This window comes from Triticum aestivum, chromosome 2D (assembly GCF_018294505.1).
Source record: "Triticum aestivum cultivar Chinese Spring chromosome 2D, IWGSC CS RefSeq v2.1, whole genome shotgun sequence".
NCBI lineage: Eukaryota > Viridiplantae > Streptophyta > Magnoliopsida > Poales > Poaceae > Triticum > Triticum aestivum.
The window spans coordinates 41,769,398-41,841,486 of NC_057799.1; the positions used below are offsets into that span (position 1 = coordinate 41,769,398).

A 72,089-nucleotide genomic window follows, 5' to 3' on the forward strand; every position below is an offset into this window, starting at 1 on the left:
TCGCCGAAGCACTTTTTGGTACATTGTTCGGCATAGATGGGAAGTCAAAGGATAATACTAAGGCTAGAGTCAATCTGGAGGCGCTATGTGATAGGCCGTTACAAAACATGAAAGAACCGAAAGGAAAGCAGAACTGGACGAAGCCAAAGGCATGGTTCAATCTTGGAAGGCCAGCTATGAGGGAAATTATCTTGTGGGTGAAAATGCAGTTGATGTTCCCCGATGGGTATGCAGCGAATCTACAGAGGGGAGCCAGTCTTGATAAATTGAAGATATTTGGTCTCAAGAGTCATGATTGGCACATATGGATTGAGCGGGTAATGCCGGTGATGTTGCGTGGCTTCATCCCTGAGGATGAATGGCTAGTACTGGCAGAACTCAGCTATTTCTTCCGTGTTCTTTGTGCGAAAGAACTATCGCCTGGCGTGCTAGAAGAAATGGAAGAGTTGGCGCCGGAGTTGATCTGCAAGTTAGAGAAGATCTTTCCACCGGGCTTCTTTAATCCAATGCAACATTTGATTTTGCATCTCCCGACCGAGGCAAGATTGGGGGGGGGGGGCGTGCAAAATCGTTGGTGCTATCCAACTGAGAGGATGCAGAAGACGCTTCGACAAAAATGTAAAAATAAACATAGAATTGAAGCATCGATGGCTGAGGCATTCATCACTGAGGAGGCGGCAAACTTCGTGACAACACACTACGAAGCCAAAAATCGTCATTTGCATAATCCGAAGCCTCGGTACAATGCTGACGACCCTAAAAAGGGTGGATCCAACCTCAGCCTATTCAAAGGGAATCTCGCACCAGCCAGTGTTTCAAATCCAGTATCTTTGGATAACGAACAATGGCGGTCCATTTCGTTGTATATCTTCAACAACCTGATAGAAGTGCGGCCGTACATCGAGTAAGTTCTCGGTACATAGTTTCACAACTTCTATTTCCTTTGAACTGCTCTTATTCCTGGATATTTCATACAGTCGATACGTCGCCTTATTCTCGTATGGAGCGGTGATCCAAAAGGATTCTGTCGAAGAGTATGAGCTTCTCGCAAAGCAAGGAGGCGGCTATCCCGGTTTCATTCGCTAATTTGTGCGTAATGCAACAATCCTTTCATATTAAACTTGTAGGCTAATTCAGAGTCTATGGACGCCGAATTGAGACAAGTCGCTAATGGTTTTGACTATAAGGTCCGTTCATTTGACAAATACGACATCAACAGGTATCGCTTTCGTACCTATGGCAAAGAGCTATCTATGGCCGACCGAAAGTCTACAAATTGTTGTGTATCTGCTATCGGCGAAGGAGGTACCGAGTATTATGGGAGAGTTGAAACAATTTATGAACTTCTATTCTATGGTGAAAACCCACCGAATGTCGTAGTCTTCAAATGTTATTGGTTTCAGCCGAAGGAGACTAGAAGGACTCATGAACATATAGGGCTAGTTGAAATCAACCAAAGCACCCATTTAGATGTTCCTGATGTCTATATTACGGCTCAACAGGCGACCCAAGTATTCTATCTATCGTGGGCCTGCCAAACTAATCCAAATCTGAAAGGTTGGGATGTCGTTTATGAAGTGCCGCCATGTGCTAGACTATCTCCCCCAAAGGAAGAGGATTATGAACCTCACATTAACCCAGACACGACAAAGAAGCCACGTGGCAGCCAACTGTGCTTCCTGGGAGCTGACCCATTTGGTCAGTTTGCCTACAGTGGCAGACGGCAAGGAACCTGCACTTTGCCATCAGTGGCAGACGGCAAGGAACCTGCCATCTAGTGACGTGTAGATGACATCATAAGGCGGACGGCAAAGACCAGAGAAATTTTGCCGTCTGCGGCGGACGGCAAAGGTCTGCCGTTAGCCACTTAACGGACTGACAGCGCAATTATTGCCGTCCGCCCTCTTTGCCGTCCGCCGCAGACGGCAAAGAGCCTTTGTCGTCCACCGCCAGGAAGCAGACGGCAAAGCAGCTGTTTACCGTAGCCTTCTTTGCCGGAGCTTTTTGCCGTCCGCGGCTGACGGCAAAGGTCTTTGCCGTCCGCCTTTCGAGCCTTTGCCGTCCGCCGTGGCAGACGGCAAAGTAGCTGTTTCCTGTAGTGTCCACAATAAACCCTGCTGCCAAGAGCCGGGCTACCTCGTCACCAATGGCCTTGCGTCTTTCTTCATTGAAGCGGCGGAGAAACTGCTTGACCGGTTTAAACTTGGGATCGATATTGAGAGTGTGCTCACCGAGTTCCCTCGGTACACCTGGCATGTAAGAAGGCTTCCATGCAAAAATGTCCTGGTTCTCACGGATGAACTCAATGAGCGCGCTTTCCTATTTCGGATCCAAGTTAGTGTGACACCCAAGTTTTTATTTGGATTTTTCAAAAGATTTTTTTTTTGACTTGAGGGGAGTGATTTAAATTTTTTCTTCAAGAGAACTCTCCCTCTCAAATATTTTTCTTTATGGCAAAAATTTTGTTTGGATTCACCCAAGATCTGCCTTTGGCCTTGGGAGTTCTTGCTCTTCTTTTGGACTCAAGAGAAAATGTTTTTCATTTGGGAGAATAACTTCTGAAAATCTTTTTGAATTTGCACTATGGCTCTTGGAAAGTCCTTTGCCACTTTCAACTATTCCTCCTTGCCATGGCATTAGTGCAAATCCTCTCCCCTAACCCTTCCCTCACCTTTGGATCATGTTTTACACCTAATCCAGCAGGTTGAACCTCTCCATGTGATTATTTCCATTCAAATTCTACTCAAACAAATTCCTGTCTTCTATCCTACTACTTGGAGATTTACAAAGGAACTCCTTTTTCTGTTTTGATTTTTGCCACCAAACCTTTTTCCCCTCCTAGTCCTTTGAACCCTCAACCTAGAACCATGAAGATCCACTGGTCTTCAGTTCAAAATTTTCAAACTACACCTGCTGCAAGTTTGGACCAGATTTGCCAAATTTGGTGGAATTCATTCAAAACCTTCTCCAAAAATTCCAAGTAAAATCATGCAGCCTCTGGGTGCATTGAGTGGTCATCTCACCAAGTTACAGCTCCAGAAAAATTCATCTCATTACAAAATCCTTCTGTCGAACACCTGCAGTGCATGGTCATGTCAAATTCAGAAAAGTTTCAGAGATTCAGTTCAGTGCTCACTGTCGTTTTCTTCAGAGATGGACATCGATCTCGCCAGTGCGGCCGCGTCGCCTTGCTCCTCGTCCCCGCCCTCTTGTTCCTGCACCGCACGAACGCCTGGCACCTTGCGGGCGTCGGCGACGAGCAGCAGAAGGTGCGCCGCCCCGTGACCGACGCCGGCGGCGGCTTTGCGGACGCCAGCGGGAGACACGGCGCCGACGACTCCACCCAGCGCCGCCCAAACCACCGGAGCCCGCCGCGTGGCCTTCCACTCCCCCGAATGCGCTGCCGCTCTCGTCGTGAACCGCAGGGCGCGGAGCGCGCTCTCTGCCGCCGTTGAGCCCGTGCGGTCACCTCACGGTGGACCGACGCCATTACGCCGAGACCAGCCCCGCTTAGCTGTGGAACACCTCCAGTAATCTCCACTGATGCTGCCTGGCCGCTCAAACCACCTGCCAATCCACTGCTCCGCCGTAATCGCTCACCGGAGATTCTCCGTTCACGGCCACCCCGTCGATCTGCCTATAAATAGAGGCCCCGAGCTTCAACTCGAGCACCCACCAGCCCTGCACTCCCCCTAGAGCACGCCTAGCCACTGGAAGAGCCCCGAGGAGGTCTCCTTCCTCGACTCCGGCCGCCGCGACCCGCCACGGGATCCAGCCCGATTCGCCCCCGTGTGTGCTCCTCCGCCTCCATTCTCTTGCCAGTAGCTTCACCTTGCATCCCTCTTTCTGACCCGCGCCTCAATTCGTAGTTTGCAGCCCTCCACCGGAGTTCCCCATCCTCACTCGAGCCGCCGTCCGCTGGAGATAGTGTCGCCGTCGACGTGGTGCTCCCCGTTGGACGAGTCCACCACCCACCGACGCGGAAGAAGACGCTGATGCTCTTGGTACCCTCCGTTTCGCCTAACTCGCCGTGGTTCGACGCTGGCGTCCACCGCAGTCTTCGGGCGCCGGCGAGCTTTTCAAACCTGACATGTGGACCCCGCGTGTCAGCCTCTGTTCTTTTATTCGCGAACCGTTTTCTGTTGGCGCCTTCGGGAAAAATACGCTTTCTCTCTTGCGCTTGCGCATTTCCAAACGAACCGTTTTCTGTTTTCTCAGTTAAAACCCAAGAACTTTTCTGTTTCATTACAGATAAGTCCCTAGACAGAAACCCTTATAACTTTTTAATGAAAAGGTATTTTTGAGTGATTCTTTTTCTGACATTCTTAAAATTTTGTCTAGTTTTTTTATGGCATTTAATTGAAAAATATTTGGAAAAGTTTCTGTGCATGTGTTGGTTTTCACGTTAGTACCCGTTTCGTGATTGCCGTAGGTTCCGGGAGAGGTGACGGAGCCGCGAACTTCGCCGAGCTAGACTCCGACTTCTCCGAACCAGGCAAGCATGTTTTGAACATTTGATATGACAGGTGTTTTGCATGTTTGCGTGAAAGTTGGTGCGTGGCATATGAGTGTCGGTAAATACCTCGTTGCTTGTAAGGCAACTACCCGGTTGTTCCAAAGTCGTGATGATCTCTGTTGAGAGATGGCCTAATCATGTGGTGACATGAAGGGCAGCAAGGTGGTACTGTTGTAGCATGCCAGCCTTGCGTGATCCGACTTTCTCCGACGTTAACGTGGTTGGAGCCACGTTATCGTTCTTCCTTTTTTTTCGCATGTTCCAAAGTTGCGATGATCTCTGATGAGAGATGGCCAAATCATGTGGTGACATGAGGGGCAGCAAGGTGGTACTGTTGTAGCATGCCAGCCTTGCGTGATCCGACTTTCTCCGACGTTAACGTGGTTGGAGCCACGTTATCGTTCTTCTTCTTTTTTCGCATGTTCCAAAGTTGCGATGATCTCTGATGAGAGATGGCCAAATCATGTGGTGACATGAAGGGCAGCAAGGTGGTACTGTTGTAGCATGCCAGCCTTGCGTCATTCGACTTTCTCCGACGTTAATGTGGTTGGAGCCGCATTACCGTTCCTTCCCCCTTCCGTGCTACCACATGTCTCATTGCCAGGGATGCGGTTTAGTAAGTTGGTAACCTCTTTCCGTGTACACACCAAACAGAGAGGCCGGGATGATGGTACCTTGGCCCAGGATTAAAGCCAGTCATCCGGTCAGGGGGCATGGGTGTTTCCGGTTGGGACCGAGAGGGGGGGCACCCCCTTATAGCGCGCATATAGAAATTTGATCCCATGCTACGCGAGGTTGTAGCCTCCCCGTCTCAAGGTTTTTCTTGAACGATGCTTAGGGTGATCCCTGGCTTCGGATGGTTAAATTGGGTGTGTACTGGTTAGACGTGTTTCTTCCAAAACACCGTAGATGGAACTAGTCCCCGTGACTACTGAAATCCGTTGGCTGTGGTTAAGTACAAACTCTGCAGAGTCATTCTTTCCAAATCATCGTATCCATGATCAAGTAATGAAAACATTATATCCATATCTATCCGCGTGGAAAACCCGTTCCCGGTGAGCAAGCTCAAGTGGTAACCCAGATTTATTGTTATTCCTGTGGATGGACTAACTTTATACTTGTTTCATGCTCATGATAAATTATGTTCCCAAACTGTTGTATTATTGAGCTGTGTTATAAGCCCTTTATGTGACGTCGCGCAGACGTCCGACTGTGGCGTGTTTTTGTTTCTTTCATTAAATATAAGCCCTTTATGTGATGTCGCTCAGACGTCCGACTGTGGCATGCACCGTCCTTACTTTCTGTTATAAGCCCTTTATGTGGTGTCGCCTCGACGCCCGACCGTGGCATTATTATTCCGCATTTTCCGCTCGAGGAGTCTTTCAGACACTCGTTTGGCACCAGTATTACTATTCCGCATTTTCTACTCGAGGAGTCTTTCAGACACTCGTTTGGCACCAGTATTACTATTCCGCATTTTCCGCTCGAGGAGTCTTTCAGACACTCGTTTGGCACCAGTATTACTATTCCGCATTTTCCGCTCGAGGAGTCTTTCAGACACTCGCTTGGCACCAGTATTACTATTCTGCAGTTTCCGCTCGAGGCATCATTCAGACCCTCGCTTGGCACCCAGCATTTACTACCTCTATGTCTGAATCGTACTGGTTAACTTATTCATGTACTTCATGTTCGCATTTGTTATATCTTATGTCCGAACTGTCTTGCGAGTACTTTCATAGTACTCACCTGGCTTGTTGATTTGGCCAGATGTTGACGAAGGCGATCTCTTGGATGAAGAGTTTGATAGCGCGTCCGATGCCTAGAGGAGTCCCAGTCAGTCCTGCGCGATCCCGGATTTTGGTCACTTGTTTTGTTTACGCTTCCGCTACCCGCATTAAGTCTTCTCGAGCCTCACTCCGACGCTCGAAGAGCTGTAGTCTTCTGGAATCCTATCACTCGCTTCGCGGTGATATCTCCACCACCGTTATTATCGTGAGTTAGTAGTTTGCCACCCCATCCGCCGTTTTGTTTATCGGCTGGCATGTAATAAATTGTTGGGCAGTCTCTGCTCAACCTTGTATTATATTTAGTACTCCTGGTTTTTTCTTCTGTGACCAAGATATTGTCTATCAGTGAGAAGGAATTCTTCCTCGCTGGTCCGTAAAAGGGATTGGTTTCTCAATAATTATTTTATTGAAAAACCGGTCGTGACAAGCTTGGTATCAGAGCCAGGCTGACTGTAGGAAGCCACTAGGTGCGATCGCTAATCGGTTATTAGCGTCTTTTGTGCTTTCTCAGCATTTTGCAATTGTAGCTATTTTCTGTTGGTCAGCATAAATTTATGACATGACTACTCAGAATTTTTGCCTACTTTTGTAGATGGCTGGCAGCAGCTGTGAGAATCGAGTGTTCACCAACGTGCCCGAGGGGTTTGTCAAGCTCCTCGTCTCCATCACCAAGCTCGCGATCGGGCCAGCAGCTCGCCCGGAGTTCACACTCTATCAGCACAAGCTCAGTGACGACGTGTCTATGCACCAAGCCGTGGTGCAGTTCAAGGGAGGACGATCTGCTGCTCGCCACTTCCATTTTACGGGAAGGGCCATGCCTACGGAGAGGCATGCCATGCAGATGGCTGCCCGTGAGGCGATAGCTCGCCTTCGGGACATCCTTCCTACGATGAAGACTCGTCGCTACCGCTACCTCCCATGCCATGTGCCGTACACCAGCCACTATGCGTTTGCCTGCCATCGGGGAGAAAGAGACAAAGCCATCGAGATGGTTGTGGAGTATCTCAAGGCTTTGGAGGAGTCTTTCGACTACCTCGTAGATGATCTGGTGGCTGCCCGCATGGACTTAGTCCGAGGCGGTCCTGCCAGCAGGAAGGAGCTTCTCCACACGGCGCCGCCTCTGACATTCGTCTCGTCTTCAGCCTCGTATGCACCGGCCGTTTTGGCCACTGCTCGCCATCTTCCTACCACTGAGGAGTTTGACCGAGTCATCGCTCCTACGCCAGTCAGAGCCACACCGCCTGCCGCACGCGCTCTACCACCAGTCGCCCCCGCACCATCACCGCAGCGCAGCGTCACGCGCCAGGAGCCAGCTAGAGAGGAGGTGGAGGTTGACTCTCCTGGACCGCTGAGCCTTGCCATCGGCAAGGGGAAGGAGATCTTCACCATCTCCGACTGAGAGCACCGAGTAGCCGCGTGTTATGTCTCCTTGTATGATGTGCTGTTTTATCTGTACGCTAGTTTGTATTGGTGTGTTTGCTGCCTTCCGGAGTAGTACGCTAGTTTTAATAACATGTCAGGATTGTGTACGCGCATCCTGAGTGCTGTATCATGTGTTTGCTTTTCGCATGTAAGTTTTATGTTAAGCATTTCTTCTCCATGAAAAATCATTTGCGTTTCTTTGGGAACCTTGAACCATTTTAATTGTTGCCCTTGCAAGATTTTTTTTGGGCTACACAGTTTCTCATGGGTTTTGCAAATAATAACCCAGACTGGAAAAATGTCTCGCCCATGGACTCGCTCCATGCCCAATCAGCCAGAAGAGGTTTACGGAACACAGACCAGCAACAATTTCACTCAGGGTCAGTCCAGCCAACAAGACAGCGAAGCAGCACTGTCTCAAGTATGCCGTCTCTTCGAGCAAAGTCAGCAACAACACCAAGAGATGATGAACCATGTCATCAACATGGGAAACCACCGTGAACACTATCAACCACATTCCAAGTTATCTGAGTTACAGAAGACTCGCCCCTCAACTTTTGCTCACAGCGATAGGCCGCTGGAAGCCGATGATTGGCTTCGTGAGATTGAAAGGAAACTGATTATTGCTCAATGCTCAGATCATGAGAAGGTGCTTTATGCACCACACTACCTTACTGGAGCAGCCGCAGCATGGTGGGAAAACTTCCTACACATGCATCCCAGGGAACACAACATCACCTGGGAAGAGTTCAAGGAAGGCTTCCGTGGGGCACACATCCCCAGGAGCATCTTAAAGATCAAGAAGAGAGAGTTTGATGACCTAAAGCAAAGAGGCATGTCTGTGACAGAGTACAATGGTCAGTTCACCCAGCTGTCTCGTTATGCCTACGACGAGCACATGACAGAAAGCAAGAAGATGGAAAAATTCCTGGACGGCCTGGCACCAGCACTGAGGTGCCAACTGATTGTGCACACCTTTCCGGATTTTAAGACGCTGGTAGACAAGGCCATCACCTTGGAAAATGAACGCCGTAGTCTGGAAGATATCCGTAAGCGGAAAAGGGACAAGACGACTCTTGCCCGCAGCAACCGAGGCAAGACAGAGGTCCCAAGGACAGACGCAAGGAGGTCCACGACTACCGAGCCAAGGCCCGTCGGACAGTTTCATGCCAGGGACAAGGAGTTCACATACCGTCCAGGGGTCACCTGCTATGCCTGTGGTCAGCAAGGGCATTATGCTAAACAGTGCCCGAAGCCAAGAGACTCGGCACCCAAGCCGAACAATGGTGGAAACAATCCTGCCCCCAAGCGCAACAACTTCAACCCCAGCAACAACCACAGGAAGGGCCACTTGAACCATGTGACCAGGGAAGAAGCGCAGAATGCCCCAGACATCGTGCTCGGTACGTTCCCTGTCAACACAGTACCTGCCATGGTTTTGTTTGATTCTAGAGCTTCCCATTCGTTCGTTTCGAAGAGTTTTGTTTCGCAACATGGTTTTCCGATACTCCCCTTGGAAAAGTCTATGATCATCAAGTCCCCGGGAAATAAGCAAATCGCCCAAGGTTACTGCCAAGGAGTGGTCATTGAGTTCGAAGGACTACAATTCCACGCGAATCTCATCGTATTGGAAAGTAAAGGACTGGATGTCATTTTAGGGATGGACTGGTTGACCACCAACAAAGGATTCATCGACTGTTTCAATCGGAAAGTGATTCTCACACATCATCACGGCAAGACAATAAGAGTCCCCGCTCAAGAAAGGCCACGATCACAGAAACCAAAACTGAACAAAATGGACATTGCAGAACTGAGAAAAGTTCCAGTGGTATGCGAGTTCCCTGATGTGTTCCCGGAAGAACTACCAGGTATGCCACCAGACCGAGAGATAGAATTCAGCATCGAACTAGCACCTGGCACGGCTCCCATTTATAAGAAGCCGTATAGAATGGCACCCTCGGAATTGGTGGAGTTGAAGAAGCAGATAAAGGAATTATTGGACAAAGGGTTTATACGAGCCAGCTCCTCACCATGGGGTTCGCCTGTGTTGTTCGCCAAGAAGAAGGATGGGACACTGAGACTGTGCATAGACTATCGAGCCCTCAATATGGTCACCATCAAAAACAAATACCCGATGCCACGGATAAATGATTTGTTTGACCAGCTCGCACAAGCTAAGGTATTTTCAAAGATTGATTTGAGATCGGGATACCATCAACTGAAGGTACGGACAGAGGATATCCCCAAGACAGCATTCACTTCCAGATATGGGTTATACGAGTTCACAGTGATGCCTTTTGGTCTAACGAACGCCCCCGCATACTTTGTCCACCTCATGAACAAAGTGTTCATGAAATTCATGGACAAATTTGTGGTGGTATTCATTAACGATATTCTAGTTTACTCAAGGACACCCGAAGAGCATGCTGAGCACCTCAGAATTGTTTTGGGAGAATTGAGGAAGCATCAGTTGTACGCCAAGTTTAGCAAATGCGAATTTTGGCTAAGACAAGTTGGTTTCTTAGGCCATATACTGAACCAAGAAGGCGTAGCCGTAGACCCAGAAAAGGTCAAGGCCATACTGGACTGGAAACCACCCGCCAACGTCACAGATGTGCGGAGTTTCCTAGGAATGGCCGGATATTACAGAAGATTTATTGAAGGATTCTCCACTGTGGCGAAACCTATGACCCAACTACTCAAGAAGGACAAGAAATTCGTATGGACGGAAGCATGTGAGCAGAGCTTCCAAGAACTCAAGAAAAGGCTGACAACCGCACCAGTCTTAACTGTGCCAGATATACACAAGAGTTTTGAAGTGTATTGTGACGCGTCCCGAAAAGGTCTCGGATGTGCTAATGCAGGATGGCAAAGTTGTCGCATATGCCTCCAGATAACTGCGAAAACATGAGGAAAATTACCCAACACATGACTTGGAGCTAGCAGCAGTCATACATGCACTCAAGGAGTCGAGGCACTTTCTGTTGGGAAATCGTTGTGAAATATATACGAACCATAAGAGCCTCAAATATATCTTCACACAGCCAGAGCTGAATTTACGCCAATGACGCTGGTTGGAACTGGTCAAGGACTATGACGTCGGCATCCACTACCACCCAGGGAAAGCAAATGTAGTGGCCGATGCCCTTAGTCGAAACCCCAGCCCGGACAATGACGGTCCGCAAAACTTGAGGCCTGAGTTTCAGCGAGAGTTCGCTAGGCTCAACATGATGTTAGTCTCCGAGGGCACCGTATCAAAGCTGGAGATACAACCCACCTTGGTGGAACGAATTAAGAAGGCTCAACAGGGACATCCCAGCATCGAAGGCATAAAGAAGAAAATGAATCTTAGTAAGACTTCAGAGTTCGTCACAGACAGTGAAGGAACATTGTGGTACCGAAACAGACTTTGCGTACCTAACATTGAGGAACTCAAGCAACAGATCTTGACGGAAATCCACACCGCTCCATATTCGATCCATCCTGGAGGAACCAAAATGTACAAGGACATCCAGGAAAGATTTTGGTGGCACGGTATGAAAAGGGATATAGCCACATTTATAGCTTGTTGCGATTCACGTCAGCGTATCAAGGCCGAGCATCAAAAGCCAGCAGGGCTACTCCAGCCAAACAGGATACCGGAGTGGAAATGGGATGAAATAGGAATGGATTTCATCATTCGACTACCCCGATCACAACGCGGAAATGAGGCCATATGGGTCATCACAGACCGACTAACCAAGGTTGCTCATTTCATTCCCGTGAAGACTACCTACTCCACACAAAGACTGGCAAAACTCTATCTATCTCGTATAGTTTGCTTGCATGGAGTCCCGAAGACTATAATATCAGACCGAGGCACCCAATTCGTCTCCAAATTTTGGGATCACCTACAACAAGCTCTGGGCACACAACTAACTTTCAGTACAGCATACCACCCTCAGACAGATGGACAAACGGAACGTGTGAACCAAATCCTAGAGGATATGCTGAGAGCCTGTGTACTCACCTATGGATCCAGTTGGGAAGAGAGTTTGCCGTATGCCAAATTTGCGTACAACAACAGTTACCAAGCCAGCTTGCAAATGGCACCCTTTGAAGCATTGTACGGACGGAGGTGTCGTACCCCACTGAATTGGTCAGAAACAGGGGACAGCCGTATCTTCGGCCCAGACATGCTTAAAGAGGCCGAGGAAAAAGTTAAACAAATAAGGGACAGACTCAAGACGGCGCAGAGCCGACAAAAGAGCTACTATGATCAGAAGCATCGTGAGGTCAGCTTTGAACCCGGTGATTCCGTATACCTCCGAGTATCTCCTATGAGGGGTCTGCAACGGTTCAAAATTAAGGGAAAGCTAGCCCCAAGATTTATTGGACCATTTTGTGTGAAGGCACGAAGAGGCACGGTAGCCTACCAACTAGATCTACCCAAGGAGCTGTCAGACGTCCATGACGTATTCCACGTCTCGCAGTTGAGGAAATGTGTGAATAACCCGAAGAAACATGTACCTCATGAAGACATTGATATGCAACCAGATCTCACCTACAGAGGAAGGCCAGTAAAGATTTTAGAAGAGTCTGAACGGAGGACCCGTCAGAAAACGACAAAGTTTTCAAGGTCCAGTGGAGCAACCACACTGAGGATGAAGCCACATGGGAAAGGGAAGATTTCCTCCGAGCAGAGTATCCATATCTATTTGAGGATGAGCAGAAATCTCGAGGACGAGATTTTTCCTAAGGGGGTAGGTGTTGTGACACCCAAGTTTTTATTTGGATTTTTCAAAAGATTTTTTTATTTGACTTGAGGGGAGTGATTTAAATTTTTTCTTCAAGAGAACTCTCCCTCTCAAATATTTTTCTTTATGGCAAAAATTTTGTTTGGATTCACCCAAGATCTGCCTTTGGCCTAGGGAGTTCTTGCTCTTCTTGTGGACTCAAGACAAAATGTTTTTCATTTGGGAGAATAACTTCTGAAAATCTTTTTGAATTTGCACTATTGCTCTTGGAAAGTCCTTTGCCACTTTCAACTATTCCTCCTTGCCATGGCATTAGTGCAAATCCTCTCCCCTAACCCTTCCCTCACCTTTGGATCATGTTTTACACCTAATCCAGCAGGTTGAACCTCTCCATGTGATTATTTCCATTCAAATTCTACTCAAACAAATTTCTGTCTTCTATCCTACTACTTGGAGATTTACAAAGGAACTCCTTTTTCTGTTTTGATTTTTGCCACCAAACCTTTTTCCCCTCCTAGTCCTTTGAACCCTCAACCTGGAACCATGAAGATCCACTGGTCTTCAGTTCAAAATTTTCAAACTACACCTGCTGCAAGTTTGGACCAGATTTGACAAATTTGGTGGAATTCATTCAAAACCTTCTCCAAAAATTCCAAGTAAAATCATGCAGCCTCTGGGTGCATTGAGTGGTCATCTCACCAAGTTACAGCTCCAGAAAAATTCATCTCATTGCAAAATCCTTCTGTCGAACACCTGCAGTGCATGGTCATGTCAAATTCAGAAAAGTTTCAGAGATTCAGTTCAGTGCTCACTGTCGTTTTCTTCAGAGATGGACATCGATCTCGCCAGTGCCGCCGCGTCGCCTTGCTCCTCGTCCCTGCCCTCTTGTTCCTGCACCGCACGAACGCCTGGCACCTTGCGGGCGTCGGCGACGAGCAGCAGAAGGTGCGCCGCCCCGTGACCAACGCCGGCGGCGGCTTTGCGGACGCCAGCGGGAGACACGGCGCCGACGACTCCACCCAGCACCGCCCAAACCACCGGAGCCCGCCGCGTGGCCTTCCACTCCCCCGAATGCGCTGTCGCTCTCGTCGTGAACCGCAGGGCGCGGAGCGCGCTCTCTGCCGCCGTTGAGCCTGTGCGGTCACCTCACCGTGGACCGACGCCATTACGCCGAGACCAGCCCCGCTTAGCTGTGGAACAACTCCAGTAATCTCCACTGATGCTGCCTGGCCGCTCAAACCACCTGCCAATCCACTGCTCCGCCGTAATCGCTCGCCGGAGATTCTCCGTTCACGGCCACCCCGTCGATCTGCCTATAAATAGAGGCCCCGAGCTTCAACTCGAGCACCCACCAGCCCTGCACTCCCCCTAGAGCACGCCTAGCCACTGGAAGAGCCCCGAGGAGGTCTCCTTCCTCGACTCTGGCCGCCGCGACCCGCCACGGGATCCAGCCCGATTCGCCCCCGTGTGTGCTCCTCCGCCGCCATTCTCTTGCCAGTAGCTTCACCTTGCATCCCTCTTTCTGACCCGCGCCTCAATTCGTAGTTTGCAGCCCTCCACCGGAGTTCCCCATCCTCACCCGAGCCGCCGTCCGCCGGAGATAGTGTCGCCGTCGACGTGGTGCTCCCCGTTGGACGAGTCCACCACCCACCGACGCGGAAGAAGACGCTGAAGCTCTTGGTACCCTCCGTTTCGCCTAACTCGCCGTGGTTCGACGCCGGCGTCCACCGGAGTCTTCGTGCGCCGGCGAGCTTTTCAAACCAGACATGTGGACCCCGCGTGTCAGCCTCTGTTCTTTTATTCGCGAACCGTTTTCTGTTGGCGCCTTCGGGCAAAATACGCTTTCTCTCTTGCGCTTGCACATTTCCAAACGAACCGTTTTCTGTTTTCTCAGTTAAAACCCTGGAACTTTTCTGTTTCATTACAGATAAGTCCCTGGACAGAAACCCTTATAACTTTTTAATGAAAAGGTATTTTTGAGTGATTCTTTTTCTGACATTCTTAAAATTTTGTCTAGTTTTTTATGGGATTTATTTGAAAAGTATTTGGAAAAGTTTCTGTGCATGTGTTGGTTTTCACGTTAGTACCCGTTTCGTGATTGCCGTAGGTTCCGGGAGAGGTGACGGAGCCGCGAACTTCGCCGAGCTAGACTCCGACTTCTCTGAACCAGGCAAGCATGTTTTGAACATTTGATATGACAGGTGTTTTGCATGTTTGCGTGAAAGTTGGTGCGTGGCATATGAGTGTCGGTAAATACCTCGTTGCTTGTAAGGCAACTACCCGGTTGTTCCAAAGTCGTGATGATCTCTGTTGAGAGATGGCCTAATCATGTGGTGACATGAAGGGCAGCAAGGTGGTACTGTTGTAGCATGCCAGCCTTGCGTGATCCGACTTTCTCCGACGTTAACGTGGTTGGAGCCACGTTATCGTTCTTCCTTTTTTTTCGCATGTTCCAAAGTTGCGATGATCTCTGATGAGAGATGGCCAAATCATGTGGTGACATGAAGGGCAGCAAGGTGGTACTGTTGTAGCATGCCAGCCTTGCGTCATCCGACTTTCTCCGACGTTAACGTAGTTGGAGCCACATTATCGTTCTTCTATTTTTTTCGCATGTTCCAAAGTTGCGATGATCTCTGATGAGAGATGGCCAAATCATGTGGTGACATGAAGGGCAGCAAGGTGGTACTGTTGTAGCATGCCAGCCTTGCGTCATCCGACTTTCTCCGACGTTAATGTGGTTGGAGCCGCATTACCGTTCCTTCCCCCTTCCGTGCTACCACATGTCTCATTGCCAGGGATGCGGTTTAGTAAGTTGGTAACCTCTTTCCGTGTACACACCAAACAGAGAGGCCGGGATGATGGTACCTTGGCCCAGGATTAAAGCCAGTCATCCGGTCAGGGGCCATGGGTGTTTCCGGTTGGGACCGAGAGGGGGGGCACCCCCTTATAGCGCGCGTATAGAAATTTGATCCCATGCTACGCGAGGTTGTAGCCTCCCCGTCTCAAGGTTTTTCTTGAACGATGCTTAGGGTGATCCCTGGCTTCGGATGGTTAAATTGGGTGTGTACTGGTTAGACGTGTTTCATCCAAAACACCGTAGACGGAACTAGTCCCCGTGACTACTGAAATCCGTTGGCTGTGGTTAAGTACAAACTCCGCAGAGTCAATTCTTTCCAAATCATCGTATCCATGATCAAGTAATGAAAACATGATATCCATATCTATCCGCGTGGAAAACCCGTTCCCGGTGAGCAAGCTCAAGTGGTAACCCAGATTTATTGTTATTCTTGTGGATGGACTAACTTTATACTTGTTTCATGCTCATGATAAATTATGTTCCCAAACTGTTGTATTATTGAGCTGTGTTATAAGCCCTTTATGTGACATCGCGCAGACGTCCGACTGTGGCGTGTTTTTGTTTCTTTCATTAAATATAAGCCCTTTATGTGATGTCGCTCAGACGTCCGACTGTGGCATGCACCGTCCTTACTTTCTGTTATAAGCCCTTTATGTGGTGTCGCCTCGACGCCCGACTGTGGCATTATTATTCCGCATTTTCCGCTCGAGGAGTCTTTCAGACACTCGTTTGGCACCAGTATTACTATTCCGCATTTTCTGCTCGAGGAGTCTTTCAGGCACTCGTTTGGCACCAGTATTACTATTCCGCATTTTCCGCTCGAGGAGTCTTTCAGACACTCGTTTGGCACCAGTATTACTATTCCGCATTTTCCGCTCGAGGAGTCTTTCAGACACTCGCTTGGCACCAGTATTACTATTCTGCAGTTTCCGCTCGAGGCGTCATTCAGACCCTCGCTTGGCACCCAGCATTTACTACCTCTATGTCTGAATCGTACTGGTTAACTTATTCATGTACTTCATGTTCGCATTTGTTATATCTTATGTCCGAACTGTCTTGCGAGTACTTTCATAGTACTCACCTGGCTTGTTGATTTGGCCAGATGTTGACGAAGGCGATCTCTTGGATGAAGAGTTTGATAGCGCGTCCGATGCCTAGAGGAGTCCCAGTCAGTCCTGCGCAATCCCGGATTTTGGTCACTTGTTTTGTTTACGCTTCCGCTACCGGCATTAAGTCTTCTCGAGCCTCACTCCGACGCTCGAAGAGCTGTAGTCTTCTGGAATCCTATCACTCGCTTCGCGGTGATATCTCCACCACCGTTATTATCGTGAGTTAGTAGTTTGCCACCCCATCCGCCGTTTTGTTTATCGGCTGGCATGTAATAAATTGTTGGGCAGTCTCTGCTCAACCTTGTATTATATTTAGTACTCCTGGTTTTTTCTTCTGTGACCAAGATATTGTCTATCAGTGAGAAGGAATTCTTCCTCGCTGGTCTGTAAAAGGGATTGGTTTCTCAATAATTATTTTATTGAAAAACCGGTCGTGACAGTTAGAGCTGATGCTAAACTGCTTGGATTAATCGCCAGGAACAAAATCAACCAGCTTAGTCTCATCAGCCGATTTAAACTTTAAAGCCGGATCGTGCTCTGTGCTTGGTTTTTTCAGAGATGTCATATCTGCCGGATCAACATTGTCTTTATAGAATTTCAACTCCTCTGTTGCACAAACCGACTCAGCGTAAGCCGCATCACCTTCCTCACATTCCAACGCAACCTTTCAGCTTCCATGTACTGTGATGGTCCCCTTATGACCCGGCATCTTGAGCTGCAAATAAACATAACACGGCCTTGCCATGAACTTAGCATAAGCCGGCTGTCCAAACAGGGCATGGTACGGACTCCTGATTTTCACCACTTCAAAAGTCAATGTCTCTGACCTTGAATCATGATCATCTCCAAAAGCAACCTCCAGAGCTATCTTTCCAACCGGATAAGCTGACTTGCCAGGCACCACACCGTGAAAAACGGTGTTTGACGGTTTAAGATTCTTATCTGTCAACCCCATGCGACGGAATGTTTCATAATACAAGATATTAATGCTGCTTCATCCATCCATGAGCACCTTGGTGAACTTATAACCTCCCACCTGAGGTGCCACCACCAAAGCTAGGTGACCCGGGTTATCAACCCGGGGCGGATGATCCTCTCGACTCCACACAATAGGCTGTTCAGACCAGCGCAAATAACGGGGCACCGCCGGTTCAACGGAGTTCACTGCCCTTTTATGAAGCTTCTGATCGCGCTTGCACATGTTAGTAGTGAAGACATGATACTGTCCACTATTCAACTGCTTCGGGTGACTCTGATAACCCGACTGTTGCTGTTGCTGATTCCCCTGTTGATTATAACCACCTTGGTTGCCCTGATTGCCTTGATTGCCTTGTCCACCTTGATTACCTTGAAAACCTGAACTGGAGTTACCTCCACCATAACCCGGCCCGTGAAACCCGGGTCCTGAACCGCCGGACGGTCTGTGATCATACCGGAAGAGATCTAAGTTTTTGAATTCTCGCATAATAAAACAATCCTTCCAGAGGTGCGTAGCTGGCTTCTCTTGCGTCCCGTGCTTTGGGCAAGGCTGATTTAGCAGGCGCTCCAGATTCATACCTGATCCTCCACTCCGCGGGGGAGGTTTACCCTTACGACGCTGACTATTACCCTGCACGTTGGTATTAGCCACAAAATCCAAACTGTTGTCCGCTTTGCGCTTACCATTATTCCCATGGCCCACCTGGTTGTGTTGCTGTCCTTTCGCACTGCCGTTGCCGCTATTTTGTGATTTGGTGAGAAAAATGTATGCCGCCTCAACGCATTTCGGGGAGAACCAGCTAGCTCTGGGTTCGAGTGGCTTCTTTCCCTTCCTCGGCTTCTCATTGTCAGACTCGGGATCCTTGGTACTATCAGAGTCGGCATACTTAACCAAAGCTGCCATGAGTGTTCCCATGTCATTGCAGTGACGCTTGAGTTGTCCCAACTTTAACTTCAGTGGCTTAAACCTGCAATTGCCCTCCAATGTTATGACTGCTGAATCGGCATTGATGCGGTCCGATGAATGCAAGATCTCCGAAACCCGGCGCACCGAATGGGTTGTCGACTCGCCTTCTTCTTGGACACAGGCGGCCAGATCCACAATTGACATGGGTTGCTTGCACGTGTCCTTGAAGTTTGTTATAAACCGGGCCTTCAACTCGGCCCATGAACCGACGGAGTTTACGGGCAGACTCTTTAACCAAGTGCGAGCCGTTCCATCAGACATCATGGTGAAGTACTTCGCACACGCTGCTTCATCCACATCCAGCATCTCCATTGCCATCTCATAACTCTCAACCCATGACTCGGGGGGTAAATCAGCGGTGTAATTGGGCACCTTATGCGGACCCTTGAAATCCTTGGGTAACCGCACATTGCGTAAAGCCGGGGTGAGACACGGCACCCCCCAAGAGCTGAAAGCAAGTCCTCGTTCCACTGACGTCGTCGGTTGAACCGGAGTAGGCTGATGATTCACGTACTGCGCCCTAACTCGGCCTCCGACGCGCTCTACCATTATCCACCACATCCTGAGCATTCGCACCACCGCGTGCCGGATTAGGCCGTCGAGAGGCGTCACGGTTTCGCGCACTGCTTGACACAGCTGATTCATCAATTTGCCTGCTGTAGCTCTTGCTCGGGCGAGGGCTTGAATGGATTCTGTCTCGACTATATGAATAGACCTGCTGTTGTACCATAGCGGTTTGAAGGAGATCCCTGGCCCGCCGCGTCTCAACCGCCGCTGGAGACTCGCCCTCCATTGGAATGGCTGCCAATCGAGACGCCGCAGCAATCATGTTATCCAAAGGGGTGGAAAAGTGACCCGGCGGGGTGGGCATGTATTGCGGCGGGTCATGTGTTCGTCGAGGCGGGTCCGTCACCCGTGGCTGATCCGGCGCTCCTGTCCCAGGTGCTTCAATCCGGTTCACTGCTGCCGGGTTGCTGGGTCCTGCTCCTGGCGTGTTGAAGATATTCATTGCTTCATAAATCGGCGGCAGACGAGACCTCCTCCTCCTCCTCCTCAACACGTCGTTCGAAGCGTTCTGATCTAGCATGAGCCGGTAATTCTCTGCCTGAATCCGCTATGACTGGGCATCTAAAGCGGCCCGCTCATCAGCCATCCTGGTTTCCTCAGCCACCAAGTCCCCCTTGGCCTCAGTTATCTGATCCCGCAGCTTTGTGACCTCTGCATTATGCCGATCTTGAGTCTCCGGGGTAACTGCTGTGGTCAATAATGTCGTCCAGGCGTCCAATAAACCGGACAGAACTTGAGCCGGCCGGCGCGCGAGGCCTCCGGCCCCGGCTGCCGATCCGGAAGTCATCGCTACTACAGTTGAAGATTGTAATGTGGGATGCGTACCGGCCATAAAGATCGCAACCCGGTTTGGCGGTTCAAGGGGGTCCGAAATACTGCCGCCATCGGAACAGCCCCTGAACCAGCCATCTTGTAGTTGGTATAGCGACTCGGTCTCGCCGGTGGATGATTTGCCATTAGAATAAACGACCGTCTCACCATCGGACACCGGTTCAGATTCCGCACCATGGATGAATCCCACGAACGCACGCTTCACGGCAGGCTGAACCCGGGCAGGGCTTGCACGCTGAGCCGTTTCGACGAGGTCGGTGCAGATGTCCGGCTCAGGGCCCGGTTCGCCGATCTTGCCAATGAAAACGTGAATTCCTCCAAAGGGACCCGGTACCCGTACTCGATTGAGCCGGCCTCGGGGCCCCAGCCTGCGTCGTCGATGTAGAGTTTGTCGCGGCGACTCTTGGTCATCCGGCCAACCGCGTATCCCTTGAGTCCTTCAAAATTGCCCTTCAAGAACTCGAAACCATCGTGCGATAGCCCCACGGTGGGCGCCAACTGTCGTGGAATTATCACGTCAGATGTCCTAGTGAGAGGACTTAGTCATGGAGCCATCACAACGAGATTAGCTTAAATGGGTTAAGCCGGACAAAGGACACGGGGAGTTTATACTGGTTCGGCCCCTTGCGGTGAAGGTAAAATCCTACGATCCAGTTGTGGTGGAATTGATGGGGTCTCGATGAGCAGGGAGCGAATCCGCTTTACCTATCTCTCGAGTTGTTGTTTCTTGTCCCTGAACCGTCGCCGGGTCGTCCCTTTATATAGACGGGTGGACGCCCGACGGTTTACAGAATACCGAGGTCGGCTCATACACGTGTCCGGCTCGGTTTCTACCTTTCCCTATCTTACAACACAGGTTACATATCTCATGGCGGTTTATGTCTATGGGCCCTAATCCGCCCTGGGGCTTTGGGCCTCTAAGTCTCTGTAGTAAAACGCCATATTCCTTGTCTTCATGGGCTTCAATATGGATAATCATAACCCGGCCCCTCCTGGGCGGTTTATACTCAGTAGTTATATCCCCAACACACATACCCTTTCTTCTCACAAATGTGAAATTCCGGAACTCTGTGTGTAATTGTTGCAACAACGATAGGGACTCCGCCGAGGGCTCCCTGGTAGGTTCTAGTCTCTCTTTATACTGCGACTGGAGCAAGGCGTAATGGGCTGTGTGGTATGTTGATCAAGGAGGTGCTGCATTGGCTGTAACTGCAAGAGGTCTTGAGACAGAAATTATGCCATTATTGCTTCTTTCATTTAAAAGCTTGAGTCGGTTCTATCTAGCTAAGTTATTCAATAAAGTAGATCAAAGTGTGTGATGCTTGTGAGTTTGGCAACTACTATATACGATACTTATAACAATACTTGATACTTGATTTATGACTTCCTCTACCTAGACCCACACCTACTTTGAATTTAACTTAACGAAGCAGCGGATCGAATAAAAAGGGACTACATTCCAATCCTACTTACCAGAATAAATAGTTGTATGGCATTCGAACCCCACCTTCATGGTTGTATTATAATTAGCTGGAAATGTATGACCTAAGCTTCTCAACAAGCATTCACTCAACAGAGCACTTAATGAGTTTTCTAATGGCTTGAAAGACTACTATGTTTCTTTTAAGCTTAGTTGCAAAAGAAAAGCAAAGGGGAATGCGGGTCCATTTCGTAACGCTTACGGTGATAAAGAAAAGTAACTCCCATCCGCATGAGAGGCATCGCTATCGGGCCGGGCCTCGATTCCTTTCCTTGTCTCCATTCTGATTGATTCGCTTCTTCGCGCAAGCACTTGGTTCGCCCCTTACTATAACCATCCCACTCAATCTTTTACACTGATGTTTCTATTTAAATCAACTGTTCCATATAAGCACCGATTCATAATGTTAGACGTAAAAGCACTTGGTTATAGAGATTTTTTTCTGTTGATCAAAATTCCTTAGAAGAAATTGGAAGAAAACTGTAGCGAAACGGTTGAACCTTAGTGAAGTATTTTGGGTTCATTACAACCTTCTCCTATTCAGAATCGGAGAATAGGAACGAAGTAGCTCGCCTAAAGAGGAACTACAATTCTTATTTACTTCGATCAACAAACTAGATTCTCAATAGAGTTGCTTACTACGAAAAGAAAGATGCCCCACCTTTAGTGATTAGATGGATCACTAGCCCTTACTCTCAGTCACTGATTCAAGAACGAATACCGAGACAGAAAAAACCCTTGCTGGTCTACTGCTTGATGGCTTTACATCGCTAAAGAATCCGTAGTGGACAGCAAGAACTCTGAATCAAGAAAAGTACCAAATCGATTGGAAATGTACGCTCCTGTGGGAGTCGAACCCACCGCATAGGTTTGTTCTAGCGAGAGATGAACTAAGGAGCGGCAACCCCTACATCAGTTCTTTGTACCGCCCAGAAGGGCACGAGAGAAAAAACAAAACCAATAAAAGATCAGACAAGACGGAATTGGTAACGTGAACGTCTTTTTGTCTTCTTGCCTTAGTTTCATATAACTCAACCTTGCTTTCCAAAAAAGAAGTACTGATTGAGATTTCCCTTTTATGATGGCTATCCCGTTTCTATTACTTACTGAATTTCTTGTCTACTGGCTAGAAACTTGAAAGGCTTACCACGGGATCGAAGGTAGAAGAACTTTTAGGATTGGCTAGAGGGGAACTACTCCCCCAATCCCATTTTTTCACGGGAACCCAATGTTATTAGATTCTATTCATTCATTCTAAATCTTTTATCATATCGCTTATTACGGCTATCTTTAGAATTTCATTGACTATATATGTTTCTTTCCATATGAGCTATTCCCTTTGCTTTCAATATGTCTTGTGCCACTCCAGCTTTCACTCAAGCCATTCTTTGCCTGTCGACCCTCACTCTTCCTCTTGCTTCCTTAGGAAAGAGCATAAAGAAGGCACTGAAAACAGGTGGGAAAGGAAAGGTATACTTTTCACAGCCGACAGGCGGCGCATTTAAGCCCTAAAGAACTAGCTTCCTGGAAAAAAACTCACTCGATCACCGGCTTTCAGGGGATTCCCCCACTTAAGAATAAAGGGGCATAGACTACAAAAGGGTTACGTTCACTTGATGAATGGTAAAAGGTATTCTATTACATAACGAGAGCATATGAGCGGAATACGATACTATCGAGCTTTCCGAAAGTGTGAGCTGAAATTCCAGGGTAATCGCACCCTTGACTCTATCACAAGCTATTGGAATTGGCTGGAACTTTCTATACCAAAAAGGGATATATAGGGGTTTGTTTTATTGATGCAATAGAGATCTTTCATAGATGGATCCCGATATGATCTTATTGATACGAGAATTAGAATCAAATAAAAGTGTTTTCTGATGCATGCACTATTTTCTTTAGGTTAATCATCCCTTACTTGCATTGATTTAAAGGTCCTATTTCCCATTCCTTGCGGACTTGGTAATCTAACAACCCTTTAGGGGAGAGGATTATAGGACACCATAGCTTATCTGCCTTGATTTCCGAAACCAGAACTACTTTGGCCTTCCCTCAACTGATTGACCTAGCCGACCTATAACTTATGCTGTGTATAGATTGACAAATTGCTGGGTCTACCCTCAGGGCGCCCTATAACTTATGCTGGGTGCCAGGGAAGAAAAGAAAGGGAAAGTGATCTTCTTCAAGCTGAAAGGGAGCCCGGATAATTGAATGAAGGTTGGGACAGAACTCCAAAATAACAGATCCTTTCCTACTAGTTTGCTGTTCCGGTTGGGAAAGCAAGAAATGGGATAATCATTTCCAGTCAATTTCTCCTAGTTTTCCTTCTGGAATTCTAGTCAGACAATCAATGAAATAGGATTTGGATCAGAAAATCAGGAGAAGAAAAGCAACCAAACCATAGATCCTGCTTTGGCCAACCCTCAATTACCAAGTTCTTACTATCTAACCTAGCTTTTTTCCATCTATCTAACCTAGCTTTTTTCCATCTATCTAACCTTTGTCTATGAAACCTCGAATGCCTCTATACAGTGATGAAAATAGGGTTGTACCTGTAATAACATCTCTTGATACCAGTATTCTAGCTTATGGTTCATGTGGGATTCCTTGCTACTTCCTATAGGTCTTCTTTTGCAGATACATTAGCAACTTTGGCCTCTATGATTTTGATTACCGAGGGACTCTGATACCAGTCTTGGTGCAATCGTCAGGTTCACCCGCCTACAGTTTTTGCCATGGAAACTTTATAAGATGAGGATGGTTATGATCCTAAAAGGTATGATGACATATAGAAATTACTAAATAGGTAAAGTCACCACCATAAGCTGAGGTGAAAGATCCAGTTGTACTTTTCAAAACTCTGCCCTATTTATTATCTGTGGTGATAAGTTTTATATAAGATCATTTAACGGGATGCACCTTATCCGGATGCAGATCTAGATCACAAGTAAGCAGTGATGCGCGAGACGGCTCTATCTCTTTTCACAAGTACAAATGGCCATCAAAGATTAGCAAAGCTATACCAAAAATAGGATCACGTAAGAAAGTGCCTATTAGTTTGCGTAGGAATGCCCGTTTTAGTTTACGGAAGAGTGCACGTAGAATAACAAATGGGGTTATTCATGTGAAAGCCAGTTTCAACAATACCGAAATCATAACATTAACATTTATATATTCGAATTTGAGATATATATACCGGACCTGAGTAGTAAGTGTTAACTCATGCGAGTCACTCCTTCGCTTTGACTTCTTGGCTGGCTTGATGCTCAGTCTGGCCAATGGGATGACCCCCTTTTCTCTACTTTGTTTAGCTTTGCGAATGAGAAAGGTTCTTTTAGGCGACTTCTAACCCCATATTCGTACCACTTTCCCACCTATGTATTATTTTTAAAAAGAAAACCATAGGAATCTCTCCGAGGGTAGTAGGTCGGGGGAGCACCTTCCCTTTGCCTTATGGGACCCTCGATCATACTCTTTTCTGATAGCCAGAAAGGAATGACCTAACTTACCACTGAGTAGGCGCCCTTTTTCTTTTCCTTCTAAACTAGCTGCTCTCGCTCTACCAGTTCGTACTGAACTTTCACTTTCATTTATTTCATTTATAGGCGGGCTTGATTTTTTGATTTGCATTATCCGTTGGATCCAAATCCATATCATAATCAAGTAGATAATGCGATGACTGCCTATCTCTTTCGAGAAGGAGTCCTTTTTACGATACTTACTATTGGGGTAGGAAACAATAGCTGGAATCTTTCCATTCGTATACGTTATGAGCTCCTGCTTAAGGTTCTGGGCTACGAATTCCTTCCTTGGTCCCTTCCTTCGCTAGAAAAATTCCTAAACCTACCATCGAGAAAGCTGGAAATCCTACCGGTGATGTGGTAACATTTTGAAATGAACCATTTCGATGATGCATCATTTCAGGAATTTCCTTTCAAAAACGCTCTATTAATAAAGTATTCCGTTCCCATTGCTAAGGGGCTTTGAACACCTCGGGTGCGCGGTTACTCTCGGATGGTTCACGGCAATTCCAGGTAGTTTCTACTAATAGCTCATTTTCCTGTATCGATAAGAGAAATGGCATCATGTCATCTTCCGTAGCCTGAACTATCCAACTGGACTCCGGCTATGCGGATTGCTTTCTTCATTTCAGTTGGGTAATTCGACCGTCCACCTTCCATACAACTTGAGTTGGCTTTGATCGATTGCTTGGTGTCATGCTATTTACTACTACGGTTAGCGAAATTCGTTTATGACACCGATTCATTTCTAGTTGATCCATTTTGTAAGGTTGTTCAGAAGCAAAGGCCTACTACTCTACTAGTAAAGTAAGCTGGTCAAGTCAAAAGAAGGTTCCTGACTATCTAGTAAATGAGTGCACGAAGAAAGGGAATGACATGTTCACAAACTGGTACTTTTCTCCCGGTAGGTATGTTTTACAATAGGCATGTGCGCCATGAAGCAAAAAAAGGAAACATGTAGATAATGTTCTAATGTGCCGCTATTTAAGACAAGTGGATCATCCCTATACTTAACTCACCCCTGTGCTATAAAAGAGAGTAGGTGGAAACATTAACGTATCTTTTTGCTCCGTTCCTTTCCTTGACGTATATGAGCGTAGCGATAGCGGTATCTTTTGATAGAAGCCCACATGCCCACTCTTCTACCCCACCTATCCACATGGGGTATCAGTGGCCTCGTGAAACCGGGGCTACTGCCATTACAATCTGATCGAAGCGATGGCATTAGGTAGACAACAACCTCTCTTGAGCGCCGCCTTGATCGCTTTGTGAATGAAATTCGAGTAGATGTTGTTTCATCCTGCGTATGTCTAGAATCTTGTTAGGATTCGTCTATTCCATGTCAGGAAAGAGCTTCTATAAACTATCGTGATAACCATAGCCTTCGCCCCGTCGAGTGCTATATCAATGGTTCACCAGGCTCAATTCATTAATGGCTTAGGGCCGGTCTTCAGTAAGTCAATCACCGTCGGGTGGAGGGGAAAGCCCTACGTCAAGGTCAATGGATTCACCTACCCCAGTCTCAGAAATTTCTAGACTTTCTTACCTGTGTTCTTCTCAACTAAGAGAAGGGCGTGCATGTACAACAGTGGTATTATCTTCCTTTTTCTTTTTGCATCTTTGAATTCTGGTGTGTTGGTTAGTACCGAAGCCTCTTGGCTAGTACAGAGTTGTGGTTTGATATAGCTACCAGAGAACTTGGAGGCACTCTATGAAAATAAGTATTCTTCATATGACATGTGAATAGACAACTCCTGGTATGCTCATTTCATTCCTCTTGGACCTAGACCTTCACTTTCAAAAGTGCAGAATTGATGTATCAAAGGCATTTCAAAGGAACAGAGGGTCCATCTTTGAAGTGAGAGACAATTGGTTTCATCTGTGTCGTAGGGGTTGTATTCTTAGACCTGCCAGGCGGGAGGAACCACCGTCCTGGGTATTGAGCATGTGAATCATGTTATTTTGTAGGAATAGAGATTCTCAGCCATCATATCTAGTTCACCCTTGGCCATGTCTTCTTCCGAGAATGAGTTGGTTTTGGGAGATCATTAGGTTACTGAGATCAAAGTAGTGAGGCTGCTTGAGTGCCATCGAAACCCATTTGAAATTGCAATGACAGATTGAATTAGTAGTTCATTCAGCACCCGATTAGGTATCTGGAAATAGTTCCTGAGCTCTTTTCTAGTTCATTAATGACCTCAACGGTTGAAATGGAATTGGATCCCGGCTTGTTAGTTAATAGAATCTAAATGAGATTGAATGGAAATGTTGGTAAACCGAGGGGTGCATCATACTTTTCAATAGATGTTGGGGTTCCTAAACCATAAGGATACTCTTTTCATAGAACAAGGCCTGCCAATCGATCTCCTAGGCTATAATCCAAGGGATAGCTTAACATGCATCTCCTAGATGGAAGTGTGCGACAATAACTTTGAGCTCCTGTAGTCTTTGATCCTTGATCTGAAGAGGTGGGCAGCTATGATAAAGAAGCCAAGGGATGAAGTGATTGTGGTTGGCGTGCCACATGGAAACTAGATAGGTGGAAGCTATTTTAGACGACCTTGCGGGTCATCCTAACATTTAAATGAAGCTATTCGAGCAGACAGTGAATAAAGCTATGAATGGGGGTAGCTTTACGAGGCATAATGCCGGTGTGCATTTTTCTTTTCTCAAACTATGGTTGATCCTCTCTAAATCAGACGTCAACATTTCTTTGCAATGAACGTTTATTAGGTCTGGAAAACCTTGTTAGGTGCACTCGTAGGTGAGCTCAAAGCGAGGATTCATGCGTTCTTTCTTCTCAAGAAGATGGAATGATTGCTCGGTATGATATAGATTCTTAGCCAGGGGTTTGGTAGCTTATGCCCCCTAGTTTGCAACGTAGAGCAGAAATGGTTGAAACGACTCCCATTGTGTGTGGGAATTCTGACTTGTTCATCGGGAAGTGATCTAGCTCCTGAGATATATGACATTCTTTATCCTTATCTTTTCCTGGTCTTCTTGGCTGGAATCTACAATCTACACCTCTCCAAACACAAACGCAATATCTTGAGTACCCGGAACCATGTTCAGTGCTGCAAAAGCGCAGCTGTAGCCCCCTAGAATCTTCGGCTCCTCGTTTTTATTCAATTATGAAATGACACATTTTGATGGAGATTTGTAGCATCATTCAAGTAAATACAAATTGAGATCATAGAAACATGAGCTTGTGATATAGCTACACCTAATTCCAGACCGATTAATGCTAGAACTATAAATAAGGGACCAATATCTCCTATGAAATAGAAAATATTATTCAGAAATAGCATAGTCCAAGCAAACCCACTTAAAATCTTTACTAAACTATGACCGGCCAACATATTAGCAAATACACGTATTCCTAAGCTTAATGCACGAAAACAATAAGATATTAGCTCAAGGAGTACTAAGAAAGGTGCTAACGGCAGTGGGACTCCCGCACGTAATAAGAAGCTAAAAAATGAAGCCCATGTCTTTGAAATCTAATGATCGTAATGCCTATAAAAGTGGAAAATGAAAGAGCCAAAGTAATGAGAAAATGACTTATCACTGTGAAGCTAAAGGGTATCATACCCTGGGGATTACGAAATAACAAAAAAGTAAAAGTGACCGAGATGCAAGGGAAAAACTTTTGTTTCACATTTTCGGAAAGACCACCTATTTGTTCATTTACCAGGTTCATCACGAAATCATAAATAAGCTCGACCAAGGATTGCCATGCATTTGGCACTGACTTTCCACCTCCCTTTTTCGTAACCACAAAAAACAGAAAAATGACCAAAACGACAGTGAGTAGCATATACAAGACTGCATTTGTAAATGTCAAATAAAAGTTGCCCACATGAAGATCAATTATTGGGTAAATGGCAAAATGATCCAATGGGGTATTAGGGTAGGCACGAGGCAGATTCTGGATAAAATTATCCATACCACCACCCGCCCGAATATCCTCTAATATGCCCTGCCAAGCTTCGCCATTTCGGTGGCGGGCTCCCAATACTGTTCTAGCTAAATTGACTGCTCCCTGTTCAGACTCATTTTGGCCCAAATACCTTTCTATTTGTAAAACTATTATGACGCCGGCAATTCACTCAGGCATTGGCGTTATATCCAAGTTTGGCGTTATATCAAAGTTCTGAGAGATGTTGGTTGGGAAAAAATCATGTAGATCGGGAAGACGGGAACACTTACTACGAATTGGTTGATTCGTTGTGATAGCAGCAAATAGCATATTTCTATCCTTCATATCCGTAGAAAGAAATCTCATCTCTAGGTAACTCCATCTTTTTCAGCTCTGCTCCCGAAAAGATAAAGGAGACTGAGATAGGGGTTGTCCTTGGTTTTTCCAAGGAAAGCCTGATTTAGCATGTAACGTGAACATGAGCGAACACCCACACAATCTCGATTTGAAGAAAAAGTACCATACCATTGTCGTTTTTAGGGCGAAAAAGAATGGGTCATCTTTGTCAATTGATAACTGAGTGAGAGAAGACAATCACGTTCTTAAAGTGGTCGGTTCGCTGGATTCACAACCTTCCCCTATTGGTCGGCTGCCCGTGAAACACATAGGCTCCTATCGCATTTATCGATCGAGAATGGTCTCATCACAGAAACACTTTCTATATGTTATTTCGAGATTTGAAGAAGCAAGCAAGTTTATAGGGCATATAGCTGTTTTTTTGTAGGGCGAGCCAAGATCTTATCTTATTTGCAGGTCGTATAAATGAAATGATTGGAAAAATCATATAGAATTTGGAGGTGTGTAGTTTCTTACGGGGCTGGCTCACAATACAACAATTATCGCTACTGATTCCAGATAGAATGTTGATACCGGTGGAAAAGCACTTCTTTCTATGTATAGGGCAGTGAACTAAAAAAAGTGTCCTTTCTCGAGACATAACATTGTATAAGTCAACCCAAGTCGCTTCTTCATCTCCAGGAATCCGATAAGGTACTTTTGGAACACTAATGGGCATATTAGATTAATATTATTATATTTAAGTAAGAAAACTACACTTTAATATATAAACATAAGAATGGAAGAGAAAGAAAGAACCTGAGAAGAGCTTAGTTGGAACTCTTTACCGGGATCATAGGGGCTATGCTCCCCTCTCTCTGTCTCAGTCCCAGCCAACGGCATAGCAACACCTATTCTTCCTTCTGATGCAGCCTTCCTGGATCCATAATTTGGCTTCCTCGTTTATTGATTGCTTGCAATCGCCACAACACCATTGAGTGAGCGTCATAGAATCCTCTAGGCGTGAAGTAGAAGTTCTTCGAACCTTGATTGTGTGTGTTCGTGCCCACTCCAATAGAGCATTTGGCCCTGTGAGCTTTGACTACGAAAGCTACCTATGTAAATCAGTATAGCCACTAGAGGGATTGGAATAGGTATATTCCTTCTCAGACAGTACTTTAAGACAAACACGGTTCACAAGGTGGATTTTCTATCTATTAGTTGACTACGGAGCTTCTTCGTCCCGACCTATCTATATGTGAAAAGCTCTCCGCCAGAATCTTCGTAGTAGTAAGTCGTGGGTTACAAGCTGTCCCTTCCTCAAACCACCCCGCAATAGACATAGGGTTTACCAACCTCAGGCATGTACATAGACACCAGATCATTTTGATCGAGGACCCATTTTTGGAATAAAAAGGATAGAGACCAGACGTAGTCCAATCGGAAGGTGGTGCTTTAGAGAAAGACTTGTGTTCTATAGGAACAGCTGCCTATGTTCACCCGGCTGCCCTGCCTGTCGCAGAATCGCTGTGAAGCATCCATTCTATTCAATTAGAAATAGCATCTATAACTAGTAGTAGACGGTTGCTTCGAGGTCTCACAGGTCATGCTTAAGCGAAAATGTAGTTGTGGAAGTAGTCTTTCCCACTTTGCCTTATGCTCATAGAGATCTATAAGTATCCCTCTTGTCTAAGTAGGTAAGTACGCTCGACCCAGTACTAAACTTTAGCATTAAAGCCAGAGTCCTTCTTTTCATGAATGTTTAGGAAGAAGAGAATCCCTAAGTGAGAATTGAATGCCATCCCATTTCCTAAAGAAAGAGATTTCCAATATACATGAATCACGAAAGAACCAATGCTGTAACTTGCTTCATCTGGCATTATAAGTAATCAATGAGATTTTCTTCCTCGAGAACAAAAAGCTACACGAGGAGAGCCTTGTTTACTGATATGTTACTAAAAGACCAGAGGTGATGGCCTCTGAATTGCAGGGTATGGAAAGTGGGTGTTAATCAACAAGATTATCTACATTTGCGGAAACCACTACTGGAATAAAGTTAGATCTTTATTTCATTTCAAGGAAAAGTTTCAGGGTTTAGCCACCACTCAGACAATAGTGAAAAATCAAACTAACTCTAGGCGAAAGTGCACGGAGGATCTTTGATTCCTCCTACCTTATGAGCCCTTACGAAATGCCATTTTGAATGATGGACAAATCATGGGTGTCGGCGGTCTAGTCAGAGCATTTTGGAGCGCCTGAGCGGGAAAAGTAGGTTGACCCGTCCCGAGGGGGAGGGAACAAACGGGCAATTGAACACCATAGGGCACAAACGAATCGCCAGTAACGACCTGTATATATCAGGCAAGAGGTGCTACTCCGACCCAGAATCCTGCGTGATGGTTGGTCACCTTACCAATAATCTTCTTAATGTTGGAGAAAATGAGGATCGTTGACTTAAATTGGAATTGATACCTAGACTACTTGGTTCTAGCTTGCCACCCCAGAAGGCAACGTATACACAAGTATAGACTAGAGGTAACACTGTAGGGTACAGCCTCGGGTAGTCTTAGGGTTTTCCAAGATATGACATGATCGGGTTATTTATTAGAATTGGAAATAGCTAGACGAATAAGTAGGCTTTAAAAGGACGAATAAAGTAGGCCTTCTAACTCAAAGTACTCCAGCTTAAGGAAAGACATGTAACATTGGTAATCAACGTATGGAATTTCTGCTATTCCGTTCAGGGAAACCACTTGTTATTTCACGTTTTTCCTTCGTTGTTCTTTCCTAGATTTTTTGTTGATGATTCTTCCCCTTAAAAATAGCTTTTCCCTATAAAAAATATGTGGCCCTTTTCTTTCCCGAAAAGGCATTCATTGTTCGTTCTGTGCCAGGAACCATATTTGAACTGGTGACACGAGGATTTTCAATCCTCTGCTCTACCAACTGAGCTATCCTGACTATTTATTGTGCATCATCCTAGTAGAGTACTTGTATCTATGTCAATTAAAGGGACTAAAAAAGAAAAAAGTATTCTCAAATTGGACTTAGTAAATATCAGGATAATGATATGAATTGTGAATGACTTACATAATAATAGGGATTACTTGCCTATACTATAATATGTTCATTTGTATGAATGGGATAAGATCCAAAGAAGTCAGTTCGGATCCGTTTGTGAAAGAGTAGAATAAGAAAGATAGTGAATCTTGTTTGAACCATTAATTAAAAATGGAGGTTGGTACAATAGTTAGGAAGTAAAATGGGCTTTTTATTGGGGATAGAGGGACTTGACTTGAGCCCTCACGATTTAGAAAGTCGACGGATTTTCCTCTTACTAGAAATTTCATTGTGGTCGGTAACATTGGTGAATTAACAAAAACGGAAAGAGAGGGATTCGAACCCTCGGTAAACGAAAGACTACATAGCAGTTCCAATGCTACGCCTTGAACCACTCGGCCATCTCTCCTACATAATCTTATTATTGACCAGAAACTGAGTGAATAGCGAGTTTTCGTATCACTAAAGTACAGGTACAACCGATCACAGGTTCCATAGGGAGTTTGACTTCCTTTCCAATTTCATATTTCTCAACAACAACAGCTTCTCTCATCCCCACGGATCTATTCCAAATTCTAGAATTGTCCCATGTTTCTATTTCGATTGTATGGCGTGGCGTATACACGTTATGCAAACAGAACGTATGGTTACTTTACTCTATTTTCTCATGGCTTGTTAAACCTTTCTTTTTCTTTTTGGATCATAACCAAATAAAAACTTCTCGAGTTATCAGAATCCATAGTCAAATTCAGTCCTTGGTTATTCAAGTTAGATGAAATAGTAATAGTTTGGCTCACATTGGTATACTACGAAATCCAATCTAATTCAAATATTGAATATCTCTCCTTGTCGGGACAATTTAAGCAGAATAAAATATCCATTATTGATTTTTTAGAATCGAATTAGTCTGTTTTTTTGCTATTTCGTACTGTATAATTCCTTTGTTTACGGGATCATTTTCCCCGAGGGTTTCCAATCAATGGGGGCGTAGTATAGGTAGTTAGAGAGTGTAGGCTCCCCTAGCTTGAAGTCATTTTACCCATTCTTTGAGAGTGTAGGTTTTCTTTTTCCGTACCGTAATAGAAGAGCTCAGAAGAAAGACCTAATTATATAAAAACACGACCATTCAAGCTAAAGATCAGAGGATCCGTAATAGGACTCTCATAGACTTGTTGGGAAATAGAAAATTTGGAATCGGCTTTTCTTTTGCGCTAAAAAAACTTGAGGCCTTATTATATGGCATATCCATACTTTAATAACCTAGTGCCTGATCTATTGGAAGCAATATTTACTGTCAGATAGAGAGATGCTGACAGGAAAAAGGATGGTATTTACTTATTCTCAAGAATATATAGAAAGGGAAAAGCTTAATAGCCACTATTGATCCCCTGAACAGAGCAAATGATTCGGGATCAGGTGCGATGTGAAGAGCTAGCCTAGCCTTTTATGAGAGTCAATTGGGAAGTGGAAAGGCAAAACAATTAGTTTAAGTTCCCGGCTTTAGTCCTCTGTGAAGTTCAGTCAACCATTTGAGTCAATTTTGAGTAAATAGTAAGGCTTCTGATCGCACCATTCATAATGTTGCATCTCAGTACTTGGCATCTTTTTCCCACTGCTGGCTCATAAATTCGCCTTGGTTTCACCGGAATTCGTTTATTTTGTTCATTAATTCATTCTGATAGCTACGCAGAGGTCTTTCCTTACGACTCCCGTGCTTAATACGAAAAGAGGTTCTTGTGTGAAAAGTGCCAACTAACTATCTTCTTATTTTCTGATTGTTCTTCCGATAGGAATATTCCCTTGATCAGCTAACCTGGCCCAAGCATAACAATAGTGCATTTCCCCTTGATGGTACGATTTACATATCTTCTACCTCTGCTACTTCTGTTCAGGAAGGTTAGTTTAGGCACTCCATCCCTGAGGGCTACATCAGCTTATCTTTCTAGAAATCCCAGCTATAAGCTAGATCGGTATAAATAGGGCATTAAGCAGCAATAACAGAGATAGCATCCATGAGTTTTTTAATCCATCCTTTAGCATCGCCTGACTCGGACAAGGTGTTTCCTTCCTTCACAATACCCGTCCAGGGCAATGTAGCTATCCCAATAAGATATGAAAGCTGGGCCACACCTGAGCAAGGAACGTATACATAGAAGTAACAGCAAATGTGCAAGATTTGGACCACTGCCATTTCCTTAAACCATCAATCAACAAATTGAAATAGAGATATCGGTATCTTCCAATCTGCCACAAGGATCTAGTCGCCAGTATCTTTGCCTTCTTCCCAACTTATCCCAGCATTCCTTGTAAGTGTTGCTATCACTATTTCTCCCTCCGGTGGCCTTGAGGCCTCTCGATCAATCGGTGTATCTGCCATAGGACACACCTCCTTCTCTCAACCATCCGAACAAGAAGATTTTAGCACTAACCCTCCTGCAGCTTTCTTTCCGACCGAAGTACCGCTTTTCTGTGCACTACTTTCGAACCGTATTAGGAACAAGAGCTTATGCGTTGCTTTCTTTTCGCAGTACCCGCCCCAAGGGTCATTACTTGATGAAGAGTGCTTCCCCTTTGAGCACCTTATCTTGGCCATCAACATAATTAATCCATCCTGCCTGTCTAGATATTGCTGTTAATACACATTTTTATTGTATGACTATGGCATAGTGAGTTCTGGCTCCTAGCTGACATACTGAATACAGCATCGAAGCGGGTCTATCTTATTCTGATGTAACGATTCCATTGAATATTGTGATAGCACCCTTGATTTCAGCTAGCTATTCGCAGTGATATGCTTGCTCCTCTTGGATTTCATTCCATGATAAGTATGTATTGGAAGTTGGAATGCCTAAAGTATTGGTACATTAGGGTCCTCTTAAGCCTTGTTTCCTTCTTGATCTTACCTTTCCGTTGCTATCACTCGCTCTAGCCTCTCCTGGCCAGAGCTCGCTCTATCAACAACACCCTCACGCGATTGATTCCCTGTATAAGTATGGCTCATATGAGGTATCCTGATCATAGTAATTGTATCATATCTCCTTCTCCTATTGATCTTACCATCCCTCGAGTCCAAGTCTCGGGATGGCGCTTATTAAGGTCCTGTTTCCCCTTGAAAGGATCTTCCAGTTCTGGTATCCCTGAAGAGCATTTCCTAGTATGTATTTACTAACCTTAAACGATAGGAGCCATATTTAGATAGATATCCTATAAATCTATTGATTTTCATTAGCTTGTAAATTCCTTGTGTGAAATAACTCAGAAATTCATTGTGCTAAACTTGTATCTATGCAGTACTGTTTAATGTGGATGAAGTGTTTTTGTTACTAACAACATAGAAACCATGATACCAGTGCATAAGCATGAAAAACTCACTTTGTGATCAGATTGATCAAGGTTGTAGTCATTCGAATTTACTACTTCGTTAAATGATGGCTGTTTAAAGGTGTCTACCATAGTTTGTTTGGACAATCTCCTTAGTAATCAGGTATGTGACCTTCTTATAATCCATGAGATCGGCATGATAGGTGTTAAATACATCCGGTGATGGTGGAGCTAAATCAGTAGGTTTTATATATGGATCCCAAGGTATATACTTATACCAGACAGTACAAAATAACCCTGCCTATACTAGAAAAGCAAAATAACCATACACATACGACTTAGAATTCTCATCAGAAAATGGTATTACTACTTCAACCAAATTGTTTATGATTTCACGTTTCAAAAGGGATTTCAAACCAAGACCGCTATGTGAGGATCGCTGAATAACGTCAAAAGTATCCCTTAAGTAAATATTATCGATAAAAAAATAAACCTAGCGAATCATTTATTTCTTTAAACTTATCAAATATATACATTTATATTGTCGCCAGCCTACCTGAGCATGGAACAAATATTTTATATATACATATTCCATAACTAGAGTTCCATAATTGTGAAACATGGTATATGGTCATACGCTAACTCCTATGTGAAAGTCGTGTGGCTCTCTAACAAACATGGAAAACAAACCTATCCTCGGCATCCAACTGTTATAAAAGAATGGAAGCACAATTGTTGTTGGACCTATAAACCCTATTATTTTGGCAATAAAACCATTTAGACCTCTCTGATCTAAATTGGTAAATGTTTTTCGATTTTTCACAAATCTATCAATAGGTGAATTCAAGTAGGAAGTCCAACCACTGTTGGAACTATCTCCACTGTTTGAACTACCACCACCCCATATAAAATGGTGGATTATACAATAATCGTCATGCTTAGGTGCACTAGTTTTCACATTGGATTTGTTCCATCATTAGTGGAACTAGAACCATCGTTAGGGTTAGGGGAAGTAGAAGTAGATGCATCATTACTGCCACTAGATGCATCATTGTCGATAGGTTCTTTAGCTCCTTCCTCATCCGTTATATCTTTTTTCTTCGATTTCTTATTATTGTGGAGTTTTTTATCATCATCTTTTTCCCCATCTCTATTGTATAACATATTAAGTATCTTCTTATGGATTGAAAGAATTTCTTCATGATAACAGTATTTTCTATTACTCTCTTATTGGTGGATTTCCTCCGCTTAATTTCGAAATTTACCCAGCCTTTTGAGTACTAGGATCTCCCCCTTATCCTAGCAGATCGGTACCCAGACCATATCCTTGGGTAGCTCGGATGTATCTATCTTTTCGTTCAGATCACATCAGCTCGAGCGCGGAATCTTATTAGTGGATTAGAAGACTATGGTGACCCGTAGATCTTCAAATGTTGATTTGTAGAGCAGGGCCGAAATGCGGGGATTGCATTCTTCGAAAAGTATCATATCTTCTTTCCCTAGGGAGAAAGCAGAAACCAGAAACAAGTGGAGGTTCGATCTCTCACCCAAAGCAATTGGGGCTGGTGGAATCTTCCCCTATAGACTCCAAAAAATCATTGTGTACCTTTCCCCTATAGACTCCAAAAAAGCAGCGTGTACCTATTCTCGTGTTCCGTGATTAGAAAAGACCCGTTTCTTGTTTTCTTTGAGGTAATAAATGACCTGTATCCCGCTTTGCCTATCTTGATGTGGAATCTATCATTGAGCACCCATGAATGCAGGTAGAAGGTGTTTTTCTTAACTCTTTCCAGGCCTCAGCTTGATTGGACTTCGTCAGCTCTTGTCGTTCAGCTTCCTCTCTCCTCTCTCATCTTGTCTCTCCGTAGACGGCATTAAAAAGTAAACAGACCTAAAGCAAATTAGGTTCGATCCTTGTGTTCTATTATATGAAGTAGAAGAAGAAAGAGCCGGGGGGATGGTCTTGGCACCCATGGGTTAATGGTGAAAGCGCTCAAGGAAATAGGGAATGGAATATTCAAATCGATTAGAAGTGCTATGCTTTATGTAATCAGGCTGAAGGCTAACATCTCGCGAGTAGGCCGAGCTAGGATAAGAATTCCAATCAAAAAAGAAGTATGAATTGGGCCCAAAATCACTACATTACTACCTATGTCGCGTGTCGCGCCACCTAGTACGATAGTCTTTTTGAGGGAAAAGAGCAGGTTTTGCCCCAACTTGGACCCAGGGAAACCAAAGAAGAGCTAGTTTCGCCCTGTTTAGTTAGCCGTGGATGAGCTGATTTCTTTTCACTTCTGATTCAGAGATACAAAACAAAAGTAAAGTGTAGAACGCAATGTTTGAGCTCCAGGCTTTTACGATTCTTCCGATTGACTTCTCTTCTCTGCTCCTAGCTCCGAATGCCAGTATGTATAGAAGTGATGGAAAGGGTTGTGCTCTTTCATTGGAGAAACTTCCAACCAAAATAGGAATGTTAGAACAGAATATTTAGATACTGGTCCCTTATGAATACTGTACTGAGTGAGATTCATTGAAGAAATGCTTCTCCGAAGCAATAAGTTTGTGGCACAAGCATAGTCTTCTGCTAACCTAGACTTTCCCATCTTTCTATTAAAACGAATGTAGCTAACGTGAACTAAAAGCAAGCTCTTGTTCGAGGAAGTATAAATTGTTAGTTGTTGCTAGCTTGAACTGAGTTGTTCCTGTTGGTGCTAGGGTTGCCAAGGGAGTTGTAGCGAGATGCTGCTAATGCAGCTATTTCTGATGTCCGGACGATGCAGCGGAAATGAAAAGAAAAAGATATGATGCTTAGACCGTTCAAACAGGGATGATGGATTTCTAGATATAGGGTCTATTTGAATGTCTGGCCAAATGCTTACTTTCGTTATGCTTGTCCTGCAAAGCTGGATCTATGGTTCAATTGCTTTGAATGTCTGTTCCGCCTCTGACCCTGCCCTTACCTCTTTCTTGACTCGGTTTTTCACAGGGGCATCGAATTCTTTTACAAAAGAAACGCCAGTTTCAAAAGGAATGGCACCGAAAGGTGTCAGATGATGATTGAACTGAACTATCTGAATCTGAAACCGCCGACCCGACTCGTGCTTTTTTAGACTCCGCTTTTGCAGGATCCTGTGAGGCATCGAATTCTTTGGCAAGTCTCTTCTTGCTAGTGTTGTACGCGTTTTATTCCTTCGCCCGACATGCTTTCGTGAGAAAAGAATCATAGCAACATAGCGTGAGGTTCCATAGGTTGATGAGCCTGATCAATCGTGTAAGCTATTTACTAGAACCGTCTTAGATGGCCCCAGGTATCCTCTTCGGCTTGATCTTTCCTTTGCTTCAATCGCCAACTTGCACTTCCTTATTCCACTATTGCGATATCTTTGTCCTGGACAAAGACCAAGAGCTGGTGCAGGTGAAAGAATAGCTTATGGGGCTGGAGTCAAAGGAGCTTTCATAGACATAGAAATCATAATAGAAAGAGCAGGCCTGCGAGCAGTGAGTGCCCTTTGTAAGTTGCGAGCCTGCCTTACCGCCCCTTTCTTTTTTAAATTAGAAAGAAGGGTATGAATTAGAAAGAAAGAGATCAGGTTATTTATGATCGGAGAAAAGGAAGGGGCGTGGTTGATGTGTCACTGGGGAACCCGTAGGAAGGGGAGACGACCGGCCTCATTCACATCTGAAATCGCCAACATGAACACAAACGAAATCGTCTAAATTTCGTATCGAAAGAAAAATAAGGAAACAAGTAAAAAAGCGTGGTCCCCAGGGATAGGTACTTCGTCCGGCGCGGTATCATTGCTGAGCGATCACTCGCTATCTGGAAATGCAGTGTTAGTTTCAAATAGAGATTGTGTGGGTGTGAAGTGTACTGAAGATCGAGATTTTTCTTCTTACTAACTTTGTCAAAGAGGCTAAAAAAACAATAAATGACCAACGAAACTTCGAGTGAGTAGGATAAGGAGGAGTAGTCGGAGGATCTGAGAAGGGAATTAGAGAAAAAAGAGCAGCAACTCAGTAATAACACCTAGGCTTTTGAATTAACTCTGCGATTTGGAAGACGGAGGAAATGAAAATAGAAGAAGTTATCAAAACTCGGAACCACATGTTCAATCTTTTTTTAGAGGTTTATCAGGAGATCTTTATCATTAACGCAACCTTCATTTTGCTCATTCATGGAGTTGTATTTAGTACCTCTAAGAAAGATGATTATCCACCGTTAGTTAGTAATGTGGGTTGGCTTGGATTACTTAGTGTTGCACGCCTAGGAGGGCAGCGCGCTTGGGATGCGGAGGAGCTATTTTTGCCCAGCTCCCTAACCTAATGCGGCGGGACCGCAGGGAACCTTAGCATGGGGGGACGTCCTAATCCTTTTGCCGCCGCAAGGCCGGCTAATCATACGCAGCAGGAGCAAGGGAACTCCCCTGGTTCAGGAAGGCACATGAGTAAGAACGCTATTATGAATGTGCGACCGACACTACACTACGTAGGTACTTGTGCATGCAGCTGAGGCGGTTGGTCCTAGAAATGGCGGCAGCTAGCGAGGAGTTAACGACCGGACGTGTTGCAACCTAGGGATCACCAGGTAGCTCTTTCGCTCTATAGGGATATCGGGTGGGGGGCATAGCACAATTCTTCTTGGAGGAGGGTTTTGGTTTGCCCAGGTGACTGATCCTGCCATAATATACTCCCGCAATTCTATTGCACCGGCAACCGAAGTCGAACATACATACGACGATCTTCATGCGTGAAGGGACGGGAGGAAAGAAAGGGCGGTAGATGATAATGCGAAAGGGTGCCGCGTCTGGCTTGATAGTAAAGCCAAAGAAAGACGCCCCAAGACAAGATACAACTGTTGGGAAGGGGACATGATCAATAGAACCTAGTTGGATCCGGGCTGGGATAGTGGTGCCCATTCCTAACCAGTTCTAAAAGGTTCGCTTATGCTGGAGGTACTAACCACTTAGTGATCGGTCCGCTAGTTCACGCAAATCCGAAGAAGTTATCACGGACGAGCCACATGCAGGGAAACTTGCACGTGTGGTTCTGGCCGGGCTTTCCTTCGGTATCTAATAACCTTGCTTCTGCTCGCCGCTAGCGCACCTCTCCTAACTATTGCCCATTTATTCTAGAATAATTTTTTAGGAGGGACAATTTTACATATTTCTGCCAAATCCTTATATTATTAAGTACGGTTGGTACCATTTCGATGTGTTTCAATTTTTTTGAAAAAGAGAGGTTTGATGCTTCTGAATTCATTGTATTAATTCCACTTCCTACTCGCAGTATGCTCTTAATGATCCCGGCTCATGATTTAATTGCCATGTATTTAGCTATTGAGCTTCACAGTTTATGTTTTTATGTGATCGCAGCATCAACAAGAAATTCTGAATTTTCCATGGAAGTCAACTCAAAATATTTGATCTTAGGTGCATTTCCCTCTGGAATATTATTGTTCGGGTGCGACCGGACTACTACCGATCAATTTTTTGGAACTTATTTATAGACTTGTAGAGACCCTCTACGTAGTTGTAATTCTAGGGCAATCGATCCACTTTCCCCATAGCCCTAAGGCTGTGTCTCGATCTCCTGTGCGTGAAAGATAAGATACAGGAGACGGGATCCTATGGTATGGGTCTTCGACCCTTGGTCTAATTCCACGATGGAGAGTCGGCGTGGCGTAAACTGAAGATTGGGGGGAATAGAGCAAAATCCCCGTCTCGGGTATTCCGAAGGTGTAACCTAGGCAACGAAAAAGGGGCCCAACACTTCAACTAAAGGAGCGACCTGTTGGTTCACCAAACCCCGATCCAGTGTCACACGTTCTCTAGGTCCGAAGGGATCCAGTGCCCAACTACCGACTCCTCCCGGAATTGCGTTATCGGAGCCGAGCCAGGAATAGCCGTTAGTGGACACCTACCACTTTTCACCGGTTAGAGAGGCCCTCTTTAATACATTAAGAAAATATGTTCACAGGGGCCAGAAAGACTCGGTCATAGGCACTTAGACCACCTACGCGCTGGTAAACGAAAACCACCTCGACCGGATCTACCGAACGAAGAAGGCCGCCCCGACGAAAGAATTAACACGCCAAAAGGACCACCAGTTTTCCCCCAAAAAAGGGAGATCCGTTGCTTACTGCTCACGGAAACATCCGACCTTATGGTCAAGTCGTCCGCCTATCTTTCTGATCTCATTCATTTTCCGATCGCATAAAAAGTCATGAGATCAAAAAAGAAATGTGAGAATGTAGTTACAGTTGTAAATAAAGTCAATATCTCGTTCTCTTGGTCCATAGATGGGGCGTCCTATCCGATGAATGAATGAGGAGCCTCTGTCGAGTAGTGAAATGATAGGATTCTGCTTTTCGGTTAAACCGAAACACTAGTCGGTGATTCAAGCCAAGAGTGCGGGCACCTTAAGAGCGGTCAAAGCTAGAAGCTATATCATGACTGCTAGAACGAAATACCCGATGAGTATTTTCGTACCACCTTCCAATCTTCTTAGTTAATTGTGTACTTTTCCACTAGGCGAGACATAAGTTATCGGAATCCGGGGCCTGTTTTTCCCTATTTCCCAAGGGGAATGTCAAAGTATGTGGTTTCACAGTCTTATGAGACAGAAAGTTTTGGAAAATGGAGCTGCCATTTTCACTACTTTGGTCCCTAGCGATATTCTTGCTTAAACTAACATGGAAAGTGGGTTCAATCACTTTAAAGTGCCCTCTCAAGTGCCATCTCAAAATGGCAATCTCCTTATGGTATAGTAATTTGGCTTAGAATAAGAAACCTATCTCTTCCCCCTAATGCCTTTTCACTACCCCTTGCGGGAATGCGTATCGTTGCTGCATCGCCATCGTATTCCTGACTTGCTTTTCCGAACTGCTTGTTTTCTCGGGGCTGCAGTCCAGTTGCTTAGTGGTTTGCTTCTCGGTCTACCCAATAAGGGTTAGACCTCGCTCTATCAACCATTGCTTTAAATAGTATCATGTTATTTCATCTTTCATTGATACCATCATTACAATCGAGGGCCTACAATCCATGGAAATCCCTATTCCGATGTCGGTGGGAAACGACACCTATGGGATCACAAGAATCCCTACTACGGTTGCCGGGGCGCAGGGTTGTGAGAAGAGCAGGATTAGCAATCAGCACAAGGATCGTTTACCCAGGTTCGGGCCGCGAGGATGCGTAAAACCCTAGTCCTGCTTTGGTGGATGTATTGAGTGTTCTTGAGCTCTTGAACTAGCTATGATGGCCGCGTGGTTCAAAAGAGCCGAATCCTTCCCCAGTACGCCATGGGCCTCCTTTTATAGTCGAACGGGGCTGCCACAGTGGCACACAGGAGGTGGAAAGGCCTACAGTGCTATGAGCTTATCGCTCACATTACAGGACGATACGCATTTAATGCGTAGCTTAGGTGTCCTCTCGCTTTATCGGGGACGGGAGCGAGGCCCGTCCTGTCCGTCACCACTCCTCCTCGCTTCGACACGCGCCCTGGTCAGCGATGCATGCGGCGCCATGTAGGCAGGCAAGCAGCTGAGGTGGCGCGGTGGTGGAGCCTTCACGAAGATCTGCATGCCGCCATGCAGGCGTGTGCTGAGTTGGCCTGGAAGCTGCATGTTGCCACGCAGATGCCTGCCCAGCTGGTTGGGCTGGGAGCTGCATGTGAACGACGGTGGAGACTTGGTTGGTGCGGGCCTGGCAGTGGCCCCGCTGGCGCCCTTGGCAAGGGCCTTGTCGGGTGGCCCATCAAGGGTCTTGCCGTGGCGCGCCATCGTCCCCGGCAAGGATCTTGCCAGGGGTCTTGCGGGTTTCCTCGGCAAGGATCTCGTCGAGGATCGTTGCCTTCCAATCCTCATCTGATCTTGAATATTCTTTGTCTTCACAAAGATCCGCATACCACCATGGAGGTTCCTCCCAAGCCCTGGCCCAACGTAGTTGATGGTGTTGGAGACCGTGGGTTCGAGGGTGGCTCACTCCGCTGGTGTGGGCGAGCCGCCCCGGCAAGGGGCTTGCCGGGGAAACCTGCTTCGTCCATCTGCTCTCTATGGTCTCGGTCTTTGGCGTTGCCTTGTTTGTCTTGCGCCTTCGGCTTCTCTCCATCTCCCCTCCTTTGCCCTACTGCGTCCGTCCGTGGCGCGTGGCTCTGACTGCCCGTGCACAAGTAAAGGGGTCAAAAGGAGAGCCCCTACTTTTGTACACCGACAGGAGCCCCCGGGCCTGGGCCACACATAAGCGCGACACGTTGTTGGGCCAGGCCCGGAACGGTGCGGGGAAAGGCGGGGCGGATTTTACCGCGGTAACTGTTTTTGTCCGCTGCGCTTCCCCGCGACTCGCATTGAATGCGCGTCATGGAGAAGCGTGTGTGACATGGGGGGGCATGCGTGGGGTGATTCCCGCACACATGCGTCACATCGCGACACAGGGGCGGCTCGCGCCCTCCCCATGAGGAGGGAAGGGCGCAAAGGCGCGACCCATTTACTGAGCGGGGCCTGGTCGCGGTCTTCAAGGCGTCCACACCCCATGATCATGGGGCGGGGAAAGGTCGCTTCACCCGTCCCCTCGATTCTGCACGTTCTCCACGCGTCCTCTATGCGCTTGGGGTGGCAAGCGGTGGAGGCGGGAAACCAGGCCGTTGCTGGTTGGGGCAGCGGGTCAGTCCTGATTCCCTGCGCCCTTGGTGGCTGGATTGGCTGAGCGGGGCGGCCGAGCCCCGAGCCCGCCCCTTTATAAGGAGAGGGAGGGGGAATGGCATCCCGCACTCTTCTATCTTCTATCTTTTCTTGCTTCTGCTTCCTCCTCTCATCCGCCATGGAGAAAGGGAACCCCGGTCCTTCGACAATGGTGGCGAGGGTCGCCGCTCGACAGTGCGTCCCTCCTCCCCAAGAGCCCGTGGTGGTGGAGCCAGCCGTGAGGCCGCGGGCGAGGCCTTGGTCGTTGAGCTGTTCGGGGAAGAGGCGGACGGGGCGGCGCACCGGCCTCGCCCCCGCCAGCGATGCCCCTCCGATGGAGGGTCACGTTGGAGACCAGCCCCGCGAATTCTTCATTAGGCTGCACCGGCCTCCACGTCGTCGTCTTTGTCTCCCCACTCCGTTCGCTCGGGAGATGGAGCTTGATCCGCCCCAGACCCTCAGGCTACACATGAGGGGCTGCGGGAATGGCGGTACGCGGGTCGCCGTCGACTTCCCCGCCCCCCATGTCATGTACCTCCGTCGCGGATGGAAGACGTTCGCTCGCATCCGCAGCTTGACGGTGGGGCTCGTTCTCTACTTCAAATTAATGGAGAACGGCCTACTCTCCGTCAAGGTCTTTGGAGAGCTTGGAACTCGCCTGAAGTGCTGCGTGGAGAGCTCTTCCGATGACGGAAACTCTTCCTCAAGCGAGAGTGATGAGGAGGACAACGGGGCAGATGACGGGGACGAGTCCGACTAGGCGTCGGACGCCCCGCGCCTGGGCGGGTGCGGCGGCAGCAGCATCTGCACCTGGCCGCTCCTCCGGTAGACTTTGCTGGGGGAGGAGCCAACTCCTTGAACTTCCTGGGGTCGCCTCCTTGGGTGGCTGGCATTGTGAGGCTGCAGAAGAGGAAGAGGGCGGGCGGTAAGGCCGTCAAGTCGGAGTACGCGGGCATCGACGCCTTCATCACGTATTGACGTCCTGCCGCCTGGTCTTCCAGCTCTTCCCTCGGCGCCGTCATCACCAGCCAGCCTTTGGACGGCCACCGAGACGTTCTCTTGGTGCTTTCTGTTGCTCGTAGCTCGCCTAGGTGCCCCTTTTGCCCCTTTTCGCTTCCTTGACCTGCCTCCTGAGGAGAGGGACAAGAAAGTGATTACGGGCATCTTATCTTTTTTTAGTTTGTAAGCCTTCGGGCTTTCGTTAAATTTAGAACTTGTAATCCCCTTGCTCATGTTTTTCACTCTGTATGAACTGTACCTATACGGGATGTTTTTAATGAAAAAGGGATGTTTGTCGGGTTTTTCCTTCGTGGGTGAACCCCGCGACAAGGAGCGAATCCTCGTTATTATTTAAGATAAACGTTTTTCGCCCGACAACAAGCCTTGCCGTCCCCCCACTCTGCTCGACCTTTCTCACGCCCTTGGCGGAGGCAGGGATGAAGTGGGCTTAGGCTCCTCGTTCCATTTCCTTGCTGCCGCGACTACAACCAAATCTGGACCTAGGAGATAATCCTTGGGTACGGGAAAAGGGGAGCACGGTAGCCTAGAAATAAAACGAGGTTTCACATATCCCAGTTCCATACCGAAATGCATGATAGATGAGAAAAGACTTATCTGGATCTGCAGCCCCCGGCAACCTTGGCTTGCCGCGGTTGGATCCTTGTACTTGCAGCCCCCGGCAACTTTGGTTTGCCGGGGTCGGGACGCTGGTCCGTTCCCTTTCTCCCAAACCAGCGCTCATGTGCCCTGCGAACCAAAGAGGACAGAAAAGAACAGAGAGACGTGCATTCGGCCTCTAAGCTAGGGGTTAGCCGCCACTAAGCACTATCAACCCTAACCGAGGAAGAGACTCGACCTAGCATGCATGCTATAACTTAGGGCGCCAGCGCTTCGTTTATGTATGCTCAGGGTCCGCCCCTGGCTTTGTACAAAGGGTTACATGCCTTGCCGTCAAGGCTTGTACAAAAAGTGGCTTGCCGGGAGGCCCGACAGCCGTGCCTTATGGGTAAAACTTGCGAAGATGCTCGATGTTCCAGGAGTTGCTCACTCGGGTGCTCGCTTATGATGATCTTGAGCAAGAGCGATTGCGGCAAGATGACGCAACGCTCCTTGAGGAAGATCGTCTCCGGGCGGCTGTGAGAGCAGCACGCTACTAGCAAGCCTTGCGCTGCTACCATAGCCGCAAGGTTCATGCCCGGAGCTTTGAGAAAGGCGACCTTGTTCTTCGGCATGTTCAGTCGGCCAAGAACTGCCCGTGCACAAGTAAAGGGGTCAAAAGGAGAGCCCCTACTTTTGTACACCGACATCCGATCACTGGGAAAGAAGAGCAAGTAAGTAATGAATGAATGAATGAATTTAGATGGTATATAAACATCTCCCCATGAAGGGAAGGTGCTATAGTATCTAACTAAGAAAAAAAGTAGGTTGTGAAATGATAGGAAATATGCCATGAAAATCAAGGAAATATTTCCTAGATTTTCGGATGACCCGGCTTATCTTTGCAGTTATCCTGATTTAGCAGAATCTAGTGAGTGTTCCATTAAAAGGAAAGAGAGCTATTCGTTGTAGGATTGATCCAGACAACCCAACCTAAGTCACCTATTGCGCCTAACCTAAGTATAGTGCAAGTGGTTGATTTAACCACATCAAAGACAAGTGTTTTTCTCTATTAACATGTGGTTAATGTGGCGAAGGAAAGCATTACTGGAGGCTGTAAGGATGATGTCATCGACATATAATAGGAGGTAAGCAGTATGACTACCAACCTTGTACACAAACTGCGAGGTGTCAGTGTGAGCTGCAACCAAATCCAATGGTGGAGGCAAACCAGCTTAAAAATTGTTGTAGGGTGATATACCAGCTTATAGCTTTGACTGCTCTTAAGGTAAGGTGGTGCTTAAGCCACACTCTTGGCTTTAAGCATACCGCTCTCCTGTGAAGATCAGTTGTACCAATGCTCCATTTTCCGTAGTCGCACCAGATCCACATAGTACTATTTTTCCATTCCTGGTGGTAATAAATAGTACGCGCTTTTATTGATTAAAGTCTGAATCCTGTAAGAAAAGTGATTTGAATGTGTATTGGTACAATATGAAGTATCCTCTGTACTACCTTAAAGTATTGGTACAATATCAAGTCTCCATACCACTCTTTTTCTCTATTCCATTCAATTCCTTCAATAGGTGTAAACATGCATTTGAACTTTCTTACTCGAAAGCTATTCACGCAGGAGGCGATAGCAGAGTAGCTGGATTTTACACTCAAAGTGTTGAGGCCTATTCTTTGATGCAGGGTAGAATACCAAAGTGTGTACCAGTTTGAGAATAAGCATGCGCGGTCTTCTTCAAACCGAAGGGGAGAGCCCCAGTAAGATAAGATTGAATTCATCTCGGAGCTTTGGAATAAGAAGATGGACCAAGCACCCACCAACTTAATTGTGAGACGAGCAGCTAAAGCGGTTACTAGACCCATTATAGAGATCAGAGGAAGAGAGTTCACTTTCGTTCGAAGGTGGTCCGTGAGCTCACTCTGGTTAGAATGAATCCCGACAAACAACATAAGATGGTTGTCAATACTCCTTTTTTTGCTTACTTTGGAGACCTCGATCGGCCAGAGAAGATGTAAAGACATACAGTCCACCTAAACTACAATTTCAACAGCGAGCGATATAGGTACCGTTGTATTTTATCTAAGCACGCTAGTCGAAGGAAGAAGTAGTCGAAGAATAGGTTCCACGAGGCTGTAATAGACGATTTGAGCTAGACTTTTGGTACCATTTCAAAGGTGATTACTTACGCATTTCAGGAAAGCAATGAAGAGAAGGGCATATATATCCTGGGCCCTGCCATACGACGAAAGCTGTTCTTTAGAAATCAAGTGAACCATTGGTTTCGCCACAAGGGAGGTACTAATTATGACTTAGAGAAATAGTGATTGATGCTCAATTAGCTAGGGCTGCTAGTTGACTGTATAGAAAGAATGTTGTGCCTCTAACTCACGCCCCTTAATTAGACTCGAAAGTACTAAGGCACTTATTACGGTGAGGCAACGAACCACCATTATGGAAAACCCTTCTATCTAGACTCCCGCCGTGCTTCTAGACTCCTCCCATGCTTCTCGCGAGCAGTGGTTAGTGAGGTACTAGATACTATATTTTTTTCATTGCCTGAAAGAAAGTAGTATATTAGCGAGTCTCGCAGGTGACCTAGCCGGGTGGGTACGATTAATCTCACAACCATGCTGAATTTGAAAGCATTGCAATCTATCGAAAATCAAGTCAACCATGGTTGGTATTAACTGGTGGTTTACCTGACTTGTTGTTCAAAACCTTGAGCGAATAACACCTCTAATGCCTTTTCCATACCTTCTTGGACCTGGCGCCTCTCTTTTCTTTCTCTTTAGTGGATGTGGTGGCATGTGCTTCATCCCTCCTTTTAGGGTTAATGCTATCAATGGTGAATCGATCATTCACTATCCTTTTTTCTGGGATCTGCTCTTTTCAGTGGAAGGTTTGAGGGAAGGTAAGATTAGTGGGTCAATAACCTGCTTAGCTTTCCAAGTAAGGCAGTGAAGTTCCATATTTCTGTATCTTTCTTATCCCGGGATCTGCTACTTTGTTCCCTTAGATGCAACAGTTTACTGATCCGGTTTTCCCTAATTTCAATAGTGAGGAGGATGTCCAATAAAAATACTATATTCTAGTATCTGACCAAAGGGAAGAATGAAAATAAATAGAGATAGAGGTCACAGAAGTAGGGCCTATTAAAAGTACAATGCCTTCTTGTTCTTGTTCTTCTGATCGATTAATTCAATTGGATTATAGGGAAGAGAACACCAAAACCACTAGCGAAAAGCACTTTCACCTGGCTAGCAGTTAGCAAGGTTAGTTTAGTTTGCTTGGAAGGGGAGCATTCCAAATGCATAACTCGAAATGACACTAAAGACTAAAGCTAGAACATTTATAGTGATAGACGAGGGCGAATCGTAACTAGAAGAAGGCCTCCGAACTGTTTCAAATCAGGAAATTGTGGGGAGCTTTTGGTCAAGTCTTGGAAGGGACTCCCATTCCAGAGTGTGAAAGCTCTCGGGAGAAGGGAATCGACAACACAACTGGAGCTGCCGTTTCTTTGGTTTAGTAAGAAGCTTCTTCAAGTATGTCGATTTGTAGTACGGTCAGTTCACTTGAATCCACTGACTTCATGCACGGGGACTCGACCATCAATCCTTTCTTGTGACGAGCTATGACTGGGTGCTCTGAAACCTCCTTAAAAGGAGGGGCGGTGGGGTAAGGTAATTGAAGTAACTAGCCAGTATTCAGATTAGGCATAAGCATAATAAACTGATGCATCTGAAGATGGTGAAATTAGAATAGAGGCTGGGTGGGGAAGCAAAAGATGCAAGAGAGCCTTTTCTGGGAAGGAAGGGACGGCCGAGAACGATTTCCTTTCTCGTGCCTAATGCCTAATGCCTAAGCGGGAGCGCCCCTCTGTCTGCTACTTTACACTACTCCTTGAACGTGTCCTCTCGGCTCTCCTCGAAACTATTCCGAAGTTTTGAATTCCATTTCTATGGATAGGTTCTAAGCATATGAGAGAAAGGCGGATGAAAGGCAGTGATCCTAAGTTCAGAATCTTGCCCTGAATAAGTAGGGTTTCGGGGAAGTTAGAAGCCTTTCGGGCTGAATAGGGGTGGTGAAAGGAGGTGGGCTAGAGCCAGCAAGCAAAGTGAGGCAAAGCTTTATCGTGAAGAGGTCAGATGAATGAATTGGTTCCAGGGTATGCCTTCCGAGGTATGCCGGGCAATAAGGGCAAGGAAGGCTGCGGGAAGAGTTTCTGGACTAGGCCAGAGGACTCCTGTCCGTATGGCTAGGAAGGCAGGAGCAAAAAGATTGAACTAGCCCACACATCTGCTCCCCTCTCAATCCACCAATAACTCCCATCTCCGAGCATCTCATTCCCCCACCCTGTCGTCGAGAGCAGCCAGCCCTTCTCAATAGAATCCATGTGACATTGCCTGAATGTCAATCTGCCCCTGCTGTCCGAAAAGAAGCATATCCGAATAAAGGTACCAAGGTAACCCTTAGAGTCAAAGCATTTTTAGCTATTAAGGACTTACTGAAAAAGGCTAAAAAAATAGGAATCAGTTGGAGGAAACTAAGGACCATGTTCACATTATTAGTGAGCGCGGATAAGAACGTTTCTTGGAATTCCACATCCCATATTGACTCTACCATCCCTAACGTTGGCCACTAAGTCCAATCTGACCTATCTCAAATAAGATCTTTTAGGATCAATTGGTTAGGCATCCCTCTTCTTTGTTTCAATAAGGCCACTAGCCATCTAGAGTTCGCTATCCTTCATCTTTCGATTAGCGAGATGATCTTAAAAACTACAGGCCTGAAATTTGCCTTTCTTCAGACCCCGTTGAACATATTTTCAAAATGTTCCATCATTGGGTATAAGTAGAATCTTCATAGCCCAAAAAAACACAGTCAAAGTCAAACGTTTGTCGGTGGCACAGGGTTGTGTTTGAAGAAATGGAGTTCCGTTCTTCGTCACATGAAACTCTGCACTTAGGGATCAACCTCACAAATATGCTCTTCGAGCTTTGAAACCGTCTTCTTTGTGGACTCGGCTGTAGGCTATATATCCATGGCTTGTTGAGATCCCCTTCCTCCTTGCTTTCTCACTGGAAAAAGAGTAGTTGTCAATCGACGACCAGTTATCAATCAATCTAATGAAGGTAACAATATCCTCCTTGAAATCCATATAATCATTCCCTAGAAAATCAACCAGATTCTCCCTCCTCTTATGGCTCAAAGGCTCAACCTGGATAGTAAGTCGGCATAGGAGAGGAGCACTCATTCATCTTGTGGTGGGCTAGCTAACTACTCCCCGATATTAGCTCTCAGCAGTTAAGCAATTCTGAAATCAGTTTGTTGCCCTGCAAAGTCTTTGACCTTGGGTATATGAGTAGGAGACTTAGGACAGTAGCGTCGATAGGCAGTAGGGCAAGCTGCCGGATTGACAGACAGTTATTAGGACAATGGGTAAGCTACATAGGCTAGGGAATAGGTACACATAGGTCAGATACGCGGGCAAGTCTCAATAACCAAAGTAGGAGTTGATGAGTGACTTTCTTATTCCCTATTCCTTCTTACTGGACTAGACGGATTCCTTTCTGTAAACTAAGTTAATGGAGTCAAGAAAGAAGCTAGTACAGTAGGCATTCTTATTCAGTAAAATAAGTCATTGGTAGGCAAGACTTTCTCTCGAGAGTCAGAGCTTCGAGATGACTTTCGCAGATGTTCAATCTTGTGAGGCGTATGAGCCAGATTTTTAGTATTCTCCCGACCTGTTAGAGACCACCCTAATAAGCGGAGATTGCCGGGAAAACGTTGCTCAACAAGATAGTAACCAACTCGAAAAAGGAGACCCTGGCATAACAGGTGGTGATCTCTGTACTAGAATAGAAGCCCTGCTAATTGTGAAGAACCCATAGCCGGGAGCGTTAGCAACTGGATTTTACCATGCTCCGTTATACCCTCCATTATACCCTCCCTTGGGGGATTTTACCATGCTAATGTAGGACTTTCGGAGACCTTCTTGGTTCTTTTCAATGGGGAGCGTCTTGAGGAATTCAAACCTTCTCAGGGACTACGCCAGGGAGATCCAATCTCTCCGTACTTATTCTTGTTAGCAGCAGTTTAGGTATTCGAAATAGCGAAATACATAAATTATCTATCTCAAGTACGTCTCGTACTTATCTTGAGCCATCAGTCAGATTGAATGCAGCACCCTGCCGGCAGCTCCTGACCTCTGTTCCTATGGGGGAAAGAAGGCGTGGCTTTGGACCCCAAACTCTTCCATGACGCCCTTCTTCTTATAGCGTGGGTAAGTGATCAATACAGACAAAAATCACACCCATTGGTTCCATCCTGATATGATTGGGTGATTTGCATGTTCCCTTAAGAACAAGCACACACACACACACACTATATCCTGAAAAGAAAGATAGATGCTCATCTTCACACTGATAGCAGCAAGCTCCCTACGTACGTTGTCCAACCCACCTCGTAAGACATCTTTCCTCGGATAGCCAAGCGAAAGAGGAGGTCTCAAGCGTGCAAAAACACATGTATGAGCAGGAAAAGATGTGCAATCAAGCTCAAAGACTGCAGATAACGGATCTCTCAGGCACCGGTTTCCCTTAGTTCAGGAAGGGAAGCGAGCTTTCAAGGGTCCCAGGATAAAAAAGGTAATTAATATGTCTCCGACCGAAGTGATAGATAAAGGCTTTACCCATTGGCAAGGAACGCTTGGAGGAGTGAAACAATGATTCTGCCTAGCGTAGGACACGTATATTTGATCCAATCTAGCAAGCGTAGCCAGCCCCACCCATGGGTGAAATTGTACGGCTCCCTATCTCGTTGAAAGCCCCTTTTCTTACGGACGAGAAGAGTTGGATGCCGTGGTGGGAAAGCTCCCGTTTCAACTTTGCTTCTTGTAAGCTTCGGTATAAATAGCTCACTTGCGGGATCTAATCTCATTCTATCTGAACAACTTTCATTTCTATCTTTTGGCTTAAAGTGATGAACAAATCCTTTCTCTTCACTTTTTGTGCTCCGCATGGCTCCGGTCAAGATGTGACTCATCCTGTATATACATAATTAGGAGACCTCTCACGAACTTGTTAAAGAAAGGAGTACCATTTGTGTGGACAATCCAAAGCTATCCTTTGATGTTCTCAAGCAAGCTTTAATTGAGGCCCCTGTGTTGGTTCTCCCTGATTTCAGTAAAAGATTTGTGCTAGAGATAGATGCCTGTGGGCCTTGGAGCTGTAATAAGGGGTAGAAGTATTCGTGTGGGGTGGGTTTCGAAGGGAAAGTTGCACAATAGATCAGAGATCCTTTGAGGAAGACTGAAATTACTATACTTAGAGAATGGTCCATATCGAACAGATACGATATTGGTTTACACAGAGAATACCGCCTAGCTCTAAAACGGCAGCACCTGAGTGCAACTTCGAGTAAGAAAGAACGGCCTTCTACTACCTTTTTACCGGGGCATTGTTTTAACAACTTTAGCTGATTGATCTACGAATGGAGGGATTCAAGCTTATTTTTGTTAACCGAGATGCAAACGACTAACAAACTGGATTCGAAGCCACCTGTCGTAATAGTACATGCGGGTTCTTTCTGTGGAGCCTTCAAATGCAATAGCTAGCTGCCCAACGGCCAATGCCACAGGCAAATCTCCATTTTCCAACTTATACAACTCTTTGGGTTCCAAAGATACTCGCCATTGCAACTTAATAAATAGGACCGGTGGGATCGCCTTCAACAGATATATCGGTTTCACTGCTTTCGTACCCTTTGTTTTGGTCATGTGGATGACCCACAGACCGTAGATAAGATGGATACCCACGTACTGCCTTCAATGAAGAGAGTTTTACCAAGGACCCTTAGACAGATAGGGGGGACAGACAAGAGGTATGCAACCTGCTGAATATTGTCACCGAATCGCTCACTGACAAATACTTGGGGCTCCCCTCCCTGGTAGGATTGGATAGGAGTGACTGCTTCCAACACTTAATTGAGAGAGTTTGCACTCGGATTAATGGCTGCAAAGAGGAAGGGCTAATTGGCTCCGCCATGGATACCGAAATATGAGCTTCCTTCATCACATCATTTTGCAATGGAGAAAAAAGAAGAACATAATAAAGTTTCTGAATGACTCAAACGACAAGAGGATCGAAGGTAATGACTGGTTAGCATCTCTGATGCAGGGTTAGTTTGAGGGACTGTTCACCTCAGAAGTCCTAGCTCCCGACCCTGGGCTACTGGGGAAAGTAAACATGCGAGTAACTGAAGAAATGAACGCAAGCTTCTTGGCTCCGTTCACGGCAGATGAAGTAAAGGCAGCACTCTGAGTTCAATCGAGAGTTAGGTACAGTAATCTTCAGATATGACAATACCTCCCCCACAACATTGTCAAGTGTTGGAATTAGGGCACCAACCACGAATAGGAGCTGTATAGAACTCCGGAAAGAGACCTTTGATGAAGTCGGCATCCTCCCAAGTGGCATTTGCTTGATCCAAACTAGCCCACTTCCTTGGTTGCTGAAAAACCATGCAACACAAGTAATTTTCCACACATTGATTCACACATTCTGTCTGGCCATCTGATTGTGGGTGATAGGCAGAGCTAAACCTCAATTTCACTTGCAGTGCTTTGAAGAAGGCTTGCCACATGTTATTTGTGAATATCCAGTTTCTATCAGAGACTATTGACTTTGGCAATCCATTCCACTTAAAAACATTACCCATGAAAGCATGAGAGACTGTTTGCACTATATAAGGGTGAGCAAGGGGAATGAAATGAGAATATTTAGTGAACCTGTCCACCACCAACAATATGACTTCTTTGCCCCATGATTTGGGAAGACCCTCAAAGAAATCCAGGGAGATGTCAGTCCAAGCAGAAGTAGGTAATGGCAGTGGATCTAGGAGACCAGGGTAGTGGCAATGCTCTCCCTTGATATTTGGCAAACTGCACACTCATGTAGAAAAGTTTCAATCTCCTGGCCTGGCGCCAATAAAATAGCTTTTTACCCTTTGATAAGTAGTCACAATGCCTGAATGGCCTCCTATGGGAGAGTTGTGAAGTGAATCAATGATTTGGTGTTTAAGAACAGCATCTGATCCCACATACATTCTTCCTTTATATCTCAAAATGCCAGAATGAAGAGTATAAGGGGGTGCTGCATTGGCTGATACAATGAGCTTCTCAAGCGGAGATTTGCAGTGATCATCATTAGTGTAGCTAGTTTCTACAGTTGAAGCCCAAGCAGGAGTAACTACAGTGACTGCCATCATAAGAGAATCTCTTCTGCTCAAAGCATCTACAACCTTGTTTTCTTTTTTTTGTATTCAATCTTGTAATTGAATTCAAGCAATTTTCACATAAGCTTGTGCTGGATGCCCTCAGAGACTTTTTGTTCTGTGATGTATCTAAGGCTCTGTTGATCAGTTTTGATCAAAAAAAGAATTGGGAACCAAGAAAGTAGTGGCGCCATCTCTTCAAGGATTCCAAAATAGCTAAAGCTTCTCCTTATCATAAGTTGACATAGCTGCATTTCTGGGTCCAGGGTTTTACTGAAATAAGCAATTGGTATGCCTTGTCATGAGGACAGAACCAATACCTTGACCTGATGCATCTATTTAAAAAGTAAATGGTAGGGTCAAATCAGGCAAAGCCATCACAGGAGCAGTGACCAGACAATTCTTCAATGTTGTGAAGGCCTCAATTTGAGCATCTGACCACTGGAATGAATCTTTTTTTAGACAATCATGAAGTGGCCTAAAATTGATCCCATAATTCTTAACAAATCTTCTTTTTCTGCAGCAATACCAAGAAAACTCCTCAACTGAGTGATAGTCTTACGTGCTGGCCATTCTTTGATGGCAACTATTTTGTGGGGGTCTGTAGATAGACCCTATCCTTAGATAACATGCCCTAAATACTCCACTTGAGGGACAGGAAAACTGCATTTGCTAATCTTAGCATATAGTTTTTATGACCTTAGAATGTCCAGGACTAAATTTAGAGTCTTGAGATGAGCTTGTTTGGTCTTGCTATATATCAGAATATCATCAAAGAATACCAAAAGGTATTTCCGGAGCAAAAACATGATTCATTAAAGATTGGAAGGTGGCAGGTGCATTAGTGAGTCCAAATGGCATCACTAAGTATTCATAATGACAAAAATATGTCCTAAAATTTATGAATGTCTTCTCTTCTCATTCTTATCTGATGATAACCTGATCTCAAATCAAGTTTGGAAAACAGTTGTGCACCATGTAGCTCATCTAATAGATCCTCAATGACATGAATATTGAATTGATTTTCTGCAATTAACCCGAAAGCAAGTTTGATAGCAAGACCTGCTCTGTGAAGTGATGGAAGTAGTGAAGGTTTAGGCTTCGGATCTGTGAAGTTCAGGTTTTGGAGTAGAGGTCAGAGGCTAGTGCGGGTACCCCTGTCGGAAACTAGAAAGAAGAGGCTGATGCACCTGCCCAGCGGTGGGTGGGTTCAGCTCGATCAACTGGGATAGGAGTTTTTTCTCTATCTTGCTCCATGGTGTTCAAGATCCAGTGTGATTCATGGGAGGGAGCAGCTTCAATAGCTTTGGCTGTGAAAACTCTTGGTCTTGGAGCATCAGTGTCATCAGTTCACCCAAGATCAACAAGACAAATAACTACTAGGTTTGTGCCAGAAAAGCGTCTTGCGTGACGGGGAAAGAGTGGAAAAAGAAAGAGATTCATCAGCTATGGAATCTGACAGGTATCGGTATTGAATAGAGGGGGCTGTTCACAAAGCATCCCATGGATGGTAATGGTGCTTCCCCAGCTGCTGTTCCTACTCCTTTGGCTGGTGCAAAATCAGGTGACTTTGAAGTTTAAGCTTGCCCGCCGAACGATGTAACCATGCTGGTAGTACTATGATTGCCTTAGAGCGCAGATGTCTCTGTCCCTAGGAACATGATGCTTAGGTGCGAGGTGAAACACAAGCAGGAGATTGAGAAAAGAAATCATACGGATTGCAACCTACAGATGAAGAATCTGCTTCATTGTTCCCACCATCTATATCAGATGTTTAATAAGAATAGGAATCGAATAAGCTGCTGATTGACTGAGGAAGCATTTGAAAAGAAAGGAAGGGTGATGCTTGTTAAACAAAGCTGCGTGTGGGGCCGCCACGTATAGCTGTAGTTTCTGCTGTAGCATCGGTTATTTCCGTTTTTGCCGTAGTAGCATCGGTTATTGCTCAGGTTACGAATGACCCAATCTATCTATGGCAACCACCCCTACTTTTAGTAGATGGAGATGCGCACCTAGAAAAGATGGATGAAAGAGAACCTGCCCTTCTGACTTCTTCTCTTGTCTGTCCTTTACGCAAAGCGATCTATGGTCTCAACAAGCCCCGATAGCGTTGGTTTTTGAAGTTCAGCACAGTGGTTATGTTATCCAGGCAGGGTTTGCTTGGAGTGATCATGATTCGGCCATGTTCGTATCAGTTTATCCTCGAGGACGTGCTATTCTGTTGTTGTATGTTGATGATATCAAACTGACTGGTGATTACTCCGTTACCATATCGCTGATCAAGTGTTGCCTTCATCAATTATTTGCTATGAAGGCGCTGACACGCCCTAAGCCTTTTCTTGGCTTGGAGGTCGCACATTCTCCTCGTGGATATTTGGTATCTCAGATCAAATAACGTCATGACTTGATCACTCGAGCTCAACTCAGTGATGAGAAGACTGTTGACCCTCCCTTGGAGCTTTATGTTAAACTCCGTCCGACTGATGGCTCACCATTATCTGATCCAATGCAGTACAGACAGTAGGTCGGCAGTTTGGTTTATCTGACGATCTCTTGCCCATATGGCTTTTCCTAAGAAACTCAGCCTTTCATGGCTGCCCCCCGGTCAGTTCACTTTGCAGCAGTTCATCGGATTCTTAGATATATTCGTGGTACCTTTTCTCGAGCCGTCCTTTTTTCCGTCATCATCTTCTTTAGAGTTGCGTGCAACTACTGATGCCGATTGGGCCTTCAGATAGGTGCTCAACTACAGGCTTGTCTATTTTATGGGGAGACGAGACACTATCTTGGATGAGATAAAAGCAATAGACAGTTGCTCCTTCCACTGCCGAAGCGGAGTACCGTGCCATGGCACACTAGCTACTAGATAGATTGTATGGCTCCGTTGGTGACTTTCTAATCGCGGGTTTCATTTGAAAAACCCCAACGCCATTCATCTTTCGTCAAATCCGGTCTTTCATGCGAGAGTTTCATTTTTGGCCGCTACTGCGTTCGTAGAAAACTTCTTGATGGCACCATCATCTCATTACCTTATTTTTCCCTTCGACTTCGGCTATGACCAATGCCCCACCTAGCTGAATAGGCGTAACAAAGCTACCTGAAAAAGGCAAGGTGCACCTTAGATTGAAATTGACAAATTGCGTTTTGCCAGATGGATTCTTTAGAAAGATTCCCGGATAAAGTTCAGTATAATATTTAGTTAGAATCTAAATGAAGGCGCGTACGTGGCCGGGCAGGGGGCCCCACTACTTCTTCATTCAGGGGGGCTAGCCTCATGACTTCCCACTGGGCGAGGGGTGCACCTAACCCACCTACTCACTCATCAATTACGGTGTTCAGCTGACTTGCACAGAAAGACCCCTATTGTTTAGTAATTTGGCGCCCCATCTTTTGATTGACTGTTGTCAATTAATCTTTTCAATGTTCAATTCTACTCTATGTTAGAACATTTCTGGGAATGCTATTTCGATCTAAGTGGTCCTATTCTCTGTCCCGTGCTAGGAAGCATTACTCCTCTTTTTATTCCAAATTCTTCAATAAGACCAATACGATTGATTGGTCTGTGCGTTTCTCTTATTACTTTTTTGTATCCCCCTATTCCTCGGATACAATTCGATCCTTCTATGGCCAAATCTCAATTTGTGGAAAGCCTTCGATGGCTTTCTTATGAAAACATCCATTTGTATCTAGGTATAGACGGTCTTTCATTATTCTTCGTGATATTGACCACATTTCTGATCCCTATTTGCATTTCAGTGGGTTGGTCTAGTATGAGAAGTTTTGGGAAAGAGTATATTACATCATTTCTAATTCGTGAATTTCTAATGATTGCCGTGTCCTGCATGCTGGATCCTCTACTATTCTATGTTCTTTCCGAAAGCGTGCCAATCCCTATGTTGTGCAGAGCTGAGCATCTTCTATTAGCTGGGATCAAGCTTTTCCTCTACAGGGGCCCTGTGTAGTAAACCCCCTACGGGCGGTCCCCCATCGTCGTAAAGTAGTAAAGGTCCCCGCGAAGCTTTCGGGAAGAGGGGTAGTCTTGTGCGTAAGCATAGCATTTCTGGTCAAACCACCGAACCACACATCTTTTTTTGGTGGGAGGGTACTCCGAGTAGTGGGTACCTCGTAGGACCTCAACCCGCCTACTCAGGTCTTGTATGGATATGCAGGAAGGGGTGCTCCTAGGTGTGTGTAGGGGGTGTGTTTGTTCGCGAGAATGAATTCCTCGTCAAGTCAGGGGGGTGTGGACACACTTGCGCGAATTCGGGTAACGGCTACAAGGGATAAAAATAAAGGAAACTGTACCCGACCAGGGATGGACGTAAACTCGTAAGCTATCGAGGGTAGGGATAATCGTCCAGGTCTTATTTAAAAAAAAGCCACCCGCCACTGCAGGCTTGTTAGTTCCTCTGTCGTTGCCGTAGAGTTCTTGGCGAAGAGACCTTAGGATAAGTTGCTAAAACAAACGGAGGGGAGGATCGACCCATTCAGTAGAATTCTGAAGAAAGACTGTTGGCAGCAGCTGGAGACATTTCTTTGGCCCCCTTCCAAATAAATGCAGGCAGGGTAGAGCTCGGCAGAGGGTTCGAGAATAGGGTAGGATTTTTACGGTTTGGTCCCCTACCACTAGTCCGGCTAGGCTTCTTTCGGGCAGGAAGCATGCCTAAACGTCGGGCGGGCATCTCCCCTTACGCAAGCAACATTGTTCGCCACCACCCGAGAAGAAAAAGATTCGAGAGTCAAGGCGGAAAAGACAAGCATAGTGGTCTAATGACAAGGGCCGATGATGGAAGCTCGGGACGAAGCCGTATGATGTGGAAGTCTCACGTACGATTCCATGAGAAGGGAGTGGCTACCCACTGGAGCTTCGACCAACTACCACCGGTCAATTCCGCTTTGGAGCCACCCCTGACTCTACCATCATTATAGGGGTATGGGATTCGAGACAAAGAAAGATCAAGGCAGCATATCAATTTTTCCTATATACTTTACTTGGATCCGTTTTTATGCTATTAGCTATTCTGTTGATTCTTCTCCAAACAGGAACCACCGATTTACAAATTTTATTAACCACTGAATTTAGTGAGCGGCGCCAAATCCTTCTATGGATTGCTTTTTTCGCCTCTTTTGCCGTCAAAGTGCCTATGGTACCAGTTCATATTTGGTTACCCGAAGCCCATGTAGAGGCACCTACGGCTGGATCCGTCATCTTGGCTGGAATTCTTTTAAAATTGGGAACCTACAGGTTTTTAAGATTTTCAATACCCATGTTTCCCGAAGCGACACTTTGTTTCACTCCTTTCATTTATACTCTAAGCGCGATTGCTATAATATATACTTCCTTGACCACTTTAAGACAGATCGATCTTCAGAAGATCATTGCCTACTCCTGAGTAGCCCATATGAATTTGGTGACTATTGGTATGTTTAGTCGGGCGGCGGCCGTTAGGTCACCTATTTTTTTGAGTTATGGACACACAAGCAAGGCCAAAACATGTGTGCCGGGCGTGCGACCCATCAACCTACTAGCAATAGGGGAGAAAACTTAGCATGTCGCAACAAAAGCGTCGATTCGAGGCGTCAGCAAAACACCGCCGTCTGTTCCTAAAAGAAAACCCCTTAGCGCCCCGGGACAGTAGTGGGGGACGGCCCTACGTAGATAGCAGCAGCACAGGCTCTACGAAGTCCGAATTGAATCTTTCGGTTGGCTTTCCCGTGAATAAGAATTGTTGGGCGCGGCGAAGCGAGCGCTTCTAGCTGTTTCGCTTGCTTCTTTCTTATTGTGGCGGCTATTATGGCGTGGCTGGAATGAACAAAAAGTGAGATGATTCAAATTGATTGATAGATGGCCTAATCTGTTCTAATAGATCGAAAGGTTTTCTATCAATAATAAGGGTTGACCTCTTTCTATCGATTGATGATACAAGATATCTATCTATTCTGGATCCATCAGAAAGAAATCGATATGTATCTGATTTTTTCTACATCGTATGTAGAGCGCCCAAGCGTTTGGCCAGCTCAGTTCTATTATCCATCGGTCCAATGCACTGGCTCATCTCATGGAGGGAAAAAGCAAATGTAGTTAGTTGTCTTGTTGTTGTTCGCCGCCTCGACACATTCCCCGGCATCGTCCCACACAGAAAGAAAGAGCGTGGAGCCCCGGCCCGACCTGTAAGTCCGTTAACGTAAAGCGAGGAGTTGAGCCTAAACTGGCGAACCGAAGTCACTTTCGTAACCATACTTCCTACAGCTAACACGTGCCCAGTCCAGCGGGAACGCGAAGCGCAAATGAACGTGAGCTGCTATACCGAATCCCCCGCTGGCCATCGGGGACCTAGTGGTAAGGCCATGATCCGCAGGGGAAGGGATTAGTCATTCTTCTATTGGGGACAGGTGCATGAACGACAACTCCAAATGTCAGACATCCGCCGCCTATACCTACCGTTTAGGTGGCACCAGCGAGATCCAGCTAAGGTAAGGAACTTCATGTCGCGGCTGCTCCACTCCGCTGCGGTCTTTTGAACTCAACTTCGTTGCCTTCCCGCACGTGAAACGAATGTGCGCTGTGTCGTGGGTCAGTTTTGGGGCGGGAGGGGGGGCAGAGAGAGACCAGAAGAATGAATCATTTGGATCGATGAGCCATTTCGCGAATCAATAGAATGTCTCTCTATCCATATCTATTCTATCTTTATATGACGGGCCATAAAAAAGAAGTATTTTATGGATGCGGGATGATCGCGCCTAGTAGCCACATATCAACTGCGCTCAATATGCGGATTTGTTGGATCAGATCTTTCGCTTTGACGAATTTGGACCTAGCGAAAAGTACTGTAAGCCTTCGCGCAAACAAGCAAAGTAGAAGCAAGACGAGGAAGCGGAGTTGTTGTAGAAGCAGTAGCTTCCCCCGACAATATACAATACAACAGTAGCGACCATGAATAAAAAAGCCCCTTGTTTAACCAGTTCGCTGCTTTTCCCAGGCCGGAGAAGGGAAACTACTTATTGATTGATCGCCTTTCTTTGATATATGTTCAATTTAGTACAATACAAACTATAACTAGATCAAAGCGGAAGGGCCACTCACTATAAAAGCTATAACTAGAAAAGCCCTAGCCAATAGTTTAGTAGTCGGCCAAACCCCAATGCTCACGACATGTTCTTGATATTGATTGAGTTGGAGGGAGTCAGAGACTACCACAGAATCCTTCCATAGTCACCCCGGTGACCTTCGTCACCAAAGCGTCACGACAGTTTCCAAGACCCCTCATATAATCTCTAGTGGGGATCAGTCGGAGCACGTAGGAATGCCGACCAGTACATAAGCCGCTGGCGGAGAAAGCTCGGAGAGCTTCCCTTCATTCGCTTCATGGGAGTCGCACACAGCACATAGCTGGAAGTCAGAGGCCCGTACTACCTGCCTAACCCTTTGCTCCGAGGGACCATAGAACGGAAAGCGACTTCTAAACAACTCGGCAGAAGGGAAGGGGCCTATGTATTTGCATGACCCCTGCGGATTTGACCCTAGCTACACCCGGAGCCAATCCCCTAGCGGTCTTGCCACCACGCCGCAGAACAGAAGCTCGTGTGGAACCTTGGATTTCTGGCGTAATAGCGGTGGAAGGTATCAAAATATTACGGCCGCATAACATAGTATATACGCTAAGGTCGGCCAAAATATGGACACCCGAAGGGCCCGACACGCACAATCCTATCCTATCCGAGCCCGTCATTGCAGGCACTTTGGCAGCCGTCCGTAGCATCATAAGGAGCACCTCCCTTTCGAGGTACCCAAATGGAACGGTCTTTATTTGTGTTGTTGGTTGGTCTTTCTCAACGTGGTCTGTAGCACGAAAAACCATTCTTTACAAGATAGGGCCGTTCACATGAAAGAAAATACAAAATCCATTCTTCATGGTCGGGCGCATTTCTCCAAATCCTCCAGGATCACAAGTGGAACGCTAAGCAAGGGTGGGGAGGCTGGGAGCTCCACGTCGAACAGAAAGAAGCAAGCAGGGGGTGTTGCCGTAGCGTGCCGGAGAGCAAGCGTAGGCAACCAAACTAAATAAGGCTACAAAAGTAGCTAGCTAGCGTTTTTAAGCTGGCTGCCTTTTCTAGCGTGCGTACTCTTCTGTGGAGTCACACGGAACGAGCCTTGTCTTCCCTCCAACGACTAGCTCTCTTTTCTTGTTCCGGTCACCCTTCTCTTGCCGTGGAAGGACTTTTGCCTGTGGTGTGGTCCAACCCGTGGGCGGAGTCGCCCTCATCCCCCCATTGATCAGTGCTCCGTGCAGCTTCGCTGGGCTTTACCTGCGTGGGCGCGGGCTTCTATAAGAGAATGAAAAGCTCTCTTTATACAATAAAACGAGAACCGCGCGGAGCCCACCCTTTTTCGTTTTCTGCCGCCACTGGGTGGCCGCAGGGGAAACACTGCCCGGCCGCCTCTCAGGAAAGGCGGGGTGGGCCTACCTATCCCGAGGGAGCAGCTGAGATCGTGGTACCATATGCCGAGCCGAAGGGCAGAACTTCAGTGCGTGATCGAAGTATGTCACCTCGTCTCGTCCTCACAGCATCGAAGAGTACCTATGCACTATGTTCCGGTTCACTGATAAGGAAGATAGAGTTGGGGTGGGGGTCTACGATGTGATACTATAGTATGCCCCGGGGAGAAAGATGCGCAACTCAAAACGGAAGCAGGAAGCGTGTGTCAAAAATGTCGGAGGTTACCAGATCTCTGAGACTACCATCGATCCGACAGAGTGGAACGACCAGTAAAAGAAGTGGAGTTAGAAAGCCGTATGATAGGTGGTAACTATCTTGTATGGTTAGGGGGTAAGCGGCGTGCTCTGGGGGAATATTAGGCTCTGTCGAACATACAGGGAATTGGAGGTAGCATTTTACTTATGTTAAGTCATCGACTTGTTTCTTCAACCCTTTTTCTATGTGTTGGTGTTCTATATGACTGACATAAGACTCGACTTGTTATTTATTATGGAGGTTTACTGAGCACCATGCCGAATTTCTCTACCATTTTCTTCTTTTTCACTTTAGCCAATATGAGTTTACCCGCACTAGCAGCTTTATCGGGGAATTTCTAATCTTAGTAGGAGCTTTCCAAAGAAATAGCTTAGTAGCCACATTAGCTGCGCTTGGGATTATTTTAGGCGTGGCGTATTCCCTTTGGCTATACAATCGTGTGGTTTCTGGAAATTTAAAACCCGATTTCCTCTATAAATTCTCTGATCTAAATGGCAGAGAAGTTTCCATATTTCTACCGTTTCTTGTTGGAGGGGCGACCGTCTGTTGAACTACCAAAAAAAGGTAAACCAATGTAATCATGACTGACGGTGTCCTGGACTAGGGGGTACTCACCACGTCGTCTCCCGTCCAGCTGGATCGGGCCGAAGACTCCCATGGCGGTTCACTCATGGGCCACTTCGGGCAGCCCACGCCGTATACAAGGGAGATCCCACAAGACTTGGCGCCCAACACAAGGACTCTCCTAAACCCTAGGCCTCTGGTGTGTTATATAAACCGAGGCCAGGCTAGTTAATAGACAATCTCATATTCATTACTACTATCTCGTGGTAGATACATGTACTCTGTACTACACCCATATGAATACAATCAAAAGCAGAATGTAGGGTATTATCTCTTCGAGAGACCCCGAAGCTGGGTAAAATCCCGTGTCCATGTTACCATTGCTCCAAGACGCCTAGCTTAGGACCCCTACTACGAGATACGCCGGATATAGAACCGACATTGGTGCTTTCATTGAGAGGCTGCTAGGGGTTCGTCACGGTTTGATGGGAATCGAATTCAATGATCAGGTGATATCTTTTGAGTTAGATCTGTTCTATGTGAATTATCTTCTTTTTTCCAAATCATTGTCGCTCGCTCCATGCTACTTAGGTCACAGGCGGATCGGGATAACAAAATTTAGCTGCAGCCGGCCGTACCCTGCGCCTGGCAATACGCCGGACCGGAGCTTTGCTGCGGTTACGACTCACGTGCGCCATGAAGGTCACAAGGAGGCTGACACGCAGGGAGTAGTTTGTGCAAATCCAACAAAGGAAACCAAATCCGTCAAGGGGCACTCCAGTGTGGGAGTCCCGATCGGACACAGGCCGATCAAGCTACAAGTCACAGGGAGATTTGACCCTTCCTTTTCTTTATTGTTTAGCTAAAAAGGCCATGCACATCTCTAACCAGTGGTAGTATAGTTTGCTTTGCATGCATGAATTACTACTAGTCTCCTTATACTCCGTACATGTTTACCTCTGGTTGTTTATTCTATCAAAGTGTGCTAACTGTTCGGAATTTGGAGCCTATATTCCTGTCCACAGGTCGGCGAATATTGTGCCTTATGTACTTGAACTTCGTCACGACGCCAGCGCAAACGCCTGGTCACTGTCATTCGCCGAACTCTGACATGCGTCAACGTCCGCAGCCGCGCCGTCGTGCCATCAAACCAACCTCCGTGTTCAGGCTATATTTATCAAATTATTCGCTTCACATAAATTTTCTTTTCCAATTATTATTACTGGTTTGCACTCTTTTATGTGCACAGATTTGTGCTAGATCGAATCGAGAGTAATTTGGATGAAAGAGACTGTGTGCAGCGTTGGACGATGACAAGGACAATCCAATCTAATTATGGAGAAATCAGCGGCAGCCGACGTACATGCACGTAAGCCCAGGCGAAACGCATCTACGGCTCCGAACTCCAATGGCCGGCAAAGTTACACGGCGAGGATCCTTGCTGCCCTCATCACGGCGCCTCACCCCGTACAGTTTGTTGGATCAAAGACCAAAGTGGCACCCACGTGCACCTGGGCGCTATGCTACTAGTCTGTTAGTCTGCACGTCTTTCACCTCACAGAGTTATATGCCGTGCTATCCAAAACAGGAACATCAGGTTCTATTTTTCTAGTTACCTATATGTACATTAGTTTTTACATAGAAAATTTTCTGCCGGTCCGCATAATTTTTCTGTGTAGATTTCCAACAACCGACTTATATTTCGGTCAGCCGCCCTGCGACCGACATGGCGGTCTCGACGGTTCCGATTTAGCCGGTTTCATCTCCAGTCTGGCCGGCACCGCATCCACAGCTCGGCCTATCAGGCGAATTCGCACTGCATAGCCTGGTCACCGCGCCTCGGCGCCTAGGCCCTTTTTCCCCTTAATTATTTACTTCACTTAAATTAACTAAGTAGAAGAGTTTTTTTAATTATTATCACTACTATTATTAGTGGCTTGCACTACTTTATGTGTGCAGGTAATCAGCTTCGACTGCGCCACAACATGCATGTGAGAGCGGCGATAGTTCGACTCGGCCGTGGAGATGACACATTACCGTACACAACATGCATGTGAGACCGACGATAGTTCGGCTCAGCTCAGTCACATTAGCACCACTAGTTGTTGCACGTCCATCAAGATCAGATTAATGCAACAAGCTATCCTACGCGGCCGACAGCCGCCAAGAGAGCTCTACCTCATCTAGTGTCCGGCACACGGGCCATATCTCTTTTATTATTCACTTTGCTTAAATTATTAATTATGCAGAGATTTTTTTTATTATCATTATTATTATCTCCGGATTGCACTATTTTTTGTGCATAGGTAAATGATTTCTGTCGGGCAGCGCTATTACCTGGTGCACCAATGTGCTGAAGTCGGGGTTCTGTCGTCACCTTGCCGACCTACCGCATCACCTCGGCTGGACCGGGGGCTTCATCATCACTTCATTAACACACGCTGGGGGCTTCGGCGTCACACTGCCGGCCTGCTCCATCACCGCGGTCGGACTGGGGTTTTCACCTCGCCCATCGACTATGCTGCGTCACCACTTCATGAAGCCGAGCCCTTTACTCGGACATCTCGGGACCGGCTTGGGGGCTAGGACCTCGTCCCGCCGCAATCTCGGCCTGCATCATCAACATCGAGCACATTAACCAGCTAAGTCGCTTTCATGCTCAAAAACATTCAGTTTTAAATTTGTTCGGTTCGACCAAGCATTATACTTTTTTGGCAAAAAGTTGTTTGTGAAAAACTTCCTTCTCAAAACTTTGTTTGTGACACACAAATTCAAATACCACGGTTACTTGGGGGCTTCCTTTATGAAGCCCTTCCTCTTGCATATGATTATACTTGTATGGCTTCGTTCCTTGTTCGTGTATTATGCCACAATATGCACCATGTTGACTTAAGTGTTCTGCAAGCTGGGTTGCCTTGCTCCTGTGTTTACCCCTACGTTCCCGATTGTTCGGCTAGGGAGTAAAGGGAGCACCTCTGCGATTGTCACAATCGGGTCATCGGAGCTCGGACCTCAAACTGGGTGAAGCCGAAAGCTAGCACTCTTATAGTTTTCAATCATGTTCGGCACACAACGGAACTCATGAGTACAAAAAATCTATTGCACAAGTCTCGTAGTAACAATGAGCAACCGAAGAAAGGTATCGGTGGGGGTACTAATTTTTTCGAAGATGCTTCTTACACTTCGTCAGTAATATCGCATAAGTTCCCTGAGCGCACTTTGTCTGTTACAGCCTTATGGCTTGATTGCCGGGTTATCGGAAACACCGTCAACAGGAGGAGTACATAACACTTTTCGGCCCTTGACCGAAGAGGGAGAAGCCGACGGTCGGTTAAGACGCATTCAAAGTACGGGTGAACACATATATGATATACGTACTTCGGTACATACAATCATTATACATAAAATTCTTTTACGCAAGTCACTCGGTGGCTCTTAAATTAGTATGAGCCATTTTATAATAAGTGTTTTCGTCTTGGTCGTTGCAAAATCTTTTTCTATCACTCCTTTTTTCGACGCGAGTGTGTGGTCAATAGCCGGGGAGCCTAGTTTCTCTCTCAGAGCCGTTCGAGTTTAGTTCGCTAAACTGGCCTAACGAGCAGTACTCCGCCTTCGGGACAGGAGGTTACAGCCGTGGGCTGACCCGCTTGAGGTCTTTAGATCGGATGTGTCATATTAATGCAAGACAGAAGCACAAATTTTTTGAGACCAATTTTCGGATTGGCACTGAACACTTGATCTAGTTCGGACGTCAAGTTTTTACTGAAGTTTTTGGTTTTCCAAGCCTATGGCACTTTTAAATTATTTGTGTGTTTCCAGCATAAGTCTCGAATTGTGTCTTCGGTCAATAGTTGGGTTGCCCGGCTCCTATGCTTGCCTCCTACGTTCCACTTTGTTCGGCTAGGTGTGCAAAGGGAGAACCACTGCAATTATGCTTTCAGCTTACATGGTTAAGGGCCTCAGTGGAGAAAGCCGAAAACTGACTGTCACAATAAGCGTAAACTGGTCAGCGATCCGATGACTGTGTTAAACTATAAGATCGATGGAGGTCAGCCTGTGTTAAGCGATGGGCCGTTCATAATATTGGCCGAAGTGTTAACGGCTGGACATTGGCTGTCGCCTAACATGAACCGTAGGCTAATATTTGGCCTCCCAACTTTAAGCTCCGATGACTAAGTGAAAGTTATAAAGCTCACATATCTGATTGCCTCGTTCCCGCTAACACAACCGCCTTCGGGCACTGAGACGTCGGCTAAGGATTGTTTGTTATTGCGGAAACACCCTGCGTAGCATCTACAAGGGGATGGAAGCCGACGATGGGCCACTTTCAACTGATAAACGGTCACAACGGAGTCAAAATAAATATATCATCGGCATTTGTATTTAATATACAAGGGCTGCCTTCCGTAATCATCGTTATAAAGCCATACATATGCATCAATTTGACTTAAGATTTTGGCCAAGCTGGGTTGCTTGGCTCCTGCGCTTACCCCTACGTTCCCGATTGTTTGGCTAGGTGGTAAAGGGAGCACCTCTGTGATTGTTACTACCGGGTCATCCGGGTTAGTACCTCAGACTGGGTGAAGCCGAAAGCTAGCCATCTTAATGGATATAATTGGTCGGTAACGACGGAGGTGAAAATTTGGGTTCCCTAAAGTCCACATAGTTCGGGAACTTTCCCCAAAATAAATCCTCAATATTTTGCTCCCACATTGACCGGAGCTGAGGTTTCATGATCATGCTTAGCATGACAACCCAAAGAAAGGAACCGATAGCGGGACTATTTTCTTTGGAAGACATTTCTTATGTTAAACATCAATATAACATATCTCTCTGCGTACCTTTGTTTATAAAACTGTATGGCCGGATTGCCTTGTTTGTCGTAAATCTTTGTCATCATAAAGGCTTTATACAGTAGGACAAACACTCCCCGGCTACTGGCCGAGGAGGTTGAAGCCGATGGTCGGTCAACAAAGTTTTGTACAATGCAGATCCGAGCATTATTGATGTAAAGTACTTGGATACATAGAATCATTACACATAATTTGTGATTTTACTCCGGATATCGATCCTTAATTTGGCCGCTCGTACCCACATTAAGGCTCGGGGGCTACTGGGCTTCGGGCTTATCATTTACTAATATTAAAGGGGCACATCGATCCCCTGATCTGGTGCTGCCACCCGACCAGTGTCTTGGGGGCTACTGCATTGCCTATCCAATGCAGAAAATTCAAAGTGCTTAGTGTTCAGCTTGACCGAACTATGGGCAAACGCGTCTTCGGACAACAATAGGTACCATCTGGACCTATCCGGCATCAAGCTAATATATTGCGGCCACTTCTCAAGACCCTCTCTCAAGGGCCCGTTCATCGATCACTATTTCCTCTAATATATTACACCGCGTTTCTATTCCTAAGTATGCTGCTGAACTGGGAGTTGATCCTCAGGCTGATTTTATGAATGGACCTGGGTCTCAGGGGGTACTGGGGTCAGCGGTTTGATTTTTTCCTTCAGGTGCATCCTGGATATTAGGCCAACGCGCACCTTGAGAGCTACTCGCTATACATCTCACCAGAGATTACATTGCACAATTCGGAATTAAATTCATAAAAATCAGCCCATGGCCGAGGTGGTGCACCACCTCGGATACAGTCCGGCGTTGGTGCTCGACTACAAAAGACACCCCGAAAGCAGTCCGGCATAAAGCTCGGTTGCAAGTGGCTGGCTCCATACAGGGCATGTTCAGCATTAAGCTCGTTTGAACCTTTTTTAACTTTTTCAAGACCGAGGTAATCTATGACACCTTGGATATAGTCTGGCGTTGGAGCTCGGATACATTCCGGCGTTGGAGCTCAGAAGCGGTCAGGCGTTGGTGCTCGGCTGCAAAAGATACCTCGAATGCAGTCCGGCGTTGGAGCTCGGACGCGAGAGGACACCACCGCATGGGAAACACTTCAAACCCGAGGTGGGCGTAGAAATAACAAGGCATTGATAAAGGCCGATAACTTAAAGGGTCTCCTCGGATACCCGATGTATAAACTCTTCAGATCCACTTCAAAAATCCTCAAGATCGAAGATGGGAAGATTTGTTGAACCAGTTTTCAAGACCGACGACCGAAGATGAAGAGCAGTTCGGAAGAATCAAGGAGCATCCCCAACCTGAAGACCAGTTCAGGGGTCTACTGACGGTGTCCTGGACTAGGGGGTACTCACCACGTCGTCTCCCGTCCAGCTGGATCGGGCCGAGGACCCCCATGGCGGTTCACTCATGGGCCACTTCGGGCAGCCCACGCCGCATACAAGGGAGATCCCACAAGACTTGGCGCCCAAGATGAGGACTCTCGTAAACCCTAGGCCTCTGGTGTGTTATATAAACCGAGGCCAGGCTAGTCAATAGACAATCTCATATTCATCACTACTATCTCGTGGTAGATACATGTACTCTGTACTACACCCATATGAATACAATCAAAAGCAGCATGTAGGGTATTGTCTCTTCAAGAGAGCCCGAAGCTGGGTAAAATCCCGTGTCCATGTTACCATCGCTCCAAGACGCCTAGCTTAGGACCCCTACTACGAGATACGCCGGATATAGAACCGACAATGACATTGTAGGTGCTTGCGATGGGACAGATGCGACTTCCTTCATAAGTAATGGGTGGCATAGCCCGTAGCGGAAGTCCCCTTTTTTATCCATTTCTTTATTACCCCATAGGGGCCCACCCTGATGGGACCGAGAGAAAGAAAGGACGGCGGGGGACGACCATGCATGGCACTTCTCGACCGTGTCTTCGAGGGATAGTTGAATGAGCGACTCATGAATGCTGTCGGGTCGAACGAGCCAATAACTCGAACGTGTGCGGTCAGTTTTTTGAACAAGAATCACAGCGTTACCTTACCTTCACCATGATACAGACTCCAAGTTCTTATGGCAGAGCACGAGGAGTTTCCTTCAATATGATGATGAGAATGGAAACCAGAAGCATGACTGGGTCTTCGTAGTCCGAGATCATACTTATATATTAGTCACAGTAATGTAAGCATGAGACTTTTTGGTAGTACCGGTGAACCAGATGGACGCGGCAAGGGAATCTGGGATGGAGGACTCGTAATATCTCTATAGATCTGGCAAAAGCGAAAGACCCCTAACATCAAGGGCTGACCATTGAGCTCACTCAGGCCCCGCTGGGCGGGCCAGAGTGGGTGCGAGCTAGAATTGCCATAGCTTATGGTTAGAGCAATAGGAAAGGGCCCAGCAGAGAGAACAGTCAGGATAACAAGCGCGGAGCCCACTTGGCAGGCGGCAGGAGCAGCGGGCAAGTGCTTGCTTGGTAGGCCAACAGCCCTGTGAACCGGGCGGGGCACTCTACGAAAGGGGGGCACGCTGAGCAAGTACACAAAATTGGCCCTGCGGAGCTTTCAAAAAGAAAAGCAAGGACCACTACGGGAGGTCGAACCACGGACCGGAGGTAGTATAACGTGATCCGCACCGGTAAATATTGGATCAAACAATAGGGGACCGTAGCACTGACCTTTTTTTCAAGACAATAGGTACTGTTCCCTACCGAGACAAGGGACGCTCTCAACGGATCCTCCATGCGCTGGGCATACCATAGTTCTTCCGTGCGTCTTTATCGTGGCGGAAACAGAACAACAAGTATAGACCCGGCCGACTTGCCCAGGGCTCGAGGGCGAGCCATACGAGAGTGAGTCGAATTCTGTTTACGTTCTCGGTTTGGGTTCGGGCCCCTCTCGATCTTTTGCGTATAAGGGAAGGGGGAAGGAGTCTAAATCTATGGACATTAATG

At 46.2% G+C, this 72,089-nt stretch overlaps 1 long non-coding RNA gene, 2 other non-coding genes and 1 pseudogene across 3 annotated transcripts; 2 read left to right on the top strand and 2 right to left on the bottom strand.

Moving 5' to 3' along the window:
* Positions 1 to 31,914: 31,914 nt before the first annotated feature.
* Positions 31,915 to 31,987, bottom strand: TRNAF-GAA (transfer RNA phenylalanine (anticodon GAA)). Its single transcript has one exon. It is a non-coding gene; the product is annotated as a tRNA-Phe (tRNA).
* Positions 31,988 to 32,408: 421 nt separating this feature from the next.
* On the bottom strand, positions 32,409 to 32,495 carry TRNAS-GGA (transfer RNA serine (anticodon GGA)). The gene has a single exon. It is a non-coding gene; the product is annotated as a tRNA-Ser (tRNA).
* Positions 32,496 to 37,990: 5,495 nt separating this feature from the next.
* On the top strand, positions 37,991 to 48,915 carry LOC123048613 (uncharacterized). The gene is made up of 3 exons (XR_006423335.1): positions 37,991 to 38,123; positions 42,565 to 42,568; positions 48,904 to 48,915. It is a non-coding gene; the product is annotated as an uncharacterized lncRNA (long non-coding RNA).
* A 9,323-nt stretch (positions 48,916 to 58,238) lies between these two features.
* LOC123048614 (NADH-ubiquinone oxidoreductase chain 4-like) overlaps positions 58,239 to 72,089 on the top strand; it is a 14,341-nt pseudogene continuing 490 nt past the window's right edge.